Source organism: Pelobates fuscus, chromosome 13 (genome assembly GCF_036172605.1).
Source record: "Pelobates fuscus isolate aPelFus1 chromosome 13, aPelFus1.pri, whole genome shotgun sequence".
NCBI lineage: Eukaryota > Metazoa > Chordata > Amphibia > Anura > Pelobatidae > Pelobates > Pelobates fuscus.
This window is the reverse complement of record NC_086329.1, coordinates 51,655-123,743: the sequence shown is the minus strand read 5'-3', so window position 1 is coordinate 123,743 and position 72,089 is coordinate 51,655. Positions and strand designations below refer to the sequence as shown.

At 42.6% G+C, this 72,089-nt stretch overlaps 1 protein-coding gene and 1 non-coding gene across 2 annotated transcripts; one reads left to right on the top strand and one right to left on the bottom strand.

Moving 5' to 3' along the window:
* Positions 1–30,640: 30,640 nt before the first annotated feature.
* Positions 30,641–65,025, bottom strand: LOC134583159 (prostaglandin D2 receptor-like). The gene is made up of 2 exons (XM_063439983.1): positions 64,225–65,025; positions 30,641–30,874 (listed from the first exon to the last, which is right to left on the bottom strand). Exons 1-2 carry the CDS (start codon positions 65,023–65,025, stop codon positions 30,641–30,643), a joined length of 1,035 nt encoding a protein of 344 aa, XP_063296053.1.
* On the top strand, positions 41,049–41,187 carry LOC134584221 (small Cajal body-specific RNA 11). Its single transcript, XR_010086498.1, has one exon. It is a non-coding gene; the product is annotated as a small Cajal body-specific RNA 11 (non-coding RNA).
* Positions 65,026–72,089: the final 7,064 nt, after the last annotated feature.

The following is a 72,089-nucleotide window of genomic DNA, read 5'->3' as shown; positions in this document are numbered from 1 at the left end:
TGGGAGTGTCCTGGTCCAGGGGGGCGTGCCCCTTGCATGGGGACCTGCAGATAAGGCCAGTTTACCCTCAACACAGAGCCTTGTCTCGTGCTTGTAGGCCAAAGCTATACCAGCTTTGCTCCTTGGATTGTTCTTTGCATTTCTATAATCAGTAGTTCTTGTAAGAGCTACACTGCTATATCTGCTATACTCTTTTAGAGGAGAGGTCTTCTCACTGGGAGCTAGTTCCAGGAGTTTGGTCCAGGGTGAGAAGGGACGGTGAAACACCAGCCAAGCTGCGTTGGCTAAGGGGCTACAGTGCTTATGGTGTCCAGTGCTGTGCTTATGATTCTCGACGACAGCTAGGAAGCAGCAATTAGAGGAGGCACCCAGTCGGGGTGCCAGGCGGTCCGTCACATGGCCTAACACTCTGACAGCTGCAAACCAACAATCTCTAGATAAACTAAACTAATTTGGTACTATACATATATGAGGGAAGGGGGAAAATACCTAGACTGGCCGCTTGTGCCTTCGAGGGCACCCCAGTCTACACTTCTCCCCTCCTGAAATAAAGTTGGCAGTCGTCTTGAAAAGTACCTAGCAGCTGTAGAGAGAAACTACCTGAATCGAGAGAAACATGAAAAATCGAAAGTATAATACCAAAAAAATTAACTTCCTAATCTATCGGATTAAAGAAACAGACTGGATAGCTGGTCTGATAACCATTGAAGCTACACCAGCTTTGGGAAGATAGTAGGAGCCCCTTCAGGTAGTTTACCTAGATCGTTGGTTTGCAGCTGTCAGAGTGTTAGACCAGACTGTGAGCTCCAGTCCGTACTGTGTATACTCCCTTGTTACTACTCTTGCTAATTAATGAAGTGAAACTTCCCTTCACCTTATCACTGCTCTGTTTCTTTTCATTGCTACTTTGTTTATTATTATTCCATTATACAGGCAGTGTATATCACATTGCAGAAACATTTAGGAGATTTTTTTTACATTATGTTATTGGTTCTGTATTTAAATATTTTTTAGTTTTTTTCTATGCTAATAAAAGTTAACATTTGGGATGTAAACAAATCTGTGTAAAAAAAGTGTAAACACAACCCACCGTGTATAAGACAAAAAAATACAGCACAGCAACTCGGCACTTCGGCACTTCCGAAATTTGGCACTTCCGAAATTCGGCAATTCGAGACTTCGGCACTTCGGTTTGGTTCGGCAATTCAGCACTTTGGGACTTTGGGAATTCAGCAATTCGGGACTTCAGCAATTTGGCACTTCTACATATATACTGCTTGTATATATTTACTGTTTTTATCTATGCCAATAAAAGATAACTTTTATTAACTCTTGGGATTTAAACAAATCCGTGTAAAAAAAGGTGTAAACACAACCCACTGTGTATAAGACAAAAAAAAACACAGCAATACACTAGGGATGTGCATGGGCAAAAATTTAGTTCGGTTTAGCACTTCCGAAATTTGGGACTTCGGCAACTCGGCACTTAGGCACTTTGGTTCGGCACTTCGGTTCGGCACTTCCGAAATTCAGGACTTCGGCAATTTGGCACTTCGGCACTTCGGTTCGGCACTTCCGAACTTCAGGACTTCAGCACTTCGGGAATTCGGAACTTCGGCAATTCCATACCCAGAACCCTAACCCTACCCCTAACCCTAGCACTACTCCTAACCCCAAATCTAAGCCTACCCCTAACTTCACAAACTATGAGATTCAAGAAACAGACTGGATAGCTGGTCTGATAACCATTGAGGCTACACCAGCTTTGGGAAGATAGTAAGAGCCCCTTCAGGTAGTTTACCTAGATCGTTGGTTTGCAGCCATCACTATGGGAGCAGGAATGATTTACAATTTCACTATGGGAGCAGGAATGACGCACATTGTCACTATTGGAGCATTAACGATGCAACGCGCCACTATGTGTCACGACACTCCTTAGCTGATTTGCCCTTGTGCAGTACTCATACTCACCACTGTTTCTGTTTGGCACTGTTCCTGATTTCTTTTCATTAAGCACTTCACCTGGTCCTTGTTTAGCACCTATTTAGTTTGGGTTCTCCCCTCACTCCTTGCCAGATCATTGCCTTTTGTTTCCTGTTTCCCTGGTTTCCTGTGTTCTTGGCTCCTGGCTCCTGTATACTGTGAATTGGTCCTGTTTCCTGTGTCCTGTGTCTCCTGGTCTTCATCCTGTGTCCTGTGTCTCCTGGTCTTCATCCTGTGTCCTCCTGATCCTGCGTTATTGTGTCCTCCTGGTCCTTCGTTATTGTGTCCTCCGATCCTGTGTTCTGGTTCCGGGGTTCCGGCTTTACTACCAGTGATCCTGTCCCTGCAGACTTACTCATTGATTTTCCCTTGGATCTTGATGTCACTTTATTGTCTTGTGACTCTGGACCTGTGCCCTACCTGATACTCGTGGTAGCTGCACAATCCTGCCCTTACCAAAGGACTTTCAGTATTTGTTACCTGCACGATTCGTGCTTATTTTTGATTTACTGTATATATTTTGTGGCCTTGTCTGTGTGTGTATATATATATATATATATATATATTGTTTTGCTTTTTCCTTTGGTTCCCTGTAAATATATTTGATTCTTGCTTTAACCTATTCATTTGTGTCATGGCATTATTTCTCTGCTGAAAGGGTTCCCACATTTAAAGTGACAGTGCTGTTCCAGGGCAGCACCCCTTCATGTCATTACACTATGGGAGCAGGAATGACGCACATCGTCCCTATTGGAGCATTAACAACGCAATGCGCCACTATGGGAGCAGGAATGACGCACATCGTCACTATTGGAGCATTAACAACGCAATGCGCCACTATGGGAGCAGGAATGACGCACAACATCACTATGGGAGCAGGAATGACGCAATGCATCTCTGTGGGAGCAGAGATGACGCACATCATCACTATGAACGCAGTAGCAATGTGGGATACCTCTATGGGAGATGGAATGACGTTATTACTATGGGCCCAGGACTGACACACAACACTAAAATGCCAGGAGGAACAATGTTAAAATGGCGCAGGTATCTCGTCAACTTTTATTTTAAAAAAGTAAACGGCTGAATGATTTTAAAATTATCAGCAAATCATGTTTCACATGTAATACCATCAGGCAAAAAATATTTTAATGGCAAAGCACTTTATAATATAAACACATAAAGAAGAATAGTTCAAACCTTACAATCAGCTGCCTCGTGATACATTTTCTAGCTTGTATTGTCTGCTAAGTAAATAGCTTTATCAGAAAACAAACAGCAAACATGACATGGATTGCAGACTGAAGGACACTGTGATAAGGTGGGTTACTTTATCTTCTATAAATCCTCAGGGAGCAGCCAGAAACCTTAATTTAATCTGTCTATAAAGCAGGTTCCTCGGCAGATACTAACAGTTTGATGTGTTTGAACAAGATGCTGAGTATGTAGAAAATACTGTTTGGTTCTTGTTGGCCTTTACTGGTGGGGGATTGTTTAGTGATACACACACATAATCCTTTCTCAAAGAATATTACTGACAGCTTCAAAACATTTGGAGATTTTTTGTTATGGCTCCGAAATGACTCATTGCATGTTTCCTCTCAGAATTTAACACTCTCAAGGAAGTTTCTCTTAACCAACGAAGGGAATTTTCGGTGGAAGGTGTGGGGTGGGATGAATAATGATGGGAAAATAGGAGACGATTGACAGGTTCCAAGATCTTCTCTTTACTAAAGCCAACACATCTTCATTTTGTTTTTGCGTTAGATCTATTGGCTGCTGAGTCTGGCTAGACTCTTTTTTATACATGGGAACTGTCTCTTACTCTGAATAAATCAGGACACAATAGGTGACTGACTCACTGACAAATCTAGGACAGAGACCATTGTATCAGATCAAATTGTCTGTGACCAGCTCACTTTCAGCTTCCCTCGGTTGTCATGTCTCATTCCAGGCTGAAATTAGCCCTTTATTTAAATGGACTTGTAGCAGACTTCATACCTTTGTGTTCAGTTGTCCGTATCCCCCTTGTTCATCTCCCAAAAGACTGGTGTGTGGTACCCCTTTTTACACCTCGCCGAACACCGACCACCCCTGGCTGTTATCCACAAATTAAAAACTACACACATTAACTCGAGTGAGGCCATTTTGTCTCCCGAACACAGGCAGCAATACATGGTCTTCGAACACCTGAAACTCTTTTCGGCCACGAGAATCCATTAACCTAGGCGGGGTTTGTACCTCTGCCCGTTCTACTTCCTGACCAAGTAGACAAACTACATTCGCTAGATCAGAACTACCGACTGGGGGAGCATTCGCTCCCTAAAAGCATGGGGGAGCGTTCGTTGGTGTTCGCACAGAATCCCCCGTCCTAACCAATTCTCTGGAACTGTTTTGGGCTATCACCTTGTGGTCGGTTGGTCAGAACTTTATTTGAATAGCAATTCCGTCCAACTGAACAGATCTAAGCGCTTTTTGGATATGTTGAGCGCTCAGATCAGAGCTTTTCGGGTGTGATTTTTGTGGTGTTCCTGCACTATTTTCATGTAATTGTGGGGTATTTTACAATAGAATAAATGGATAATGAGCCAAGATCAGTAGCAGGAGTTCAAAGTATTCACAAACAGACTATTGGACTAAACAAGAACTACTACATGGCCATTGGGAGGAGAAAGGCTGGGGTTTATATAGCCACAGCTCTAATTTCATAGGATTACTTCAAGCAGAGCACCAGAATATGCAGAATTCCTCAGAAACACGCATTTTGGATATAGGCACAAATGTTAACAGACTCGCACAAGCAGCGTGCAACATTCAACTCGAAGTCGGAACAGTGAGAGGGAGCCTTAGAAGAGGTAAACATGACAAATCAATCTTCCCTTTTCCAGGTTAAGAGAATGAACCCCATCATGTATAATAACTGCCACAATTTGGTGGAGAGGGCACTAAGTGGTATCCTGCACTAACCTTTCACACAGATGCATACACGCATACAGTTGCAAGAAAAAGTATGTGAACCCTTTGGAATGATATGGATTTCTGCACAAATTGGTTATAAAATGTGATCTGATCATCATCTAAGTCACAACAATAGACAATCACAGTCTGCTTAAACTAATAACACACAAAGAATGAAATGTTGCCATGTTTTTATTGAACACACCATGTAAACATTCACAGTGCAGGTGGAAAAAGTATGTGAACCCCTAGACTAATGACCTCTCCAAGAGCTAATTGGAGTGAGATGTCAGCCAATCAATGAGATGAGATTGGAGGTGTTGGTTACAGCTGCCCTGCCCTATAAAAACACACACCAGTTCTGGGTTTGCTTTTCACAAGAAGCATTGCCTGATGTGAATGATGCCTCGCACAAAAGAGCTCTCAGAAGACCTACGATTAAGAATTGTTGACTTGCATAAAGCTGGAAAGGGTTATAAAAGTATCTCCAAAAGCCTTGCTGTTCATCAGTCCACGGTAAGACAAATTGTCTATAAATGGAGAAAGTTCAGCACTGCTGCTACTCTCCCTAGGAGTGGCCGTCCTGTAAAGATGACTGCAAGAGCACAGCGCAGACTGCTCAATGAGCTGAAGAAGAATCCTAGAGTGTCAGCTAAAGACTTACAAAAGTCACTGGCAGTTCACACCAGACATCCCAAGAATATTGCTGAACTGAAACAGTTCTGTAAAGAGGAATGGTCAAGAATTACTCCTGACCGTTGTGCACATCTGATCTGCAACTACAGGAAATGTTTGGTTGAAGTTATTGCTGCCAAAGGAGGTTCAACCAGTTATTAAATCCAAGGGTTCACATATTTTTTCCACCTACACTGTGAATGTTTACATGGTATGTTCAATAAAAACATGGCAACATTTCATTCTTTGTGTGTTATTAGTTTAAGCAGACTGTGATTGTCTATTGTTGTGACTTAGATGATGATCAGATCACATTTATGACCAATTTGTTCTGAAATCCATATCATTCCAAAGGGTTCACATACTTTTTCTTGCAACTGTACATACAGACACATAGAGACACACACACACACATAGACACATACAGACAGACAGATACATACAGACACATATACACAGACAGACAGACACACACACACACGACACAAGACACACATGCATACAAACAGACAGGCACACATACATACATACATACTTACATACAGACACATACATACAGACCGACACACACACAGACACACACACACTGGAGCGACGGGCCTGGTTGCAGCTGCAACCCCTGCGACCCCTATATGTATGCCACTGAACACCATTATACATTTAACTGTTCTATAATAATGTTTTTTCCTTTGCAATCACTGTCTCTTTAATGTTTTGAAAGTTACTGCCCTCTTAATCAACTGTTTAGGGAACAGGGGCTTATAAGTTCCAGTCAGACAAGGTCCACCACGGGCTCTTAAGAAGATGCCGACAGCGCCATGAAACGCGTAAGGTGGGGCTTCCTATCAAGCTACGAAGAGCGGGTGATTTGGTTTTTAGTATCATCAGGGTGCAGGTTGAAGACTGGTGGAGGATTAGAACTGACAGCAGCAAGGCATCAAGTGCAGTAAGGGTTTTTCCTTTGGTGACCGAGGAGTTTTAGTGGAAGCCCAGATGTTTAGCCAGGGCACCATAATCCTAACATACCACAGCTCACTACCCACATGGAGCCAGCATTGGGTGGGATTGTGAGTACACAGTCTAACTGGTGACACTGCTTCTTGTTACATTCACCCACTTCTGTGACTTAGCCATGCTTGTTTGTTCCAAGTTTTGGAACATACTGTATATACCTACATATGCAGCTTCTATTTGAGACTTACTGTTGTGCTCAAAATATTGGTAATATATGTACCATTTTTAAAGAAAACATGAGTGAGCAGGCAAAACATATTTCTTTATTTCAGCTGTAGGTTATAACACCATGTAGGTTATATAATTTTATGAATGGCACAATCATAAAACAAAACATGGCAACAAAGAAAAAAATGAAATGACCCCTGTTCAAAATTCTGTATACCCTTAGTTCTTAATACTGTATATTGCCCCCTTTAGCATAAATGACAGCATGCAGTATTTTGTGATAGCTGTCTATGAGGCCCCTAATTCTTGCAGGTGGTATAGATGCCCATTTGTCTTGGCAAAATGCCTCCTGATCATGCAAAGTCTTTGGTTGTCTTGCATTAACCGTGGGTTTGAGATCTCCCCAGAGTGGTTCGATGATATTAAGGTCAGGAGCCTGTGATGGCCACTCCGGAACCTTTACCTTTTTCTGCTGTAGCCACTGGAGGGTCAACATGGCCTGGCATTTGGGTCATTGTCATGCTGGAACGTCCAAGAGTGTTCCATGCACAGCCTTCATGTTAATTGTCTGCCAGTATTTTCTCATAACATGCTGCATTCATCTTGCCATCAATTTTCCCAAAATTCCCCATGTCTTTAGAGCTCACACACCCACAAAACATCAGTGAGTCACCACCATGCTTCACAGTGGGGATGATATTCTTTTCACTATAGGCTTTGTTGAACACTCTCCAAACATAGCACTTATGGTTGTGACCATAAAGCTCTATTTTTGTCCTCATCACTCCAAAGTACAGTGTGCCAGAAGCTGTGAGGCATATCAAGGTGTCGTTGGGTATATTGTAACCAGGCTTTTTTGTGGCACAACAATTCTTCTGGCAGTTGTCGAAACATAGAATGTGACGGCAGATAAGAACCATTCTGCCCATCTAGTCTGCCCAATTTTCTAAATACTTTCATTAGTCCCTGGCCTTATCTTATAGTTAGGATAGCCTTATGGCTATCCCACACGTGCTTAAACTCCTTTACTGTGTTAACCTCTACCACTTCAGCTGGAAGGCTATTCCATGCATCCACTACCCTCTCAGTAAAGTAATACTTCCTGATATTATTTTTATATAAGATTTGTAGCTGAAATCTTTCTTGGTCTACCTGACCTTGGCTTGGTATCACGAGATCCCCGAATTTTCACCTTCTTAATAAGTGATTGAACAGTACTGGCTGGCATTTTCAATCCTTTGAATATCTTTTTATATTCTTTTCCATCTTTATAAAGTTCCTTTACTTTGTTACACAGATCTTTTGACAGTCTTTTCTGCTCCCCATGGCTCAGTATCGAGCCTGCTCAGTGCATCTACATGAGAGCTAACAAACTTATTGACTATTGACAGTGAAAGAAGAAGAATGTTACATTGTATACAATTTTAAATAAAAAATATACAAACATAGCCAGGATTCACCTGTAAGCATTTGCAACACTTACAACAATCAAGTAACATACATTCATATAAAATGTAAGTTACTTAGCCTGTCAATGTAATGACAGGAATGAATAAGTAGATAACTCCCTAATTCCCACGGTATTAGGGAGCTATCTACTAAAAGGCTGAATGACCTAAATTATACCGCGAGTAGGGGCATGTCTATTAAACAGTGAGTAGCCCCCACCCGCATCCCGAGCCCCCACCCGCGATTTTAAACTAAAGGGGGAACCAATTGCCCCCCCCCGGCCCCCCACCCATGAGTGGCGGGTGGGGGCCCTAATGTAAAATAATGGGGGGGGTATTTAGGGCCCCCACCCGCCGCTCAGGGGTGGGGGCCGGGGGGGAGGACATTAGGTCCCCCCCCCCGTTGGTATTTAGGGCCCCCACCCGCCGCTCAGGGGGGGGGGACCGGGGGGGAGGACAATAGGTCCCCCCATGTTGGAATTTAGAGCCCCCACCCGCCGCTCATGGGTGGGGGCCAGGGGGAGGACATTAGGTCCCCCCGTTGGTATTTAGGGCCCCCACCCGCCGCTCATTGGTGGGGGCCGGGGGGAGGACATTAGGTCCCCCCCCTGTTGGTATTTAGGGCCCCCACCCGCCGCTCATGGGTGGGGGCCGGGGGGGAGGACAATAGGTCCCCCCTATTGGTATTTAGGGCCCCCACCCGCCGCTCAGGGATTGGGGGCCGGGGGGGATGACAATAGGTCCCCCCCCTATTGGTATTTAGGGCCCCCACCCACCGCTCAGGGGTGGGGGCTGGGGAGGAGGAAAATAGGTCCCCCCCCTATTGGTAATTAGGGTCCCCACCCGCCGCTCAGGGGTGGGGGCCGGGGGGGAGGACAATAGGTTCCCCCCCTATTGGTATTTAGGGCCCCCACCCACCGCTCAGGGATTGGGGGCCGGGGGGGATGACAATAGGTCCCCCCTATTGGTATTTAGGGCCCCCACCCACCGCTCAGGGGTGGGGGCCGGGGAGGAGGACAATAGGTCCCCCCATGTTGGAATTTAGGGCCCCCACCCGCCGCTCATGGGTGGGGGCCAGGGGGAGGACATTAGGTCCCCCGTTGGTATTTAGGGCCCCCACCCGCCGCTCATGGGTGGGGGCCGGGGGGAGGACAATAGGTCCCCCCTATTGGTATTTAGGGCCCCCACCCACCGCTCAGGAGTGGGGGCCGGGGAGGAGGACAATAGGTCCCCCCATGTTGGAATTTAGGGCCCCCACCCGCCGCTCATGGGTGGGGGCCAGGGGGAGGACATTAGGTCCCCCGTTGGTATTTAGGGCCCCCACCCGCCGCTCATGGGTGGGGGCCGGGGGGAGGACAATAGGTCCGCCCTATTGGTATTTAGCGCCCCCACCCGCCACTCAGGGGTGGGGGCCGGGGGGAGGACAATAGGTTCCCCCCTATTGGTATTTAGGGGCCCCACCCACCGCTCAGGGGTGGGGGCCAGGGGGGAGGACAATAAGTCCTTCCCCTTTTTTTTTTACTTTAGGGCCCACACCTGCTCATTGCTCACTGTTAAAAAAAAAAGGGTGCCCCTCCCTTAAGGAAAAAAAAGGGGGAGGACTTATTGAGCTCCCTAATACCGTGGGAATTAGGGAGCTATCTACTTATTCATTCCTGTCATTACATTGACTGGCCAAGTAACTTACATTTTATATGAATGTATGTTACTTGATTGTTGTAAGTGTTGCAAATGCTTACAGGTGAATCCTGGCTATGTTTGTATATTTTTTATTTAAAATTGTATACAATGTAACATTCTTCTTCTTTCACTGGGTAAGTATATTAGTACTTAGGCAATACTGTGCTTCGGAACTTCGGCACTTCGGCACTTTGGAACTTCGGCAACTTCGGAACTTCGGCACTTCAGCACTTCGGAACTTCGGCACTTTGACACTTCGGAAATTCGGTAATTTCTGAACTTCGGGACCTCGGCAATACGGCACTTCGGAAAGTCGGCATTTCGGCAATTCGGACATTCGGAAGTACCCGAATGTCTGAATGGCCCAAAATTCGTCCGAATTCATATTCGGAACGAAACGAATTGCACGTCTAATAGCAATCATAAGATCCAATATCATATTGCACGTGACATAATGTATAATCTTGCCCAAGTAAACCTGAATAATATGAGAAATGCATGCTAATGGTACAAAGCTTACAGAGCCCATTGGCTAAATTTCTGCCAAGAAAGACAATATAAACCAGTTAATAGCTTAACAGAGACCCAGCAGGAGAGTTAGCACAAAATCTTATTAGAAAGATATGCTTAAGAGAGCATTATTAAAAGGACACTATAGTCGCCAGAACAACCACAACTTCCTATTGGAAAACATTGGATTGGCTGAGATCTTTAAGTTTGACGGTCTCAGCTAAGGGGTAGGAGCCACAATAGACTTACACGGTGCTGCAGGAAAGGTGAGTAAATCCCCTTTTTACCTGGCAGGTAGAGGGGCCGGGTACCTAAACAGTGATTTTACAAGTATAGTGACAGGAATACATGTTTGAGTTCCTTTAACAAAGTACATTATTATATTACTATTCCGCTCACATAAAGGTAAAGGAACACTATGGTGTTAGGAATACAAACGTGTATTCCGTACACTTTAGTGTCCTTGTTCCTAGTCATAGAGGTGGCCACCCATCTACATCGGGGGAGGCACCTTTGAGTGCACTATACGCCTCTGTCTTGTGAGTGTACATCATTCTGGCGCACCATTACTTGCATATTACTGTATTACACTATATATGTTTTTGTGTTCCTTGTTTTAGATTCTGTTCAGCTGTAGCCCACATTGTTTCTGTTCTTTCCAGCCCAGTAATGCAATTATTGCAGATTCTAACAGGACATGGTCACTGCATTGAGATGAAGGGGGGCTGGGAGTGATCTTCTAAGCACATAGGCCACAAGTTAAGCTTTCCAAAATAATTCCATATTTTCAGATAAGCTTTTAAAATATTTTTTTCAACATATTAAAATACCAAAACATATATTATATATAAAAAAAATATTTAAAAAATAGCAATATATTATAAAACTAAAATATTTAATATCATATATTAAATCATTTGAAAAAGTTGAGGGGGGATGGAGCCTAGATCTGAACCTGAATGGTCGCACCATTGCAGAGCTCCGAGAGAGACGTGGGGCTCCGACCTGAACTGTCTCACCGAAGCAGCATAATATGGCTTATTTTTTAAGATTTCTTCTATTTTGTTCTCTCTTCTTCCTTTGCAAGTTCCGATTCACAGTTAAGCCAAATGTTAATCAAAGGTTATAACGTTCCCCCACTAGGCAAGGTACACCTAAACATAGGGACAATGTCCTAATGTTCTGGCCCAGGTTTTTGACACCACGTCAACCACGCTAGACACGCATACACGGACTAGCAAGACATTAGCGGCTTTAGTTGGGTATTAGGAATGTATCCTCAGTTTGACTTCTGTTAGCATTTTAATAAAATAATGTGCTGAATACGCAGATATCATAGGATATAACTATCTGATGTATGTATGTCTAACTGCTCTGTGGGATCGCAAGTTATTTACAACTCCCGGATGGCTGTTGTGGCTGTGTTGTATCTTACCATGCACGGAAAAATAAAGAAGTGAAAAAAAACAAAAAAGAAAAGTTGAAATGTTTATCCAACAATAATAAATTAAAGCCATAGTCAGAAAATAAAGTTCCATGTTTTCTGACTAAACATCTTAGTACATGAATACTGCTTAAATCAGATTAACAAGCTCTGATGGGAATGCAATGAAATTTACTAGTTTAACAGCGACATCTTGTGGAATTTTCATAAACTGCACAAGAATTTTAAACTGCTTACTCTGCATTATTATTATTATTTAAAAAGCGCCAACAAATTCTGCAGTGCTGTACAATGGATGGACTAACAGACATGCATTTATACCGGATGAGTTGGACGCACAGGAACATGGGGGTTGAGGACCCCGCTCAATGAACTCAATGCTAGAGGGAGTGGGGTATAGTGACACAAAGGTTAGGGTCATCGGTCCTGAAGAAAGATTTGATGTAAATCTAAAACATCGATTTTGCCAGATTGAGTACTGTGTAGCTGGATTTTCTGTGCAGATTTTAATAAACATTTTTATATTTACATAAGTACAAGTCCTATTGTACTGCGCAGGCTTAAAAGTTCCTTGCTATAGCAAGTCTACAGACACACTCACCAGGAGTGAATTTCTCCTCGCTAGGACTGAATTCCTACTCAGTAATGTCTAGACTGGACATTACTGGAATTAAATATGTATATAACCCTTAAATATGTATATATAATTTTAACATAAATATTAGAGATGTGCATAGGAGAAAAACGTGTTTTGTTTAGTTTCAATATTTTAATTATCTAATTTCAGTTCCTCCAAAATTCATAAATTATCGATTTGGATTAAAACAATAACACCCCCCGGCTACAATAGTGGGGGGTTAATTCTGACCACATCCCTGATCTATTCAGGCATCACTCCCCAGTTCAATAGCAGGAGTCATTTTATTTAGTGCAGTTACATTTTTTTCTTGCACTATTCATACACACCCAGTGCTGTGAATGTGGTCATTGATCGTGCAGACATATTTTTGTCTATACTTGCTACATATATATTCCATGCTTGTATATGTATGCATGGGTAACTGATATTAATCAATGTTATATGCAGCCAAATGTTTCTCTAGGGATGCTATTGAAACATTTGTATCAGACACTCCATGCCTTATATTTATGTAAACATGGATTACTGATCTAAATCATTATTATATGCAGCCAATATGTTCTTTTGGGATTCTACTCACCTTATATATTTCTATATCTATGGATTAATCGTCTAGCTACTTTATTGCAAAAACACAAGAAGAAGGATCCTGAAAACATTTCAACAGGACCTCTTTATTCAGACCTAGATTGCAGCAAAAGACTAAGTGTGAGTCTATGTTTCCCTCACTGACATTCTATTTATAAGGTTAGTTATTTTATATTTTGTGTCATTTTAGTGACAATTGTAGATTATGCTAGCTTTAGTGTACCTATAATCTTAATTTTATTAATGACAGGAGGCGAGTATTTGCTTAAGTCTCTCTTTACTAGAACTCCACAGCAGCACAGAAAAACAACCAATCAGAAAAAAGTTAGGTACTATAAAACTCCCCTCCCCATGCATCATTTCCTCTTTCAAGCTGCGACAAAGCAGAATAAAAGGCAGAGAACATCATGGGGAAGAAACGAAGTCCTAGATACGATGAATATAACGATGTCCACCAGTCAAGTGTAACCGTCGGACTAGATCGTGTAGATGGACTGTAAACTGAAACGAGAGAAAAACAGAATCGAACAGGTTGATTATCCAATGAAATGTACTCCGAATAAACATGAAGGTACCCAATGTAGCAACCAAATTAACCTAATATGTAAATATCCCAACCCTATTTATGGAAAAAAACACAGACATAAGGAACAAGCGACAGGTAGCAGAGACAACAAACAGAGTTGCATACTTACCTGATAATCTAAACTATAACATTAAACAAGGGAGGGACAAGAATGGGTGGGAAATACTCGCCTCCTGTCATTAATAAAATTAAGATTATAGGTACACTAAAGCTAGCATAATCTACAATTTTATAACATGACAGGAGGCTTCGTATTTGCTGTTTCAAAGCTCAGTTCACCAAACCAACGCTGTTTGTGTCGCTGGTATTTATTCCAGGAAGTATAAGAGTAATCCTAATTGGACATTCCAAATACGATAAAGGACAGCCGACGGGTCAAAGAAGATGCCAACCGACAAAGTATCTCAAATACGGAAAATGCACCCTCCGTCGGTAAATCCATTGTACGTGGTGTATCAACCTGTCTCCTAGAAGTCGGTCCATGAGCTGGCAAGCTGACCTACTAGCCACATTCCTGTAGTTGTATGACTTCAAAATCCGATCTATGACTTAGGGTCGCGAGAAGAAAACTGACACCAAGTCTCAACTCATGACCCATAAGGTGGCTCCACCGATCGTGCCAGGGCCATTCGGCGATGCGGCCTTGCAGGGAGATCTCCAATCTCAAGGAATACACCGAAGACCACCACCAAAATCGCAATAGAAACCGAGGAGGATCTTTCGTACCTTCCTGTCCTAGCCGGTGGGATGTCTCATCCGAGCATAAATTCATAACGCACACAATGAAAGTGTGTCCAAACCAGCCGTATACTAAGTGATTCCAATAGTCCAAACGGACCGTGTAAATTTCGGACGCCGTAGAGAAAAGGCTCCAAAAGACGTCCGTTCAGGGTTCCGAACTGAACTTGAGTGGAGGAACGGTGGTCGACTATTCTGGGAATAGGGAATCCCAGAAATCTTCAAAGGAATGGGAAGTGCAAACAGGAACGCAGATTTCCATCCTGAAATGCCCTCGTCCAAGAGTGAAAGATGTCTGTGTAGGAGTCGGGGTATACCAGGTACCACCATAAGGTCTCGTAGGTCTCCTCGACGATAGTTGAAAAGTAGGGCAGCGCGAATCCAACAAGATGGCTCCCGTGATGAATAACTAGAGCATAGACGGAGGGACCTCCATCTCCGAACCCTGATCACCAGGTATGCGTTTTGAGGAGACGGGGCAGTCCTGCCATCTTATCCCAAGATCCGAGGACCGGGGAGGTCAAGACAAAACGGGGTTTCCGGTCTTACCATGTGAACCATACGTACGGCTTTTTACCTTCAGAGCGGGTAATAGGCCCACCTTAATCCTGTTACCCGAGCAAGGCAGAGCCCGTTTGCTCCATGAAGGTCCCCGTATCTCCTGCCACCTAAATATGGGAGAAAACCGTCTGAGCAGTTGTTCACAATGGTCTGGATATCCAAAAACAGAAAGCCATCCTCTGCTTTTTATGGTGCAGAATGTACCCAAACCTGCACTCACCTAATACCTGAGTTCCATCCGATAGCCGTACCATCTCCAGGAATGTGTATAAATAAGTGGGAGTCACCCCTCGTTATACCACTGTGAGAATATCCCTCCATTGCAGGAGATAGACTAGAGGGAACCAGTCTACCTATGGATATCTTGCATGACCAGGCAGTCCTCTATATCGAAATCAGTAGCACGGACGTCAGAACTACTTGAATGCAGGAGGGACGCCCCTCCATGTAGTCATCGGTGTCTTGCACAGGTACAAGTCTGTGTGATGAACAAATGGATGGCACCGTAGAGCGTCGAGTGCATGAGAGAGCCGCGCTCTCTACTAATGTGATCAAATATCGTGCTAACGTCCGGCTGATAGCCTGAGCGGGCCGCACCCGTAAATAACCAAACAGGAGAGTCTGCATCCGTGACCGTTCCTCTCTATGAGAATGCTTCCTCCAAACATGACCCCTGTATCCAGCTCAGTCTCCGGCTGAGGTTGAGGGAGGGCCGCGCCCACTAATAACAAATCAGTGTCCGGTAACGTATCTGAGAGGGGTACGCTCTCTGTTCCAGAAGATAAAATATTCTCGGATCGAAGTGATGGAGGGTCGCACCCTCCTGAGATCCAAGCTAGAGTCCCTAGAGACTCAGGGTGACCAACTAAAGGGTACACCAACTACGAGTATCAGCATAAGGCTGAGGGTAATCTACGGGAAAACGATGGAAAACTATCAACTGACCGTCCGGATCCCGTGCGCGCGCGCGGGGTCCAGGCGGATAGTCGGTAGTCTGAGGAAAGCTGGAGACGTTCTCCGCAATCCACGAGCACCCGGGAGGTCGGAGGAGGTCAAGTCAGGCCTCTCGACGACCCGAGCGAAAGGAAAAGGAAGACACGAAAACGAAAAAGACAACAATAACGTAGATACGAGTAAAAACGCAAATTCAATCTCAGCTAGAAGGCAAAAGCAGGCCGAAGGCAAGACAAGTAAGCCCCCCTGAACAGGGCCAGGAGCTAACCTTACGCAGGAATAACTACCGATAGCCATATGGATACCGGGAGGCAGATATGGAGTTAGTTGATAAAGACAAGGAAAAGAACACCGCGTTCTCCTGTAGGTGTCTGAGTACCAGACCTTGCCTGTGTAAAATTCTCCTTGGAGATGTGCCGTCGCCGGTCTGGCGCAAACCGCGGATGTGTGTCCGGGGTCTTTATAGGAAAAAATTTGCCCTTCAGGTCTGAGGTTTAGGGCCTTCACCCTACCTACCATATCCAGATGGCCGTATATTGGCGTCCTCTTGGATAGTATGGCCATGGTGCTTGTCCGGACACCCGCCCATTTCCATGTCACTGGTGGGCACTGGCTTCTCCTCAGTGATATACCCCCAGGCCTGCGGCCAAAAGGGGCTCGGCACCAATAGAGCAGGCCCAGCAGGCCAAACTAATGGACACAGAATAGTTGGTCAAGCAAATAGGCACCGACATAGTAGGCCATCCAAATAGGCACCGACATATGGGGGCCAATAAAAGGGGGCACCGGCATAGCAGGCCGTTCTTATGGGCACAGACATAGCAGGCCGTTCTTATGGGCACGGACATAGCAGGCCGTACTTATGGGCACAGACATAGCAGGCCGTTCTTATGGGCGCAGACATAGCAGGCCGTTCTTATGGGCACAGACATAGCAGGCCGTTCTTATGGGCACAGGTATAGCAGGCCGTTCTTATGGGCACAGACATAGCAGGCCAATCTTATGGGCACAGACATAGCAGGCCAATCTTATGGGCACAGACATAGCAGGCCAATCTTATGGGCACAGACATAGCAGGCCAATCTTATGGGCACAGACATAGCAGGCCAATCTTATGGGCACAGACATAGCAGGCCAATCTTATGGGCACAGACATAGCAGGCCAATCTTATGGGCACAGACATAGCAGGCCAGTCTTATGGGCACAGACATAGCAGGCCGTTCTTACGGGCACAGACATAGCAGGCCGTTCTTACGGGCACAGACATAGCAGGCCGTTCTTACGGGCACAGACATAGCAGGCCGTTCTTATGGGCACAGACATAGCAGGCCGTTCTTATGGGCACAGACATAGCAGGCCAATCCTGGGTCGTGTATCATTGTTATATTATGATAACAAGTTACTTATATAGCGCCATCCAATTCCGTAGCGCGATACAATGGGTATTGAATGAGCAAAGGGGATCTCTGAGTTTCAGTAGAGGTCTCTAAGAATAGTAGATCCTCAGAGCATCCTGACATAGGACCTCTAGACACCAACCCTTTAGGCAGCGTAATGCCGTATGAATAACCTGAACCAGGACTGGCAGTCCCTAAATGCCCAGCAGGCAAATAGTGGTATTCCACCTGTATTGGGTATAAGCGGAAGTTGTTCCAGTGACTATCATGTCTATGAATGTAAGATACACTGAGCAATACTGTCCTTGAACTGTGAATAGGTATGCACCTGCTCACACAGATCTGTTTGAAATTTCTCAGCATATTATAGATAACCATCATCATACCACCTGAAGGTATTGTAACCATGAACTCTTCCAGTAGTAGGGCTTAACCATAGCCAACTCAATGAATTCCCCCAAGAACCTGATAAAATAGTATAGTATCAGCGTAGACTGACCAGCGTAGTTTATATAAACACGCCATGGACAGAGAATTCGTACCGGAGTAGTCCCATCTGAGACCTCATAGATGGACCAGAAAAAATATATACTGAGAAGGATATGAATCCTAGAGCTAACTTGCACTGTATACACCCTGTACAGAGCCTGTATAGCAGAGTTCAGATAAACCTGCAACTCATAGAAATCTGTGATATACCCCGACAGAGAACGCGCAGTAGTCAGCGATATGCACTGTCCGCAAAACACCCAGCGATCGGGGATATACACTGTCAGCAAAACTCACATGTCAGTAAAACTTACAGCAGTTTGTGATACACTGTAGGAAAACTAAATCTCGAAGTACACTGGCAGGAAAACCAAATCTGAGATATACACTGTCAGTAACTGTCAGAAAAACACACAGCCATCTGTGAAATACACTATCAGCCAAACCCAATGTAATCTGTGATACACACTTGTCAGCAAGATTCACAGCAATTGGAATATTTAAGCCAATAAAACTCACAGCAGTCTAGATGTAATCTGCCAACTAAAAGATAAAAGAATGATCCATATCTTTATGATCACACAATGCATATAAAATATGGGGGACATCAGAACATAAAATATAGGAATACAAGGCATAATGTGTAATGGCAGTCACAGGTGTACACTGTAATAAAACTAATATACATATCTGAAGGCAGCGAAGGCAAAAACTGAAAGTAATCCGCCGGCCAGCAGGGTGACCCAAAAACGAGAACCGACCACCGTGGAACGGAGGAGGGGCCGCGAGTAGGCGCACTCTCCTCCACCCGGTCGGCTGCCCGCGGCTCTGTGAAGGAGCTGAGTGTGGCGGCGGCCACGTGGCGAGCGGGCGGCCACGTGGGAGAGCAGAGCGGTCGCCGGGTACTCGCGTCCGACCGCGAGTACCTCGGTTGCCAGAGATAACAAAGGGGTTCGGGGAAATCAGGAGACAGCCAGAGGCTAGTCTCCTGAAACCCCTATACCGCGCATGAAGCCCGCGGGAAACGGCGGGACAAAGAGAGCGGGGGCAACGGGGGAAGGGGGGGGGGGGAGAGGCATGACTGAATCCCCAAGAATTCCCTTAAAACCACCATTAAAGGAAAGGAATCCCCAAGGGAACAGGGGAAGCAAAAATCAAAAGGTAGGGGTCCCAATAACATAATAAATATATCTAAATACCATATACATAACCTACCTAAGCAGTAAGAACTAAATATATAAAAGTAAAAAACAGATGATAATAAATAAGGACAGATAACAAATAAGAAATATGCTAGGATACCAAATATAAATCATAATAAAACCCAAAGCCACCCACTATAAGCAGGAGGCAGTGGTACTCTGACCTGTACTGATGCGGAGCAGCAAAGAAAGAGGAAATGATGCATGGGGAGGGGAGTTTTATAGTACCTAACTTTTTTCTGATTGGTTGTTTTTCTGTGCTGCTGTGGAGTTCTAGTAAAGAGAGACTTAAGCAAATACGAAGCCTCCTGTCATGTTATAAAATTGTTCATTCAGTACCTTCATTTGGTTTATCTATATCCTAGACAGATCTCTGTACCAAGTATTCACTTTATTTACATGTATAGCCTGTATACCATTTATTTTCACTATAATAGTAAAAGCTATATTTTAACACTTAAGGGCACTCACTTTTTCCTCTTTTTCTCCTCACTACTATTGTAGTCCCCAAGGGTTAACCCCTATATGAGTGTATTCCCTTGCTTCCAGTTCTTTCCTATGGATTAAAACAAAGTTCAGACAATTTTTGGAACTGAACAAAATTTTAACACCAATATTCCCATTATGCCAAAGGATACCAATTTATGGCACTGTTTAACAGATGCCTTTTTAATTTAGAAATAGTAATCCCACATAAGGGTACCATATTAGGGAGCTACCTAATAAACACAGCTGAAAGATCACAATTAATAAAACAGCTTTTTTCCTTAATTTTGACCTTTCAGCTGTTTGCCAGATAACTCCCTAATTTGTTATCCTTATTTGGAATTGCCATATTTAAGAGTATTAAAATTATGAAGGTATTTAGTAGATAGGTCACTGATTTGGTACCTTTACGTGGCATTTTTGTATTTTAGAGTACCAAATTATGGAGACGATTAGTAAATATTGTAACCGCTGTGGAATAAGTTGGCGCTCTATAAAGTTCAAATATAATAATATAAGTATAGTATAACAGTGGGTATTGTCAATGGCTGGCAGGGAAGGGGTTAACAGGTACATAGTTACATGGGCTGAAAAGAGACATGTCCATCAAGTTAAGCAATCCTCACAATTGTTTTTTTGCTGTTAATCAAAAAGAAGGCAAAAATAATCCGGTTTGAAGCAATTCCAATTTTCAACAAACTAGGAAAAAAAATCCTTCTTGAACACAGAATGGCAGTCAGATTTATCATTGACTCAAGAAGCTATTACCCTACAACTGAAAAATGTTATCATGGAATATTCTGTTTTTGCAAGTATGCATCAAGTTGCTGTTTAAACATCTGCACAGACTCTGATAAAAGCCACTTCTTCAGGCAGAGAATTCAACAGCCTTCTTGTTCATACAGTAAAAAATCATTTCCTTTGCCTTAGACTAAATCTTCTTTCTTCCACTCTAAACGCATGGCCTGGTGTCCTATGTATAATTATATTTATGAATAGATTTTCAGACAATGGTTTGTATCGGCCCTGGATATATTTGTATAATGTTATCATATTCCTTCTGAGGCAATGTTTTTCCAAACTAAAGAGGTTTAAATTTGTTAACCTTTCTTCGTAGCTGATATGTTCCATTCCTTTTATTAATTTTGTAGCCCACCTCTGCACTTTTTCTGGTGCCATAATATCCTTCTTTAGAACAGGTGTCCAAAATTGGACAGCATATTCAAGGTGTGGACTTACCAGTGATTTATAAAGAGGCAAAATTATATTCTCATCCCGAGAATGAATGCCAACCTTACCAGCCTTAGCCACTGCTGATTGACATTGCACATTGTTGGCTAGTATGTTGTCTACAGCAATTCCCAAATCCTTCTCGAGTGTTGTTATCCTTAATTCACTACCATTTAGGGTATAAGTTGCTTGTGCATTTTTTACCCCGAAGTGCATAACTTTGTATTTTTCTAAATTAAATTTCATCTGCCATTTTAATGCCCTGTCCCCCAATCTATCTAAATCCCTCTGTAGCAAAGTAATATCTTGCTCACATTGTATTATTTTACAGAGTTTTGTGTCATCTGCAAACACTGAAACATGACTTTCAATGCTTTTTTCAAGAACCTTTATAAATATGCTAAATAGAAGGGGTCCCAGAACAGACCCCTGAGGGACACCAGTTACCACCTCTGTCCAGCTTGAAAATGTACCATTAATTACAACTCTTTTTCTCTATTTTAAGCCAATGTTCTACCCAAGAACACCTAGACTGATTTATTTGAGTTTGAACACTAACCTATTGTGTGGAATTGTATCAAACACCTTGGCAAAATCCAGGTAGATCACATCCACTGCAACACCCTGATCTATGCTGCTACTTAATTCTTCATAGAATGCAATTAAGTTAGTTTGATATGACCTATGTTTCATGAAATCATGCTGATTTTTGCCGATAACCACATTTTCTGATTTAATTCTTGAATATTATCCCTTAATAACCTTTCAAATATTTTCCCAGCCACAGACATTAAGCTCACAGGTCTATTATTTCCCAGCAAGGTTTTTGAATCCTTTTTCTAATATAAGAACCACATCTGCCTTCCTCCAATCCTCCGGTACACTTCCTGAAAGAAGAGAATCTTGAAAGATTAAAAACAGAGGTTTAATTATTACCACCCTTAAGTACTTGTGGATGAATACAGTCAAGCCCTGGAGCTGTGTTTATATTAACTTTCTTTAGTTGCTGAAGAACCTTATCTTGAGACATCCAATTACATTTTTTTCTGCAATTTTTTTGCAGCAATCATTTACATATCTCTAGCCATAGATGCCTCCTTAATATATACTGAGGAGAAATAGTTATTAAAAATTTCTGCCTTTTCCTGGTTTTCGTTAACTAACACCCATCCCAGTTTTTAGTGTACCTACACTTTTATTTTTTTGTTTTTGTAGAATTTATGTATTTAAATAATATTTTTGCTCTCATCTTGCTATTTAGCGAATCTAATTGCCTTTTTGCACGGTTTATTGGCTTCATTATATCTTTTATAGGATGCCTCTGATTTGTCCAATTTAAAGGCTTTAAATGAGTAGTGAGGTTGGCTAGCGGTGAAGGGGTTAACAGTGTGTGGTGAGGATGGCTGACAGAGAAGGGGTGAACACTGGGTAAGAAGGTTGGATGACAAGGGCTGGAGGAGAACCTATTACTTGTAATGCAGGGTGAGAAGGAGAGGAGCACATATGGGCTCTATCTGCAGTGCAGTCTATGCTGGGAGCATTCCTTACACTAGATAAGACATGCCTCTATTGTAATTGGCTGTAAAAGGTATGTTTCTTTCAGAGACTGAAAATCAGGAACATGTTGAAATGTGAGAGGGGGTGGCTAAGGAGGCTGGGTTACACTGCTGAATTCAGCAAAACATTTTACAGCACTCAGGAAAACTACAAGAATATTTTAAAAAATAGAAACTAACCACAGGTATTTTGGTCTATTCGCTTTAATTTAAGCTTAACTTGTTTAGCTGCTTGGAGTGTCCCTTTAAATATGATGTGATGGTAATTCAAGCTCTTCTTTTTTCAGATTTCTTATTTCATCATATAGGGATGACACAATCCAAATGAAAGTGTCTGGAGAATTTTTAAGTATAACCAGTTCTTTAGAGATTTAAAGAATCGGAATACAGGGTAAACATGTTTCTTTACAATAATTAGAGGTGAAAGTGAGAGAAAAAGGTGACCATTTAATCAGAGGATCATGTTCCCTTAACCATTTGATCCCCAGTATAATAGGATAAAGTGGAGATTTAATAACGTCAAAGGAAAGGAATTCAGTATGAGTATTGTTTATAGTCATCCTTAAAGGAATGGTCTCATCTTTTATGGGACTAGACGGTATTAAAGAACCATCAATAACCCTGACAGAAACAAAAGTGCTTTTTTGAACACAAGGAATTTTATTTTGATTAATGAAGGATGAATCAAGGAACACCCCAGAAGCACCAGAATCGACAATGGCATGGGTATTAATTCCTTCTTTGTCCCACGGAAATATGAGAGGAATGGAGAAGTGAGTGACCGGATTTAAGGGTAGTACATTCAAAACAGAAGTAAGAGAATTATGCTTACCCCCTTTTGGTCTTTTCAGTAGGGGGCACTCTTGTATAAGGTGTTCTTGTGAGGCACAATACATACAGAGATTTAAGTTCTTCCTTCGTGTTTTTTCTTCAAGAGTAAGGGGACTTCGTATAATACCTATTTCCATGGGTTCAATTTGAGGAGTAGATCATTCAGATAGTCTTGGGGTAGAAGGTTTTTTTTTCCAAGAAGCATGAGAGAGCACTTTTTCAGCCTTTCGTTCTTCGAGTCTTCTACGGATACTAATAGATAGTTGTATCAATATTTTGAGAGTAGGAGGGAGTTCAGTTCTGGAGTGTTCATGCTTTACTGCTTCAGGTAAACCCTAGACGGAATTGATTTCGTAAAGAGATGTCGTTCCACTGAGTTTCCGCTGCCCATCTTCTACAGGCCTATTTTTTTGTTGTAGTGTTGGTAAGATGGTAAGTGTGATGGTAAGATCAGCTGTAGCTTGTTTATTAGAATCTTCGTAGATGAGGGACATAGCCTCAAAGAAGTTGTCAAGAGAATCTAAAATGGGGTCATCATTTTCCAAGAAGGAGTGAGCCCACGCCATAGGTTCACCCTTTAGGAATGATATTACCGAACAGACTTTAGATCTTTCTGTAGGATAAGATCTGGGTTTTAAAGAAATGAGCAATTTGCAGGAGTTAAGGAATTCCCTATAGTTAGAGCGATCTCCAGAATTTTTTTTAGCGATGCAGACAGCAGGATCACTAATAGATTGCGGAACTGCTTGAGGGGCACGATTCTGTATGTCTCTAACATTATTTGTGATTATTTGTGATCTGCAAGTCTTGCATGCCTTGTGTGATTACATCCATTCTATGATTTAATGTAGACATTTGGGAATCAATTTCCACTGGTTCCATTTCAAAGGCTTGATTATTATGTTATGCTTCCTATGGATTTGGAGTGGAACTCAACTGCAGAATAGTGTTTGAGGAAGTGATGAGAGTATAGGTCGATGGAGAGGTTCCTGTAGACTTAAGGAACACAATATAGAGATAGTTTGATGAGAAAAGTTCATGTGGCTTTAAGGAACACGACATGCAGAATAAGGTGATGAGGAGAGTTCCCGTAGCTTTAAGGATTGCAATATGAAGATAGTTTGTTGAAATAAGTTCATGTAGCTTTAAGGAATACAATAAGAAGGTAGTTAGTTGAGACGAGTTCCTGTAGCTTTAAGGAATACAATAAGAAGGTAGTTGAGACGAGTTCCTGTAGCTTTAAGGAATGCAATAAGAAGGTAGTTCGTTGAGATGAGTTCCTGTATCATCAGGAATACAATAAGAAGGTAATTTGTTGAGACGAGTTCCTGTAGCTTTAAGGAATACAATAAAAAGGTAGTTTGTTGAGACGAGTTCCTGTAGCTTTAGGAAGACAATAAGAAGATAGTTCATAGAGACGAGATCCTGTAGCTTTAAGGAATGCAATAAGTAGGTAGTTTGTTGAGACTAGTTCCTGTAGCTTTAAGGAATACAATAAGAAGCTGGTTTGTTAAGACGTGTTCCTGTAGCTTTAGGAATAAAATAAGAAGATAGTTCGTTGCGACTAGTTCCTGTAGCTTTAAGGAATGCAATAAGAAGGTAGTTTGTTGAGACGAGTTCCTATAGCTTTAAGAAACCCGAGTGGAATTAGTGTCTTATATTATAATACAGTGAGGATGCAGAGGAGTAATCTGTGAGGATAAGTTCCTGTATGACTTACAGAGAAAGCTTTTCCATTAATAGTTCTCAGACGGCACGGAAAGACATTGAGGTGCCAGTAGAAAGGAATAGTCCAATATTCACTTGCCGTAAGTTGGCGGTTTAAACAAGAAGAGTATTCCAAAGGTAATCCGAGTCAAGGTAAAGAGAATGGATGTCAGCGGTTTAAACAGTCCAGGTTCGGTACACGTACTGAGTAGATTAGCGTGATAGTTTATAGCCGGTCAGAAGATAGGAAGCTTCAAAATAATCAAGCACTTTGAATCTGGCGCGGGTCCCCTAAGTAGTGTGAGGAAGCCGTGTCAGAGAAGGGGGTTGTGTCATTGGTCCGTGAACCCGGAAGTGTCAGATATCGGCAAGGCCGCTAGTTAAATTCTGACATTAATACTGTGTATTGCCCCATTTAGTATGCAGATTTTTGTAATAGTGTTCTATGAGGCCCATAATTTTTGCAGGAGGCGTAGCTTCCCATTCGTCTTGGCAAAATGCCACCAGATCATGCAAAGTCTTTGGTTGTCTTGCATGAACCGCACATTTGAGATCTCCCCAGAGTGGCTCGATGATATTAAGGTCAGGAAACTGTGATGGCCACTCGAGAACCTTCACCTTTTCTGCTGTAACCACTGGAGGGTCAACTTTGCCTTGTGCTTAGGGTCATTGTCATGCTGGAAAGTCCAAGAGCGTCCCATGCGTTGCCTTCGTACAGAAAAATGCAAATGGTCTGCCAGTATTTTCTGATAACATGCTGCATTCATCTTGCCATCAATTTTCGCAAGGTTCCCCCCTTGTCTTTAGAACTCACACTAGTGAAAAGGCAAAAACATATACACACACTAAAGATAAAAAATAGAATGATATACGTCAAACTTCAAGTGTTCCCAGGTGTTCCTCACAGACACCTAACTAATAAGTAAAAGCAAAGAAAAGTGGGAAAAATCACCCAGTACACGTATAAAAATTAGAATTAAAACATAACCTGGAGGAATAGACCAGGATAGTTGGATCAATGTAGATCTACAATAATAATAAACATAACATAGCGTAATATAATAAAAGTTAGGACAAAGTAAGTAGTGCTAGTGTTAAACTCACAAACATAAGATGAATCAGGCTTCTCACCCCACCAGGGGTTAAGAAAGGAACCAGGAAGCTGGTGAATCCCAGTTGATGGAAATCCTCATATATTCCTTATATAAGTAGAGGAAAAGAACCATACATAGTGAAGTATAATTAAAACCAGAAAGGAATTTATTAGATTGCACTTACAAACAGGTGGAGAATCTGGGCATATCTCCAGGCAACAGCGTGGTAGAACTTGAAATGCCAAATATCAGCAGCAGTGAAATAGTTAAAATCAAATATAAAACAAAAAAAGACTAAAATAAAAAGTCCATATAAAGTCCAAATTGATGTATTCAACGTGTTTCGTCCAATAGGGGACTTCCTCAGGGATCTATGGTCATTCCTCTTAGTGGGGACTTCTTATAACGCCAGTAATCCTCGTCCATCCGTTTCACCTGATGGGGTGGGTTTCAGCTATGGAACGCATGTGTTCTGTGCGACTCAGAAAAGGGTAGATGACGTAGTCGTGTGCATGTAGTAATCGGATGAATACAGACATAACTGATGGAGCGTGTGCGCATGTTGTCCAAGGGAAAAAAAACATGCGCACGTGCAGAGTGTATTATCTTACAAAATCTGAATAAAGGGATGAGAACAAATAGGCGAACAGTCGCCTTAAAGAAGAATGATATAATTAAACAATATAACAATGACACATCCAAAACAGTACACTGTGCTTGATATGGAGTCGGAAAAAAAGTTTATATGTTAGCACAGCTCCAAGTATATATGTGACCATAAAGCTCTTTTTTGGTCTCGTCACTCCAAATTACAGTGTGCCAGAAGCTGTGAGGCATGTCAAGGTGTTGTCGGGCATATTATAACCGGACTTTTTTGTGGCATTGGTAAAGTAAAGTCTTCTTCCTGGCAACTCGACCATGCAGCTGATTTTTTGTTCAAGTATCGTCGTATTGTGCTCCTTGAAACAACCACACTGCCTTTTTCCAGAGCAGCCTGTATTTCTCCTGAGGTTACATGTTTGTTTTTCTTTGTATCCTGAACAGTACTTCTGGCAATTGTGGCTGAAATCTTTCTTGGTCTACCTGTCCTGGTATCAATAGATTCCTGAATTTTCCACTTCTAAATAAGTGATTGAACAGTACTGAGTGGCATTTTCAAGGCTTTGGATATCTTTTTATATCCTTTTCCATATTTATAAAGTTCCTATACTTTGTTACACAGATCTTTTGACAGTCTTTTCTGCTCCCCATGGCTCAACATCTAGCCTGCTTAGTGCATTCAAGTGTGAGCTAACAAACTCATTGACTACTTATACACAGACACTAATTGCAATTTAAAAAGCCACAGGTGGGGCAAATTAACCTTTAATTGCCATATAACCTTGTGTATGTGTAACAAGGCCGAACATTCAAAGGTTCAAGGGGATGTAAACTTTTGATTAGGGCCATTTGGGTGATTTATGTTATCATTATGATTAAAAAGGTGTTAAACAACCATGTGATAAATGGCTTCATGAGATCACTACCCTTCAATAAAATGCATTTTTTTTTTCATGATTAGTCATATTTTCAAAATCAATAGCAAAATTTCACAATTTCTGACAGGGTATGCAAACTTTTTAGAAGAACTGTATGGGTGTAAAAATATATAAAAAAAATAAAACATTAAAACAAATGCAAAATAGGGTTTATACATTGGTAGGAAATATAAAAAAATATAAATAAGATATCATTTATGTTAAAAATAAGTAAACATAGGGTTTACATATGGTTGACGTTTTTTTATTTTTATTTTTTATTTCTGGGGGTTTTTTTTGTTCAAGATAAACATGAATAAATAGTGGGGACCACCACTCTCGTGGTTGTACAATGGTCTACAGTGAATGCAACATACATCTAAGTGTAACATCATTGATACATCCGACCATAAACCACATCGCTGAACAGTGTTATCATGTCCCCTTGGCTCCCAATTGTATCCTCTGTTGTGAATTTTGCCATTGAGATTTGTGGTACCCTATGGTTTTTCATGCTTAGCCTACAGGTGTTAGGGGGTGGGGGTGTGGTCTCCCTTGTGCTCTAATGTTTAGAGTATCTGATGATGAGCGGTGCTCAGGTTGGTAAGGCATGGGTTTGGTTTACCATGATGTCCACTCTGGGTAGTAGTATAAGGTGTGGGTCGTATTGTCTGTGTGGTTATCACTTTTTAAAAAGCACAAGAGTGAAAACAAATTTAAAAAATATTCTTTTTATTTTAAATAAAATAAAATATGGTTATAAACAAAGTGAATGTAATGAATGTAAAAAATAATATTTTTTTTTTTTTTTTAAATGTGGGGAAAAAAATAAAGTAGGGTTTATATTTGGGTATAAAAAATGCTAAAGACTAATAAAATTAATAAATAAATAATGGTTAACCCTAATCACAACTCTTAACCCTAAACCACTAACTCTAGCCTAACCCTAACATCATAACTCCCTAGCCCCTGATCCAAAATACTATCCCCCAAGCCTTTAACTCTAATTAGCAGAATAAACAGGAGATACATGTGTAGCCAAAACAGTGAGTAGAAGAGGACATGGGGGTATAACAATCCTGAATTTAGAAACATTCTCTAGCATAACTGAAGTCACAGCTAAGGGATTTTAGACTACATTTTTCAAATCACTCCAATTTGCTGTTTAGGGAATAAATGATAGAAGGCACACCTGCCATTATGTGATGCTGAATTAGGAGCATGGGCAATGACCTAATACTCACCTTGCCGCCATGTGTTTTGTCCTTTTTAGTCCCTGTGTGATGAACTCAAATGGTCTTTCAAAAACCATGAATAGATTAGTTTAATTTACCCAACAAAAGGAACATTTGAACACAGGATTTCTGAAACCATCAAACTTTCTTTGTGATCTGATTCCTGTGTATGTTTTTCATTCCATGAAGCAGGTTTCGAGGGTAAGTGCCAAAAAAAATTATATTTTATGTTCACCAAGATTCGCCAAGAATCCAAAAGTAGTTAAAGCTTTCTGCATATAACTAGACCTCTTTGTTTTCACACTTGTAAATAGACACAGAGCTATCCTGTTAAAGTGAACCCATCACTTCCCTGACTGTGACATTTCATCACTCCTATCAATAAACATTATTTTAAAAAAGCACAACACTGTTTCTAGTTCCATCACCATCTTGACTAGGCATGTTTTGCCCCACATAAAAAAATAAAGGGAGTGTAATTTGCACCATATGGCCATATCGTGCTTTATCCAGCCATATTATACTTTAACAAACCCAAAGACCAGGTCAGACTGTAACCAATAATGTTTTAACTGCCACTAGTCCACAGCATGCTTTACCAAAACAAATGTCTTTATTAATATTATTATTAAAGCACTAACATATTCTGCAAAACATTAGGCAGATTAGACGAGGACACACATTAAAAGGAATAGAAGGTACTGATGGCCCTGCTCAAAGAAGATTGCATTCTTTGGGGAGTGGAGTGTACTTACACAAAAAGTAAAAACATGTTTACAAAGAGATACAATAAAATGAGGTATTGACTGGTGACAGTTGGAGAAGAGAAAGTGAAATGGGCTAATGAGGTGTGGGGAAGTACAGAGAGGGAAGGATGATAGCAATCTAATAGATAGATAGACAGATAGATAGATAGATAGATAGACAGACAGACGGATAGAAAGATAGATAGATAGATAGATAAATAGAATTAGTCAGATTAGTCCTGTAGACAAAATACCAGAGTATTGAAGTATGCAGTGATACCTTTTTTATTGGACTAACATAATACTTAAGATAAGCGTTTGAGAGTATACCTCTCTTCCTCAGGTATGATTCAATATATATAGGGGGGGAAGGGGGGGAGGGTTATAAGTCCAGAATGCTGGCTCTCTAGCAAATGAATGAAAACAGGAAAGAGGACCTCTGTCTCTAAAGAATATCTGCACATGATTTCTTGCTGCCCAGCTAGGTCTCCGCGTTCCCCAGATACATTTTATCATATTACCTCTGGAGTGTGTGTTTTTTTACAGCATTATCTTGTTGCTGCTAAAACCACCATACTTCGTTGTTTACATCAAGGTTCTACTAACATGGCCAAAACAAGAAACATAATATAAACAAAATATAACCAAATCAGCTCACATAATTTGCCATAAGACAACCTTAGACAGTACTAGGAAAGGCTAGTAACCCAGTGGGAGATGAAGTTGCCATGGTTTAGCAGTGGCCACCTGCATCTCATACCCTCCATCCTATTGCTTATATCAAGCTTCTTTTTGGCATAACTCCCAGCTCCCCTATATCCCAGCTACAAACATTTTCATTTATTTCCCTCATCGTGTGGGGTTCAACCCCTGTAGTCTTATTGTAGAGGGACTCTGTAGTGATAGGCACTGCTTTTTAGTTAATCTGAGTGAAAGGTTATTACAATGTTTGAAGTATATTCCATAGCTATCAACCATCCCAGATCTGATTTGGTACCATTGTTCCACCATCCCATTGTATTTCTCTGGAATCCTGGGTCTGTAGGATACTGGATAAAAATAACGCACAATTGGTTAATGCATACAGAAGTGTTCTGCCCATGCTGGAGCACCTCATAGCTCTCTGCGGAGTTGATGGGATTGCTGTCAAAATGCTTGTTAGCCATAGAGAAAGCATTCCAGTCTAACAAGTCCCTTTTAAGCTACACCCCACGCTCCGTGCTGTCCTGGGCTATGTGCTGAGAAAGAGGCAGATGACCACTCCTCTTGAAATGAATTCTGTTGCATAGTCTGTGTATGTGGGTGTGAAATTTGGACGTTCTACAAATTATGAAGATCCAAGGGTCAACGATGGAATTCATGGACAAAAACCTCAGGACTATAAGGTCAGCATATTCATTTTTTTCATCTGTAAACGCTCCAATGTAAACTCTCACCTACAGGGAAATGATATAATAGAATTTAATTATGCAAATGAATTTCTTGTTTGAAATTTAGATTAATACATTTTATTCATTCATTTACATGGATTACAATATACAAGGATAGCTTGTAAATCTTGTTGAATGTAAAATCTATCAAATCAGTCTTTATGGACATTTTATAACTCTTGAAGTATTTTTTAACACATTTTAATAACAAATTATTTTTAAGAACTATTGGGAAGTTTACCGGAATCCTGTTTTCCTTCCTGGCTGGTATTTATTAGTTTCACACTGGCCTTTTTCAAAATTAAATTTTAAGAGTTCACTGTCAGAAACATAGAAACATAGAATGTGACGGCAGATAAGAACCATTTGGACCATCTAGTCTGCCCAATTTTCTAAATACTTTCATTAGTCCCTGGCCTTATCTTATAGTTAGGATAGCCTTATGCCTATCCCACGCATACTTAAACTCCATCACTGTGTTAACCTCTACCACTTCAGCTGGAAGGCTATTCCATGCATCCACTACCCTCTCAGTAAAGTAATACTTCCTGATATTATTTTTAAACCTTTGTCCCTCTAATTTAAGACTATGTCCTCTTGTTATGGTAGTTTTTCTTCTTTTAGAAATTCAGCTCACCTTAATTCAATACAAACAGAATAAGCCTCCTGACCAGGCCCGTCGCTAGCAGGCAAGCAAACCAAGCAATTGCTTGGGGCCCCGAGCTGGCCTGGGGCCCCAAGCAGGCCGGCGCTTCCTATAAGGCTGCAGCCGCCTGAGCGCCCTAAAGAGCCTCAGGCGGCTGCAGCACTGACTCTCTTGTCACCTCCCCTTCCCTGTAGCGTGGCCAAGCTCCTCTTCTTCCTGTCAGTCCGGCCAGGTACCGCGCGGTACAAGAGATTCAGTTTCCTGTTCCCGGCCGGACTGACAGGAAGTGCACACTGAGTGAGGGGGGAGGAGTAAGAAGAACACAGGGAGAGGGGGGGGTGAGGAGATGAGGAGAACACAGGGAGGGGGGAGGTGAGGAGAAGGGGAGATTAGGAGAACACAGGGAGGGGGTGAGGAGAAGGGGAGATTAGGAGAACACAGGGAGGGGTGAGGAGAAGGGGAGATTAGGAGAACACAGGGAGGGGGGGAGGAGAAGGGGAAATGAGGAGAACACAGGGAGGGGGGTGAGGAGAAGGGGAGATTAGGAGAACACAGGGAGGGGGAGGTGAGGAGAAGCGGAGATGAGGAGAACACAGGGAATATTCAATTGTTGAAAATGTTCAAATGTTAGGCACATTATATGCAACAGCAGTATTTGCACTGTAAACATTTTTTATTTTTATAAAGTGTGGGTGAACTTAAATTGTATGGCTATGCTGTGGTTCATGTAGGCTTTGCGTGCGTGTGGGGGTGGTTGGCGGGGCATCCATGTCCCTTTTGCTCGGGGCCCCCAAATTCCTTCAAACAGCCCTGATCTTAACATTTCTAAATTATTTTTGCTTTACCTATTAACCCCTTAACGCCGTTACGGCGTGCTATGCCGTCACGGGTTATGTAGGCTTTAAAGCCGTTATGACGGCATAGCACGCCGTAACGGCTTGCAGCCCCAGGAGGTAAGTTATACTTACCTCCGCCGCGATCCGCTTCGGGAGGACTGCCTCACAGCCCAGGCAGCCCTCCCACGGCAAATCAGGCCCCCGGGGGCCATGTGATCGCTCTCAAAGAGCGATCACATGGCCCCCTATAGCTGGCTGTGGATATGCCAGCAGGGGGACTGTTTGAAATATCAGACAGTCCCCCTGCTGGTGGGAAGTATAAAAAATAAATAAAAGACAGGTGTAAAAATAAATTAAATATATTTTTATATATATATAATATGTATATATATTATATATATAATATATATACATATTATATATATGTAACGTCATACAAAGTGTATTTTAATATTAATATAAGTATATATATTAATATTAAAATACACTTAGAATGACGTTACATATATATAATATGTATATATATTATATATATAATAGATGTACATATTCTATATATATCTATATATATATAAAATACAAATAACCGCAAATATATATATATAGATAAATACATATAATTACATAAAAGATTACATTAGTATACACGTAGAATTTAAATACCTATAAATGCATATATATTAAAATTCTACATGTATATTTAAATAATCTTTTAACGTAATTATGTGATTTGATTAATTAAAATTTGATTGACATGCCTGACAACACAGGGAGAAAGTGCAGAGAATTTAATTTGCAAGCACTATATTTGACCCTGTAACTCTCCAAGACACCATAAAACCTGTACATAGGGGGTACTGTTTTACTCGGGAGACTTCGCTGAACTCAAATATTCGTGTTTCAAACTGGTAAATTGTATTACAACGATGATATTTTAAGTAAAAGTGACGTTTTTTGCATTTTTTACAAGCGAACTGCACTTTTATGGTCTATATTATTGTTGTAATATGTTTTACTGTTTTAAAACACTAATATTTGTGTTTAGTGAAGTCTCCCGAGAATAACAGTACCCCCCATATACAGGTTTTATGGTGTTTTGGAAAGTTAGAGAGTCACATATAAGGCTTGCATTTCATTTTTTTCACATTGAAATTTGCCAGATTGGTTATGTTGCCTTTGAGAGCGTATGGTAACCAAGGAATGAGAATTACCCCCATGATGGCATACCATTTGCAAAGTAGACAACCCGAGGTATTGCAAGTGGGGTATGTCCAGTCTTTCTTAGTAGCCACTTAGTCACAAACACTGGCCAAATATTTGTTTTTTGCTTTTTTCACACAAAAACAAATATGAACGCTAACTTTGGCCAGTGTTTGTGACTAAGTGGCTACTAAAAAAGACTAAACATACCCCACTTTCAATACCCTGGCTTGTCTACTTTTTCAAATGGTATGCCATTATGGGGGTAATTCTCATTCCTGGGCTACCACACCGTCTCAAAGGTAACATTACCAATCTGGCAAATTTCAATTTGAAAATGTAATGTTCTATATTTGACCCTGTAACTTTCCAAAACAACATAAAACCTGTTAATGGGGGGTACTGTTGTACTCGTGAGACATCGCTGATTACAAATATGTGCATTTTTTTGCAGTAAAACCTAACAGTATTATGACATTCACAGTTAAAATGTCAGACGGAAATGCAAATTTAAAAAAAAATCTTATTTTCTCACATTTTTTTTACTTTTATTCATAATGAATTATGTTCCATATATGAATAGTTAATGATAGATTAAAGCCCTGTTTCTCCTGAACAGAATGATATATAATAAGTGTGGGTGCATATAATATGAAAGAGGGGAACTATGGGTGAACAGACATGTAGCGCAAATTCCAGTTTTTGTTTACGTTTTGATCAGAACGTGCACTATTGACTCCGTCCTGAAGGGGTTAATTGCTCATTTATTTCATTTTCTATCTCTGTTATTATTTTAGAGAAAATACAGTGTTTACATTGATTGATAGGAATACCTCCAGTGGCCGTCACTCAGATGGCCACCAGAGGGACTTCCTATCATGTATAGCCCGAAAAAGGCCATGTACACGTCAGACATATTAAAATACGTCTGACGTGTGCAGGAGAGAGAAGGCACTGTGTGTGCGCCTTCTCTCTCCTGCCTGTCAGCAGAGGAGAGGGGGCAAGCAAAGACCGCAAGCTGAGCTGTCAGTCAGCTCAGTTTGCGACCGGCATGCGCGGTAGTGCGCACAGGACTTCATAGGGCGGCAAGAATGCCACCCTATGAAGTATGTGCGCATGTGTGGCGAAGCCACGCATGCGCACAAGGGAGCAATGACTTTTCCAAATGGAAGCATCTGATTGCTCCCTGCTCGCGCCCGAATATTTTGACGAAACAGGGGGCGTGGCTTCATGAGGCTCTAGGCACTGGAACCAGGTGAGTAAAATTGTCTGCCTGGAGAGTCCCTTTAAGGTAATGGTTGTATATATAAAGATCAGAGTAAGGTACTGTATGAGACACGCAGGTCTCTATCTGGTTAGAGCCAGGGCTCGAGTCCTGCAGGAACGCGTGGGAACGTTTAGAGCAGGAACGCCGTTCCTGTTTGTGGTCCTGCAGGCACTCAGGGGGCGGCAAAAAATGCGGCCCCCAAATGCCCCCGTGTTCCCCCTGTCATGGGGGGCCCAAGAGGTGGCCTACTGGCCACCTGATGGACCCCCCCGGCCGGCTCTTGTCTCTCTGTCAGACGCGGCGAGGGAGCTGTGTTCTCTCTGCTCCCTCTCGACGCACGCCGTTTGCTGATGCCGGGAGCCGGAATATGACGTCATTTCCAGCTCCCGGCATCAGCAGACAGCCCGCGCGGCGAGAGGGAGCAGAGAGAACACAGCTCCCTCGCCGCATCTGACAGAGAGACAAGAGCCGGCCGCACTGAAGCCCCACTGGACCTCAGGGACAGGTCCACGCCAGCTCTCCAGGTAGGGAGGCTGGGTGGACATTTTTAATTTAAAAAAATATATACAAATAAATTTTGTGTATATGTGTGTGTGTTGTGTGTCTGTGAGTGAGTGTGTCTGGGAGTGTATGTGTGTGTTGGTGTGTGTATGTGTATGTGTCTGGGAGTGTGTGTCTGGGAGTGTGTGTGTGTCTGTGAGTGTATGTATGTATGTGTGTGTGTGTGTATGTGTCTGGGAGTGAGTGTGTGTGTGTCTGGGAGTGTGTGTGTCTGTGTATGTGTCTGGGAGTGTGTGTATGTGTGTGTGTGTGTGTGTATGTCTGTGAGTGTGTGTCTGGGAGTGAGTGTGTGTGTCTGTGAGTGTATCTATGTGTATTTGTGTGTGTTGGTGTCTGTGTGTGTGTCTGTGTGTGTGTGTGTGTGTGTGTGTCTGTGAGTGTATGTATGTGTGTGTGTGTATGTGTCTGGGAGTGTGTGTGTATGTGTGTCTGTGAGAGTATGTGTGTCTATCTGTGAATTTGTGTGTGTGTGTGTGTGTCTGTGTTTGTGTGTGTCTGTAAGTGTACGTGTGTGTCTGTAAGTGTATGTGTGCACCTGAGTGTGTGTGTACGCGTTTATATATGCATACAAGTTTTTGGTGGTGGGGTGGGGGTGGAACTCGAGTGAGTTCCCACACTTTATTCCCTAGGACTTGACCCCTGGTTAGAGCGTATGGACATATTGTGTATTAACATCGGTTATGAAGGCAATAAACAAGTTAGACATTGGAGTAGCCATTCAATACCTAATAAGGCATATACGTTTGTGGTGGCTTTCTGTCTGCTTATCCATGGGAATCTGTTTGTATCGGGATCTACTCATTCTCATAGGTAATTGTGTGGCATATTGTTGTGTTGGGTCTCTCAATGTCCTAATTTCATGTGAACAGTAAGTGAGTGTTCGGAGATGTAGTGAACTCATTTGCATGACCATATGGTAAACATGGTTAGTTGTTACATAACCTCGCTATGTGAGGTGTGTGGTACCCTGTCTAACTTGTGTAGGCTCGGAGGGACCGGGGATGTGGGGATATTTAGATAGTTTTCCCCTTTCTGTTTCTGCCTACCATTAGTCCGCCACTTGCCAGGAGTTGGGCTAGCTCGTAGTGAGCCCATCTCTGTCAATAGGTCTGTTGGTCCCGTATAGAGCATGTCTAAAGGAATGTTTGAAACATTAATACCTTTTGGTTTTAACTTCTTGTAATATTTTGTCTTTTATTGTAACATTGTTTCCAATTATGAGCTGATACAAGATGAATTAACTCAATGCGAGCAATGAGCCGCAAGAACTGTATAAGTCCCCATACAGATGGAACGCACTGTGGAACGCACACGCATACGTCCATCCGTATGAACGTATGACGTCATCTAATTTTGGAGCGATAAGACACAGCCGCGACTTACAACACCGGATTGGTCCACGGGCAGAAAGAGGAGGGGCCAGCGGACTTAACCCCTTAAGGACACATGACATGTGTGACATGTCATGATTCCCTTTTATTCCAGAAGTTTGGTCCTTAAGGGGTTAAAAAAGAAGCGGACAGTGAAGAACCATCAGATTGCCTTTACACGGAGGACTTAACAGACATTACCCCTGAGGAAGTCCGGATTACCGGACGAAACGCGTAGGGTTGGGCCCCTGTGGGATTTACATTTGATTTTATTTTATTCTTCAATTATATTGATTTTGTTATATTTAATAAATTTTTGATACCATCATCAAGCAGTAAATTTCCATCATTGGAATAACAGCATCTTGAGACCATTATATGCCTGAACATCACTTCAAGCTTGTAAGTGTTATTTAATCTAAGCGCAGTGGATGGTCTTTAAAATCTGCACTTATTGCTATTTATATGTTTTGTTTCCCACATGCCCTCTTTTGGAGTTTGAAACATCTACATCAGCTCTACATTATCCTTATAAATTTTGACATGCCTACAATCAACCTACTAGTGTGAGTGTAACCTTGAATTAGAAATATTTACTGGTTTTGACATACTATTCTATGAGTTGTCCCATTTTTCCCTCTGTAGATATATTTTTTCTGTTTGTATACCCAGTGTAACAACCAGAAATACCATAATATGCACAGATCCCAACCGTAACTTAGGAAAAACGGACATAAGAACAAGTGACAGGTAGCAGAGACAACAAGCAGAGTTGCATACCTACCTGATGAACCCAAACTATTAAAGTTAAACAAGGGAGGGATAAGAATGGGAGGGAAATATTCGCCTCCTGTCATTAATAAAATTAAGATTATAAGTACACTAAAGCTAGCATAATCTACAATTTTATAACATGACAGGAGGCTTCATATAACGCTCAGTCAACAAATCCAACGATGTTTGTTTCGCTGGTACCTATTCCGGGAAAGAAAACAGAGCTAAACCCAAATGGGCCTTCCAATTGCGAGAAGTGACACGGATCGGTTGATGAAGATGTCAGCTGACGCTGTACCACTAATTACGGAAAACACTCAATCCGCTGGTAGACTGTACGTGGGGATGTGACCCGCTTCCCGGAAGACGATCCATGACCTGCAAAGTTGATCTATTAACCATATTCCTGCGGATGCAAATTCCGAAGAGCATTTGTGGACTTGGAACCTCGAGAAAAAACTGCCACCAGGTCTCAACCCTTGATGTGTAAGGTGGCTTCTCCAATCGTGCCAGGGTCACCTGGAAATGTGGTCTTGTCGGCAAACTCCAACCTCCAGTAGGGCGCCTGAGACCATCACCAATTCAATCACAGAACCGAATAGGGTCTTTTTGTTCCCTCATGATCTACCAGTCGAGTGGTCTCATCCGGGGATGAAACCACTATGCTGGTAAGAGTGCAGGCCAAACCAGTCATCTACTAAGTGTTTCCAGTACTCCAATTGGACTGCGGAACCTGCGACTGTGGTAGGCCAAGTACTCCCAAGGGACGTCCTATCAGGGTTCCAAACTGAATTTGTGTAGCGAAACGGTGTTCGACCCCAGAAATATCAAAATGAGGGGAACGTAACCAGTAGTTGAGAATTCCATCCAAATGTATCCACGTCGAGAAGTGAAAAGGTGATCCAGATCCAAGGGGTAATTAGGACCTGCATAGACGAAGAAGAGTCAACACGTGCTGTAGTCGTGTGGACCGCAAACGAGTCGAAAGTGGTTCGAAGAGTAGGCGGGTTGGATAAAAAACTAATCGGTCCTGGTGAGCGGGTCTGGATCAGTATCTCCATACTTGAGACTGTTGACTGATTAGGGAGAGAGTGGAATAATCTGAATAACTGCCGTTCCAGTTCAGTCCTGCCAAAAGCCCGTGGAGAGATTTATGGCATGCACTTCACACCCAAGATAGGGTCTGATAGAGTGAGGCATCTAAGACTCTGTATCCTTAACTGTCACGACATGCTATCTCCAAGAATGGATCGTAGGTCGAGGGACCCAGGTTTTTGCATTCAAGGCTTAAAGTCTAGACATCCCTATAAAGGAATATCTCCCATCTTCGCCTAGCGACCCGTGATCTCATAGCGTTCTCAAATATGTAGATAAAATGAAAAAATCCCCTCGCTAGTGACAGCTGACTCCTGAGAATAGATATAGCGAGACAAGGGGCATAGCTTCCACCGTCCGAAGCAGGGGCTGTACAGGTTGAGAACATCAAGTAGTCAGATTCGAACCAACACCGTTTGTGGGCAGTACTCCAGTGGGAGGGTGCATCCTGACTTCATGACGTCCGTGTGTGAGTCGACGTCAAACAGGGTTCCCCCATAGCATCCGAACAGTCTTCCTTGACAGTACCTGAATAGGCGGATGAGCGAAAATCAAAACCAAGAACGGCTCCTTGAGGGAACTGGTGTATAGGAGGAGGGTCCTCTATATCCGAATCGTGTTCTCCGGATACATTCTCAGAGGAGTAGGGGCAGTCCTGTCACCTATCCCAGGATCACAAACAGCCAGGGAACCCAAAATCGACCAGGGACTCCAGTCTTTTGACCAATGCGTACGTAGTATCTGCAGACCGGGGTGTGGGACTTCCCCATTCCCGCCGTCCGAGTAAAGGCTGTGCATGTATGCTCTATGAAGGCCTCAAAATCACATGCTACCCTTCATAGGGGGAAAACTGTCTGGTCAGTGTGTCCAAAACGGTGTGTGAAAACCTAACCAGGGTGCGCTTGCTTGTTTGGTACAACGCCAGTTATACCAAAACCCACACACCTGTAATAGCTGGGGCTCACCCATCAGTCGTACAACCTCCAGGAGTAACTCCAACAGGGAGGTATAGGGTACCAACAAGGTGTGCCAATCCTAGGAGCTGTACCGAGACAGCCAGTTTCAAACAGCCCTTACCCTGTCCAACAAGGCATCTGGGGAACGTGTAAATGAGGTGTGGAATCTCCCCCAGTAATACCTCAGTGACTATATCCCGAGTGGGGATATAGTGGCATGGGTCCAGCAGACCAATCATAGGGAATGTAACAGTGAAAGCTAGTTTAAACATGCAATACCATGCCCGATCAGGTAGCACCGTTATAATGAAAATAGTAGCACAGTCGTGAGACCTAATGGAGGGGTTCTCTCCTCTTACCCAGTCGCTATTAAGCAGCGTCTCCTCGCTATTCCTATGAGGTAGCCATAGTCCTTATTGCAAGAGCTGTGGCATCAGCGGTAAACCACGTTATGTAGCACAGACCTCCGAATTGAGTTGACTGTAGGCGGGACGTCCGTCTACGAAGACACCGGTGTCCTGTACTGGCATAAGTCCGTAGGATGAACAAGGGTCGACAGTAGGATAAATAACCTTGTTGGGTAGTGTCAATTGATGGGTTCGTTCACAAAGAGGGGGAGCAGAATCCAGGACTGTAAGAAACTATCATGCCAGCAGTAAACTGAGGAAACAGTATAAGTGGTTATCTTGGTCTGAGCACATTAGGGGAGCTCAGTAGCGGGATGAGTGTGTGAGAGAGCCGCACTCTCAAATAACGTAAACTGTATCCCTGCCATTGTGAGAGGATCGTATCCTCTAATAATACACTCAGTGTCTATGTCTGTGTCTGGCACCGAATATGAGAATGGGACACACTTCAAACCTGCAATATGCATCAAAAATTACGGAGCCTACAAACAGCCGCCTGGATCCCGCGCAGGATCCAGAATGGCGCCGGTAGCCTGAGGAAACGCTGGAGACGTTCTCCGCGATCCATGAGAGCCCGGGAAGTCGGAGGTGGCCAAGTCAGGCCTCTCGACGACCCGAGCGATAGGAAAAAATTGGAAGACACGAAACAAAGAAACAACAAACAAAAGATTCAGATAAAGGAAAGTATGTACCTCGGAGGGAAGGTAAAATAACGGAAAGGAAAAGCAAAGAAACAGGTAGAAATAACTACCTAGACCTAAAAATGGATACCGGATATGCAGCTAAAAGAATAAGTTGATAAGAGTGAAGGAATTACCGTGCTCCCCTGTTGGCTTGCGACCCCTAGTCACCTTGATTAGGGGGGGGGATTTTCATTTAGGGCCCCACCCGCCGCTCAGGGGTTGGGGCAGGGGGGGGACAGTAGGTCCCCCCCCTTATTGTATTTTTAGGGCCCCCACCCGCCGCACAGGGGTGGGGGCCGTGGGAGAGGACGGTAGGTCCCCCACCATTCTTATCTAGGGCCCCCACCCACTGCTCAGGGGTGGGGGCTGAGGGGAGGACATTAGGTCTCCCCCCTCTCTTTATTTAGGGCCCCCACCCACCGCTCAGGGGTGGGGGCCAGGGGGGGAGGACAGTAGGTCCCCCCCCTTATTGTTTTTTTAGGGCCCCCATCCACCACTCAGGGGTGGAGGCTGGGGGGGACAATAGGTCCCCCCCTTATTGTTTTTTTAGGGCCCCCACCCACCGCTCAGGGGTGGGGGCCGGGGGGGAGGACGGTAGGTCCCCCCCACCATTCTTATCTAGGGCCCACACCCACCGCTCAGGGGTGGGGGCTGGGGGGGAGGACAGTAGGTCACCCCCTATGTTTATTTAGGGCCCCCACCCACCGCTCAGGGGTGGGGGCCAGGGGGGACAGTAGGTCCCCCCTTATTGTTTTTTTAGGGCCCCCACCCACCGCTCAGGGGAGGGCCGGGGGGGAGGACATGCATCAACTATGTAATTTTCCATGGGAGTTTTGTCATGGATCTCCCTCCGGCATGCCACAGTCCAGGTGTTAGTCCCCTTGAAACAACTTTTCCATCACTATTGTGGCCAGAAAGAGTCCCTGCGGGTTTTAAAATTTGCCTGCCTATTGAAGTCTATGGCGGTTCGCCCGGTTCGCCCGTTCGCGAACATTTGCGGAAGTTCGTGTTCGCCATTCACGAACCGAAAATGTTATGGTCGCGACATCACTACTCAGTAGCTAAGGGAGTATGAAGAGCATAGCAATCCCTGTAGTGATTATAGCTGTCCCCTACAAACATGAGTCAAGGCTACAAGTTAGAGGGTCAAGTCATTCTGTTTATGGGCACCAAAAGAACCTTCTTTTATGCAGGTTTCTCTTAGATAGGACCACCCACAGGGTTTTACAAAACAACCAATCATACACGTACATTACCGAAAACACTCCCAGCAATTACACACAAAATCCTCCTCTCTGTCTGTGATATAATTATGTTACACAATGGGTTAACATAATTATCACAGACAGTAAAAATACAGTTTTTACACATGCACTGTAACTTTAAAACTATACATCTCCCTAAAAACATCATATTTAGAATCAGCATACTTTAAATATAAACATAACCATAAATCATACAAATCCCTCCAGTAAATCAAAAGTTAGATGGAAGTCTTTTATGACCGACCGCAAGCACAAAACAGTTCTATAGATTTGGGCTGTGAGGTCGGTCAATTTCATACAGAAAAACGACTAAGTCCCATTCGAACGTGCGTTCGAATCTTCGAACGGGACTTAGTCTCTGCAGCTGAAAGTTCAGTGTGGGAGAAGGTAAGGGTCAGCGGTGTTTGCGGAAATGTGTAGCCGATTTTAGTTCAATGGATTTGGCTACACATACTGCTGACCTCGTTCGAATGAACAAAGATGGCCGCCGACCAGTGTTCGTTTGCACGAACAGCGGCCACCCAGCACTCGGCAATTTTATAACATGACAGGAGGCTTCGTATTTGCTTAAGTCTCTCTTTACTAGAACTCCACAGCAGCACAGAAAAACAACCAATCAGAAAAAAGTTAGGTACTATAAAACTCCCCTCCCCATGCATCATTTCCTCTTTCTTTGCTGCTCTGCAGACAGTACAGGTCAGAGTACCACTGCCTCCTGCTTATAGTGGGTGGCTTTGGGATTTATTTTTGACTTATTTATGATTTAGATTTATATTATTCAGTTACCATATTGTGTATTTATTTTTATATATTATATATGTATATACTGTTACATAGTTACATAGTTAGATAGCTGAAAAGAGACTTGCGTCCATCAAGTTCAGCCTTCCTCACATTTGTTTTTTGCTGTTGATCCAAAAGGCAAAAAAAAACAACCCTAGTTTGAAGCACAATTTTGCAACAAGCTAGGACAAAAAATTCCTTCTTGACCCCAGAATGGCAGTCAGATTTATCCTTGAATCAAGCAGTTATTACCCTACATTGAAAGATTATATCCTTGAATATTCTGTCTTTGCAAGTATGCATCTAGTAGCTGTTTGAACATCTGTATGGACTCTGATAAAACCACTTCTTCAGGCAGAGAATTCCACATCCTGATTGTTCTTACAGTAAAAAAAACCTTTCCTTTGCCTTAGACAAAATCTTCTTTCTTCCAGTCTAAACGCATGGCCTCGTGTCCTATGTAAAGTCCGGTTTGTGAATAGATTTCCACACAATGGTTTGTATTGGCCCCGAATATATTTGTATAATGTTATCATATCCCCTCTCAGGCGACGTTTTTCTAAACTAAATAGGTTTAAATTTGTTAACCTTTCTTCATAGCTGATATGTTCCATTCCTTTTATAAATTTTGTAGCCCGCCTCTGCACTTTTTCTAGTGCCATGATATCCTTCTTTAGAACAGGTGACCAAAATTGCACAGCATATTCATATACTGTATTTAGTTATATATTATATTATTTTCTTTTTATATATTTAATGTTTATTTCTGTATTTAGTTATTTATTATATATTTTTATAATTATTTTCCTTTTATATATTTAAGGTTTATTATATTTAGTCACATGTTTCTTGTTTATATATGTATATACTGTATTTAATTTTTATATTTATTATTTATATATTTTAGTTTGTTTTTTAGTGGCTTTGGGCTTCTGCCCGTTTTTTCCTCATTGTTCACCCTGTTATAGGGGATGTTTCCTTCATGTGGTTTTAGGGGGGTTTCCTGGGGATCCTTTTGGTTTTGCCTCTCTTCCCTGCCCCCTCAGACGGGGCTGACGTCATTCTCTAACAGGACATCACATGTTTCGGACGGCTGAAGCTGGACCCTTCTTTTTTACTGTATCTGCTCTCTGGAGTCGCCTGTCATGAGCGAGGGGACTTTACGCCTTGCCTGCGCATTGGAGAACGCTATGTGTTCGTGGGACTCCAAGATAAGAAGGGAGGTACCCCTCTATAGGGAGACTTTGACTTCAATTATCAAACTCACATTCCTGGTCCCTTGTCCTAGGGTCTACTCTGGGAGTTACGTGCCTGGACAGTCAGGGGTACAGGGACCTAAGGGTCTCGCTATATTATAACCCATCTTGTAGGTGGCGTGTATACCAGGAACCCCTACACAAATTTTGACAGGTCGGGCATTGGAACAGGATCGTGCTACGGGTAATCTGATTATTTCACTCTCTCACTACAGCACATGAGGACTCTTCGTGGTTTCCAGGTACCAATCACCATTGGATCCGTACATCTGTCACTCTTAGACGATGACATATCTGGATGGGAATCTCCACTCCGGTTTACGCTTCCCATGCCTTTGTATATTTCTGGGATTCTCTATTTCCAGACTAGTCAACCACAGTTCATCCACACAAGTTCAGTTCAGAACCCTGAATGGACGTCCTTTTGGAGTCTTTTCTCTACTGCAGGCGAGGATTACACAGTCCATTTGCTTTATTGGAATCACTTAGGATACGGCTGGTTTGACCACATTCTTGCCTGCATACTAATCTATTCTAGGATGAAACTTCTCACCGGGTAGGTCAGGAGGAAACAAAAGATCCTACTCGGTTCTATTGTGATATTGGTGGTGGACTTAGGCGCACTCTTGAGATTGGAGATCTACCTGCAAGGCCACATCGCCGGATGACCCTGGCACGATCGGAGGAGCCACCTTACAGATCAAGAGTTGAGACATGGTGGCAATTTCTTCTCGCGGCCTTAAGTCCGCAAATGACCTTCGATATTTTACAACTACAGGAAAATGGCTGATAGGTCAGATTGCTGGCTCATGGACCGACTGCTAGGAAACAGATCGCAACGCCACGTTCAATGGATCTACAGGCAGATGGTGTTTTTTATCCGTTTTTGAGATGCTTCGTCGGCTGGCATCTTCATTGATCCGTCTTCTGTCCTTTATCGCAGTTGTTATGTCCGTTTTGGATTACTCTGATATCTCCTGGAATAGGTACCAGCGACACAAACAGCGTTGGACTGGCGAATTGAGCGTTGAAACAGCAAATACAAAGCCTCCTGTAATGTTATAAAATTGTAGATTATGCTAGCTTTAGTGTACCTATAATCTTAATTTTATTAATGACAGGAGGCGAGTATTTCCCACCCATTCTTATCCCTCCCTTGTTTACTGTTAATTTAGTTTTATCAAGTACGTATGCAACTCTGCTTGTTGTCTCTGCTACCTGTCACTTGTTCTTATGTCTGTTTTTCATATGTAGGGTTGGGATATCTCATATTAAGGTAATTTTGGTTGCTACATTGGGTACCTACATGTTTTGTTCAGAGTACATTTCATTGGCTAACCAACCCTTTCGATTCTGTTTTTTCTCTTGTTTCAGTTTACAGTCCTTCATCGCTATCTGGTTCGACCGTTACTCTCGGAGGGTGGACATCGTTGTATTCATCGTATCTAGGACTTCGTTTCTTCCCCATTATGTTTTCTGCCTTTTATTCTGTTTTGTCGCTGCTTGAAAGAGGAAATGATGCATGGGGAGGGGAGTTTTATAGTACCTAACTTATTTCTGATTGGTTGTTTTTCTGTGCTGTTGTGGAGTTCTAGTAATGAGAGACTTAAGCAAATACTCGCCTCCTGTCATTAATAAAATTAAGATTATAGGTACACTAAAGCTAGCATAATCTACAATTAACCTGCATTAACCTCACAGCCTGGGAGGTAAATTGCCTGCACACTTCCACTTCTGGGTGGTCCGCCTGTGTGGTACCTGGTTCAGTAAGCCCCATTTACTGAACCAAGTGGGAGAAAGCCAGGAATACAGTATATTAAAGGTTTGGGGACACCGTCTTAAAGGGGCATTGTTCAACAAAGTCACAATATGTCCCCAGACGGTTCTTAACCCCTTAAGGACACATGACATGTGTGACATGTCATGACTCCCTATTATTCCAGAAGTTTGGTCCTTAAGGGGTTAAAGGGCCATACACACCCAAAAAAGGTCCATAAGTTTTCAGGGGCACAATCTCCCGGGGGCCATAGTCATGGAGGTTGGAAAATAGTCTTCTCCACAACCCAGAGAAGCAGGGCAATTTGTCATTTAAAGGGCCAGTTACAAATGGCAGTTTGTAACAAAGTGGTTAGAGGAAGGGTTAGGGGTTAAGGTTAGGAGTTAGGGGTTAGGGTCCGAATTACCGAAGTTCAGAATTACCAGAGTTCTGAATTTCCAAAGTGCCGAACCGAACCAAATGCCATTGGTCCGAATTGCCGAAGCAGACACATTTTTTACTTAACCGAATTTCCAAACCGAACCAATTTTTTTGCCCATGCACATCCCTAAATAACATAGGTGCACATATCTGTATTCTTAACCCTAAAGCCCTGATTCCCCTTGTCATTTAATAAACCCTGTATAAAAGAAGAAAAACTAAATAAATAAATATAAAACAAATTACAAACCAATTCTCCAGCGCAGAGTCTTCTTCTGCACTACCACAACTTTCTCCTTGGGTTGCCTCATCTTATAGGTGTGCCACCAGGATGATGGGCCAATCCAATGCTACACATAGAGGAGCATTGGGGACCTTAGCCGCATGCGCAATACTCTCTGTGATGCACCAAAGATTCTGCCATGGAGAATCATTGAATACAATGATTCTAAATGGCCAGCCGTGATGTCACGGTGTGTTACGGTTTGAAAACCAGGGAGTACGATTCCTGACTCTCAAACCCAGAGAGTTTGGCTTGAAGCCCAGAGAGTTTGTGCTTCCAAGCCCTCTAATTTGTGAATTAAATCATTTTGGAAGATCGTAGAGAGGGTTCAAGACTGCAGGCACTATAATAAGTACAGTAAAAGCAGGTTGTTACTCTACCTATAGTGTCCCTTTCATATAAGATGATATAAGAGGCTTACAGAGTTATTTACTAAACTTCAATTTTCACTAATTAAATCCAAGTAAGAAAAAGGCAAAAACTGCTGATCTGGAAAAATATTCCAACTCGGCCATAATCACAACTTTTTCCATTTTGTTTTAATTTGCAAACTTTGAGTGTTTAGTGAATAACGCTGACAGTTTGAGCAGTGTTCTGTCACTAAAAAGGTATGAAGTCCAGATAATGAGCGGAGTTCAGCTCTATGTCACATGCAAGGAGTAAACCCATAACATATTCCAATAGAGTATTCTGCTTCAGTGCTCTGTTAAGTACAACGCCATCGATTCTGGGCCGTCAGAGAGGATGAGAAATATGCACTTACCTGACTAATACCTCTCTGACCACCAGGCTCCTTTTCTAAAATTGTATCATGTTAGACCCCTGAAACTATTATAGAGTCCTGATTTGAGACCTTGTCTGTTAAGTTAACCTTGTTTGCACACATGAAAAGGGGAGACATAAAGAAACATGTAGGACAACTGTGAGACAGGCAAGGCTAAAGGGGAGAGGTAAATGAAAGACAGAAATTCGATGAATAATGGGTGCAGACACAGTAAGAGATTATTATTATTATTACTGACATTTATATAGCGCCAACAGATTCCGTAGCGCTTTGCAGTATTATAAGAAGGGGGATTTAACTATAAATAGGACAATTACAAGAAAACTTACAGGAACGATAGGTTGAAGAGAACCCGGCTCAAATGAGCTTAGAGTCTATAGGAGGTGGGGTGTAAAACACAATAGGACAGGAACTAGAAATCAAACATGGTGGAGTAAAGCAGAGCTGAAGGAGAGAATAGAGTGCTGCCCTTTAGGAGAGAGCAAGAGACAGGTAGGTATGTGAGGTAGAGGGTACTCTGGGAGGCCATAAGCTTTCCTAAAGAGATGGGTTTTAAGGCCCTTCTTAAACGATTGAAGACTAGGGGAGAGTCTGATGGCGGAAGGCAGGCTATTCCATAGGAAGGAGCCGCCCGCGAGAAGTCCTGCAAGCACGAGTTGGCCATAGGATTAATTAAACTGGATTTGTGAAGAATTATCAAGAAAACTGAAAATTCTAGGACAAAATAATCAACTTGGGAAAATATCTTAAATGGGGAAATTTTCCACTTTGATTATTAAGGTCTAATATCTGTGATTCTCACAGCAATTCTGGGGTTAGTGAATAAACACCACCGCGTTTAAGGAGGAAAAGAGAAAAAGGCAGATATGCAGAGGTAAAGGGATAACAATTTGTATTAGGGTGAGAAAATTGCCCCAAATACAATGAAATGTAATCAGGTCTGCTTCACTGTTAATGGCCATGTACTCAGATCTAACAATTCTGGAATATACTAATAATACTTTGATATCCCTGAAGCAGTGGTATATGGTATATTGTCTGACTCAATTAAACTTCATAAAAAATTCATGAAAATTACCTCAGGTACTGTATTAAAATCCATTCTACATTACTGTCCAAATGATTCTGTGTATTTACAATGGATTGGCTGCAATCTGTCTCACACAAAGCAGGCAACACAAAAATGTTCCTACAGAACTGGCAAGCTCATACGAGTACTTTGGATACTGATCTAAGAAAACACATGGGGCGTTTGAATACACTGACTAGTAATTTGATAAAGTTATTTTACTGTTTCTGTTCTCACATATTTGCAAACAGTGTTTTTAACCCCTTACGGACACATGACGTGTGACATGTCATGATTCTCTTTTATTCCAGAAGTTTGGTCCTTAAGGGGTTAAGGGATTTGACATATAGAAGTCATTCCATTTAAACTGTTAGCAACTTTCCCTCCCCACACCTCACCAACCCACCTTCTGTCCAGCAACTGTGCATACCTCCCAAGTGTCCCTATTTAGAAGGGGCAGTGTCTATTTAGGGCTTAAATCCCTCTGTCCCTCTTTTTTTTATCCAATATTGTTTCTGTGTCCGAGAGTGTGTGCCTAGAGATTATAAACTGGTTTGAGAAGGGCCCTCAGCACTTTCATTTTCTGTATATCCAACTTGTCTTGTTGCAAATACTTGTTTATTAGTCAAACTTTTGCACAACATTACAGAACATGATGGCACATTATAAATAATAATACTATTTATAATAATATAGGTATTGTTTGCATCTACAATAAGATTTATGGAAGAATGTTCATTTTAACTATACCTATCAGTCATAAACTGCCTAATATCATGCAGGTCTCCCTCGTGCTGAACGTGTCCTGTGGTATCAGGCACCAAGCAGTTCCTTTAATTCCTGCAAGTTGCGAAGTGGGGCCTTTATGGATCGGATTTGTTGTTCCAGCACATCACACAGATGCTTAATCTGATTGAGATCTGGGGAATTTGAAAGCCAAGGCAACACCTTGAACTCTTTGTCATGTTCCCCAAACCATTCCTGAACAATGTTACCCCTACAGCCTCCATCCCAGCTCCCTCCAGCGGCCGCCATCACAGCTCCCCCTACGGCCGCAATCCAAGCTCCCCCAGCAGACAACAATGTTTGCAGTGTGGCAGGGTGCATTATCCTGCCATTGCGACAGTCAGCACACCCAGCTGTCTGCCCTGCACAACCCCCTGGCCAGTCACCCACAGGTAATATGTGTCATTTTGTCACTGTATGTGTGTGTGTGTCTTTCTGTCAGTCTGTCATGGTGTGTGTGTGTGTGTGTGTTTGTGTCATAGTGTGTGTGTGTCTGTCTGTCTGTGTCATGGTGTGTGTGTCTGTCAGTGTCATGGTGTGTGTGTCTGTCTGTGTCATGGTCTGTCTGTGTCATGGTGTGTGTGTGTCTGTCTGTCTTGAAAAACAGCTTGAAAAAGGTCGAAACGTTGCAATAAACCTGCTTGAAGAACAATCACAGTGAGTGCCTGAGATTCTTTTTATTCTACATATGTCTCTTGGGGTCTTTTGCTGACCCATGCTCAGTAGCACCCTGTGTGTAATTGTTGTGACTGAGTGCGACCCTATTTCTATTTTTGTGTCTGTCTGTCTGTCATGGTGTGTGTCTGTGTCATGGTATTTGTGTGTGTGTGTGTCTGTCTGTCATGGTGTGTGTGTCTGTCTGTGTCATGCTGTGTGTGTCTGTGTCAAGGTCTGTCTGTGTCATGGTGTGTGATTCTCTGTGTCATGCTGTGAGTCCTGGTGTGTGTGTGTGTGCGTCATGGTATATGTGTGTGTGTGTCTGTCATGGTGTGTGTGTGTGTCTGTCTGTGTCAAGGTGTGTGAGTATATGTCTGTCATGGTGTGTGTGTGTGTGTCTGTCATGCTGTATGTGTGTCTGTCTGTGTCATGGTGTGTGTGTGTGTCTGTCTGTGTCATGGTCTGTTTGTGTCATGGCGTGGGTGTGTGTGTGTCTGTGTCATGGCGTGTGTCTGTCTGTCATGGTGTGTGTGTCTGTAATTGTGTGTGTGTGTCTGTCTGTGTCATGGTGTGTGTGTGTGTGTGTGTGTGTCTGTCTGTGTCATGCTGTGTGTGTGTGTGTGTGTGTCTGTCTGTGTCATGCTGTGTGTGTCTGTCTGTGCCATGGTGTGTGTCTGTATCATGGTCTGTCGGTGTCATGGTGTGTGAGTGTCTGTGTCATGCTGTGTGTGTGTGTGTGTGTGTGTCTGTCTGTGTCATGGTGTGTGTGTGTATATGTCTCTCATGGTGTGTGTGTGTGTGTCTGTCATGCTGTATGTGTGTCTGTCTGTGTCATGGTGTGTGTGTGTGTGTGTGTCTGTCTGTGTCATGGTATGTGTGTGTGTCTTAAATGTTGTAGGGAACAGCAATAACTGCTATATCACTGCTAGCTCTTGTAAGAGCTCTCTTCAGCTATACAGCTATACTCTCCAGGAGGAGAGATCCAGCTATACTCTCCTGGAGGAGAGGTCCTTCCCACACAGTCCTGGATCCAGAGGTAGGACCAGGGTGGGAAGGAGACGGCAAGATCCCAACCAAGCTACGGCGGTTCGTGAAGCCTGCAGTGCTTATGGTGTCTGGTGCAGTGCTGATGGTCCTTGAGAAGCACCAGGAGTATCCGTTGGCAGAGGTACCCAGCCAGGGTAGAGGGTGCTCCGTTACACCTATGATTCCTGACCTTAACATAATAATAATAATTTTAAATTAACAAAGTATCATAAAGGTCTCAAACTGATTTTATCAGTGACAGAGATAAGGAAAGACATCTGCAAAACTGACTATTTTATGCTCTCCTGGGGCTACTCGCAATCTATGTACAGTGTATAAAATGACTATTCTAATAGCCAGGCATTAAGAGTTCCTCGCCACGGCAGGCCTGGAATTTAACATTTCTATGGCCAGGGGGAAATTTTCAGTTGCCGATGTTTAGTGGCACTTGGAAATTTGGAGCCCTGCAATGTATTGGCTGTTTGACAATCATCTCTGGGAATTACTCCAGAACCTGGGAAACAATGACTGCCTCGATGTGTACCGTTCACAATTAGAAAAGTTGCTGAGAGGAATGCACTGACATTAACATGGGCTTTGGGGGAGCACACAAAGAGTTTATTCATTTTAACATGTTTGGCCCAATCCCTGATATTGCAATGCAGAAGGGTAAGAAGCCAGCTCTATCAAAGGCCTTTTGTGCATCAGTAGAAAGCAGAGAAGATATGCGTGACTGGGCTTGATCGATTACATTTATAAGGGAGGTGGTATTGTCGCGGCCACTTTAACGTGTATGAAGCCTACATAATCCATGTATACCAGTTAATGGGGAACTTCATTCAATAAAATAATTAAAATCTTTTATAACATGGATTAACAGTTTTGTTAATGAGATGCTCTGTTTTATATTTAATTTATATTAAACAACATCATAACCCAGTTTAGACAAAGCAAAACCAGGGCGCATATTGCAGATGCCTGAAATATTATTTCATTTCTCCTCTTCTCCGTAAGCTCGCTCTATGTTGACTGTCGTGTGCAAAGGGCGGAGTTTATAACAACAACTGACAGGGACCTATGATGGAGGCACCCAGTTACAGAATGAAGAGGTGTAGATACCTACATTTGAGGGCCGGACTTGGACAAAAAGTTCAGCTTGGGCATTTAAAGGCAGCGCAGCCAAATACAGGTCGAAAGGTGGGCGCTGGTCAGAGAGGTGCCATGTTTGGGAGGAGGCTGTTCATGGTGTTGTGTGTGGGGTAGACTACTTGTGGTATTGTTTATTGTGTTGGGAGGCTGTTTGGGAGATTTTGTGTGTAGGGGGTGTCATGGAGGTCATACTCCAACATACAGGAAAAGGCAATTCCCACAGACAGAGGTCCTAGATCAGTAATGGTGAACCTTTTTGAACCAGAGTGCCCAAACTGCAATACATGCCAACTTTTTTACCCTCAAAGTGCCAACACAGCAATTAAACCTGAATAATGAGGTTTAAGTTTAGAAAAAACAACTTGTACAGTTGTCCAAACTAATTAACAACTTTTGTTTTAAAAGAAGAACACAACAGAGAGTTCAATTATACAAATTTAAATAATTATATAAATAGCTAAAATTAAGCTTATATTTGTTAGTATCTCCAACAAATGCAATACATACACACACAGACTGCTGAACACATTCACACAGACTGATGAACACATTCACACACCGATTGTTGAATACACACACACTCCGCTGAACACAAGATGCACACAAACATATACACAGTCCGCTGAATACACACACACAGTCCGCTTAATACACAGACTGCTGAATACACACACAGACTGCTGAAAACACACACACACATACAGACTGCTGAATACACACACACATACTGCATTGAGGGGTGCAGTGTATGTGTGTGTGTGTGAGGAGTGCTGTGTGTGTGTGATGGGTGCTATGTGTGTGTATGTGATGGGTGCTGTGTGTTTGGGGGGAGGGGTGCTGTGTGGTGTGTGGGGGGAAGAAGTGCTGTGTTGGGGGAAGGTGCTGTGTGTGGGGCTGCTGTGTGTAAGGGGGGGTAGGAGTGCTGCGTGTGGGGGGGGGGGGGGTAGGAGTGCTGGGTGTGGGGGGGGTAGGGGTGCTGGGGGTAGGGGTAAAGATACATAAAAAAGCTATATTAAATCTTCATCCCCCCTAACTTCTTCTTACCTTTGGTGAAGGATACCAGAAATAGACGCAGTCAGAAACAAGCCTTGTCAGGATATCAGAAATACAAAAATTCTGAAACAAGCCGGGTCAGGATACCAGAAACACAAAGTCAGAAACAAGACGAGGTCAATATCACAATAAAACAAGAGAGACTATGAACACTAATGTGAATCAGGGCAAAAACCACGATAGGGCAAGGAACAAGGACCCAAATTAGCTTTAAATAGGCTAACACAAATTCTGATTGGTCCACGTCATCCCTGCAACTACAAATTGATAATGGGGTTGCCTGGATGATGTAGTCACTTTAGGAATGGGCGTGAAGTCACAGCATTTGAATTATATAAGATGGGCCAATAAAATGTGCAGCGTCTAATAATTCAGGAGAGAATAAAGCTAATTTTGGCCCGCACTAACCAGCAGAGGGAGCTGCATGACAAGCACAATGGTGAGTTTTACCTGTTCAGATCACGCAGGCACGTGAATCGTTCCTCCCATACGACCGGAGGAGGGGACGAGCGTGGCCGTGCGAACCGTGAGGATCAGTGTGGGGGCCAGTAGCTGCATGTGTGGATTTTGCTTGTAGTGTTTTCTGTGTGGGTTTGCATTTGGGGGAAGACTGATTGTGGAGTTGCATGTCTATGAATGAGGCTATTTGCAGTGTAATGTATGTAGACAGAGTTTGTAGTGTGTCTTTGTGTGGGGATATGGGCTGTAGTGTATGTCTGGGGGACAGGGGCTGTAGTATGGGAGCAATTATGGTTGTAGTGGGTGTGGGGTGGAGATACACCATGTTGAGATAAGGGCTGCAGTGTATGGGGTTGTAATGGCCATTGTAGGGGTTAGGGGCGGTAGTGTGGAGATAGAGGTTGCGAAGGGAGATAGGGGCTGTGATGGGTTGGAAATGGCTGTTTTTGAGTATTTAAGGGCAGTGGTGGGTGGGTTAGGAATTTAGTACTGTGAGTGTAGTAGCAGTTGTAGGAGCAATAGAAATGTAATGGAAAAAAAAAATTAAAATAAAATGTGTGTAGAATTGTCGTGAATTCTAGTCTGTAGAAAAGCAGTGAATTCTAGCCTGTAGAATTGTTGTGAATTCTAGTTTGTGCAATTCTAGTGAATTCTAGACTGTGGAATTGTAGTGAATTCTACTCTGTGTAATTCTAGTTAATTCTAGTCTGTGGAAATATAGTGAATTCTAGTCTGTAGAAATATAGTAAATTTTAGTGAATTGTAGTGAATTCTTGTCTGTAGAATTGTAGTGTATTCTAGGCTGTATAATTCTAGTGAATTGTACTCTGTGCAATTCTAGGGAATTCTAGTCGCCACTGGTTTTTGGAGGGGCCTGTTTGCCAGCCTCCTGCCCTGCGACTATGGCCCTGGGATGTATTGCCCTTTAAGGAACTGAGTTGGGGCTTAGGGACTTATATAATACTATTACTGACCCTTTAAGAGCTGTATTTGGGCATAAGGGATTTTTATAATGCTGTTTCTGGCCCTTTTATTACTTTGGAGCAGTGTTGCAACTTTAAATTGGCACTTCGGATACAGCCGAAGTGCCGAAGTAGTCAAAGTGGCCGCCATTCGACAAACGAACACGTTGCGGCGGCTATCTTTGTTCATTCGAACAAGGTCAGCGGTATGTGTAGCCAAATCCATGGAACTGAAATCGGCTACACATTTCAACGAACACCGCTGACCCTTACCTTCTCCTGCACTGAGTTTTCAGCCACAGAGACTAAGTCCCGTTCGAAGATTCAGTTTTTCAGTGTGAAATTGACCGAAATCTATGGAACTGTTTTGGGCAGGAAAATGTGCCTGCGGTCGGTCACAAAGGACTTCCGACTAACTTTTGAACTAATGGAAGGATTTGCATGATTTTTGAGTATGTTCATATTTTAAGTATTTTTATGAAGATTGGATGTATAGTTTTAAAGTTATAAAAATGCATAAAAAAAGTATACGTTTTAGCTTGGAGATAATTGAGTAGATACAGTAAGAAACTCAATTATCTCCCAAGCAGAGGGGAGGGAATCTGTGGGATGTAACCGTTGTCTGATTGGCTAATGTATAATTGCCTCTGGGCGTCTCCCTTGCATGGGAGCATTGCATAAAAGCAGAGTACCTGCCATTAAACATGACTTCTTCTTCACCCTCAATCTAGAGTCCTGTCTCTTATCGGGGGAATTGCTATATCACCACAAGGGATTGCTATGCATACTCCCTTTGCTACTCCCTTTGCTAATCACTACTAAGCTCTTTTAAGAGCTTGTTCCTGCTTCACTCTCTTGGAGGAGAGGTTCACCCACTGGAACCTGGAGCCTTGTCGTAGGTCCAATGGTGGGTAGGAGACGGCAAGACCCCAACCAAGCTGCGGTGGTTCGTGGGGTCTGCGGTGGTTGTGGTGTCTGCGGAGCACTTGGAGCCCTCTGTAAGCGCTAGGAGCATGCTTCAACGGAGGTACCCAGTCGGGGTGCCAGGTGATCTGTTACATATAGCAAATCCTAATATGTGGAATTGTAGTAAATTATGGTCTGTAGAGTTGTAGTGAATTCCAATGTGTAAAATTGTAGTGAATTCTAGTCCGTGAAATTCTAGCAAATTCTATTCTGTGGAATTGTAGTGAATCTAGTCTGTGGAATTGCAGTGAACTCTAATCTGTAGAATTGCGGTGTATTCTAGTCTGTGGAATTGTAGCAAATTCTAGTCTGGGATATTGTAGTGAATTCTAGTCTGTAGAATTTTAGTGAAATCCAATCTGTAAAATTCTAGTGAATTCTAGTCTGTGGAATTGTAGTGAATTCTACTCTGTGTAATTCTAGTGGATTCTAGTCTGTGGAATTGTAGTGAATTCTAGTGTGTAAAATTTTATTGACTTCTAGTGTGTAGAATTGTATTGAATTCTAGTCTATAAAATTGTAGTGAACTCTAGTCAGTAGAATTCTACTGAACTCTAGTGAATTGTAGTGGACTCTAGCCTGTAGAATGGTAGTGAACTCTAGTCAGTAGAATTGTAGTGAATTGAAGTGAACACTGGTCTGTAGAATTGTAGTGAATTGTTGTCTGTGGAATTGTAGTGAATTCTAGTCTGGAGAGTTGTAGTGAATTCTAGTCTGTGGTATTATAGTGGATTCTAGTCTGTCGAATTTTAGTGAATTCTAGTGAATTGTACTGAATTCTAGTCTATAGAATTGTAGTGAACTGTAATGAATTCTAGTGAATTGTAGTTGTTACGAGACCAATCTCGCCACATTGCATTGGAGGAGCCAGGTTGCCCGCCTGTTGCCTCTGGACTATGGCCCCATGTTAAAAAGCCTTCTTTTCCCCTGGAGAAAAGGCTTGTTCGTGCCTTTCTGCCCGGCGGTCGGTAGATTCCATCTACCAAACTAACGCACGAATGACTGGACCACCTGGGAGCTGGAGTGTGTCGGCAATTTACCTCCCAGAAGCTGCGGTTAACCGCAGTTTAATTGACAAATGCTGGGTGGCCTTTGTTCGTTTGCCGAACACGTGGTGGCGGCCGTTTTAAAGTCCCGAACGGCCAGCGGTGTTCAGCGCCCAAACTATGGAACTGGAAACGGACACTTATTTGCATGAGCACCGCTGAGCCGTCAGCCTCCTTGCTTCTACAGTCGGTCATTTAACCGGATGCCTGTTCATTCGGTAGTTTAAACCGTATGAACAGCATTTCCCCAGATAGCCATCTCGTGGAGTCTATTCGTATGGGGAACAGACTTTGTGAACACTTTAACTCCACGGCGATTGGACTGTGTATATTCTGGAACGGCTGCAAAGGCTATGAATGTGTTTTTCAGGAGCACATGGCGCTCATTGCCCTGATGAGATTATTCATACCAAATCACCTTCCCAGATAGTTTACTCAGTCACAACTCACATGTAAGAAGATCTGGCGCTGTTTATTAGTCGTATGATCTGTAGAATGTGAAGTTACAACAGGTAAAAGAACGATTCTTCCAAACAGGTAGGAGAGATATCACAAGTCACATACAGATGTACAGCATAGAATACACTGGAACAGGAAAGGGGGAGGGGAGAATCTGAAGCATCATGCAAACTATGGAGTGGCCCAAGAGACAAACTTAAGATGCACATTAAAGAAACAGTACATTATAATAAAACAATATCATGTAACATGACAGTGTACATAGGATCTGAGCGCTATTCGGTACTTTTGAGCGCTCAGATCCCAGCTATCTGGGGATGGGTTACTTGTATATATTTTATGTGACAAATGTAACATTATGTATTTTATTGTATTTTCGTGTTTTACTGTAACCATGTGGTTAATGGAGTTTTGCCTCTGTCCTTGGAGATAATTGGATTACTTCCCAATTATCTCCAGGATAGAGGGGAGGGATTGTAAATGTACTGTGGGAGTGTTTTAACCCTGTATGCCTGTGATGGGTCATTTTACCATTTGTGTCCCAGTCTTCCATCTGGTCCCCTAGGGGAGTGTCCACCAGGTGGAAGACCTGCATAAATACCGGTCAGGTAGCCCACATTAAACCAGACCACTGCTTGACCCCCAACACGGAGCTCTGTCTCGTCTTTGGGGGGATTTATTGTATGCTGCTAGAGACTGATTGCTAGGAGTGTAAGCTGCTTGGATGCTTTTCCTATTCGTCTGCTAGCAGCTACTTGTGAGGTTCCGGTTCGGGAGTTTGGAGTGCTATTTTGTATGCAGTTCGGGAGTTTGGAGCATTCCCTTGTATTCAGTTCGGGAGTTTGGTGTTCTGCAGTAGCTGTGCCTGTGTCTCTGGAAGGGGAAGATCTGCTAAACGGCGGTTTAACCCCTTTATGCCCGGGGTGCCGTTACAGTAGTGAACTATAGTCTGTGAAATCTGTAGAATTGTAGTGAATCTAGTCTGTGGAGTTGTAGTGAACTATAGTCTGTATAATTCTACTAAATTCTAGTGAATTATAGCCAATTCTAGTCTGTGGAATTGTAGTGAATTCTAGTGAATTGTAGTGAATTCTAGTCTGTAGATTTGTAGTGTATTCTAGTCTTTAGAATTGTAGTGAAATCTAGTCTGTAGAATGGTAGTAAATTCTAGTCTGTAGAATTGTAGTGAATTCTAGTCTGTAGAATAGTAGTGAATTCTAGTGTGTAGAATTGTAGCAAATTCTAGTCTGTGGAATTGTAGTTGTGGCAAAAGTAGCCTTGCCACTGGCTTTTGGAAGAGCCTGTTAGCCAGCATCCTACCCTGTGACTATGGCCCCTGCAATAGACCTGGCTAAAATACTTTAAACAGACTCTATTCGTGCCTGCTTGGCTACTCTGTTCGGTAGTTTGCATTCCTCTCCTATTTTAACACTGTCCCGTTCGACTACCGAACAACCGCATGAACCAGAGACTACCCTGGAGTTTGTTAACACCTATTAACAACTTGGAACGTTTCACAGCGCAGTGTTCTAATTGTTCATCTGGGGGGCCGCAATTCCTATGGACAACCACAAGGTGGTGGCCATCTTGTTTGCATGAATGCAGGCAGCGGTGTTTAAGCATGAATCCCCTTGCATTGTCATATAAGGCCAAGTGTGGCACCATTAAAGTCAGTTCCTCTTCACCCTCAACACGTAGCCCTGTCTCGTGATTGTAGGGAACAGCTATACTGCTATAACCACTACCTCTTATAAGAGCTTCACAGCTATACTCTCTTGGAGGAGAGGCCTTTCCACTGAGAGTTGGATCCAGGAGGGAAGGGATGGTGAGACCCCAGCCAAGCAGCCCTGGTTAGGGGGACTACCGTGCTGCTGGTGTCTGGTTCGGTGCTCATGGTACTCAGCTAGGAAGCATCGATTGGCAGAGTCACCCAGTCACCAACCGCTTGGGTGGAGGTGGGTTACAGTGTTTGGATGTCGAACTTTGGCACAATTAAAATCAGTTCCTCTTCACCCTCAACACGTAGCCCTGTCTCGTGATTGTAGGAAACAGCTATACTGCTATAACCACTAGCTCATATAAGAGCTTCACAGCTTTACTCTCTTGGAGGAGAGGCCTTCCCACTGAGAGCTGGATCCAGAAGTTTGGTCCAGGGTGGGAAGGAACGGCAAGACCCTATCCAGCCTGCTGCGGGGTGCTTACGGTGTCCGGTGCTGTGCTTATGGTCCTCAGCGTCAGCTTGGAAGCATCGATTGGTGGAGGCACCCAGTAGGGGTGCCAGGCGATCTGTCACAGTAGTGAATTCTAGTCTGTAGATTTTTAGTGAATTCTAGTCTGTGTAATTCTAGTGAATTCTAGTCTGTGGAACTGTAGTGAATTCTAGTCTGTAGAATTGTAGTGAATCTAGTCTGTGAAACTGAAGTGAATTCTAGTCTGTAGAATTCTAGTGAATTCTAGTCTGTAGAATTCTAGTGAATTCTAGATTATGGTGTGGTGTAAGTGACAAAGACCTACACCTATAAGTGGAGCGCTCAAACACATATACAGCTTACCAAACGTTATTTCGTTCAATGGTGCAGTATGAAGTACATGTCAAGGAAAATACAAAAAGATACAATATAGTGCAGATGGTATTTAAAGTGACAATGCAATAATAATAATAATATCGTGGTGAGCTGTACACTCACATTGCAAGGAGCTTGTATATAAAACACACTGGCTCCGTATTGAGGCTTGTGTGCTTATTATGGTAGCACCACCCTTCCACTTCGACTTGGAGTAGTTCTCAAAGACATAAAGAGAGAACGGACCAATGTGTTGGTTGTGACAGTAAAATCACAGGTGTATGATAGTAAATGTGGTGCTCACCTGGTCCTGAGCCTATGGGTCCCGGCTCTAGGTGTATAGATTTGGTGCCAATTTAAATGGGGATGGTGAGACCCCAGCCAAGCAGCCCTGGTTAGGGGGACTACCGTGCTGCTGGTGTCTGGTTCGGTGCTTATGGTACTCAGCTAGGAAGCATCGATTGGCAGAGTCACCCAGTCACCAACCGCTTGGGTGGAGGTGGGTTACAGTGTTTGGATGTCGAACTTTGGCACAATTAAAATCAGTTCCTCTTCACCCTCAACACGTAGCCCTGTCTCGTGTTTGTAGGGAACAGCTATACTGCTATAACCACTAGCTCATATAAGAGCTTCACAGCTTTACTCTCTTGGAGGAGAGGCCTTCCCACTGAGAGCTGGATCCAGAAGTTTGGTCCAGGGTGGGAAGGAACGGCAAGACCCTATCCAGCCTGCTGCGGGGTGCTTACGGTGTCCGGTGCTGTGCTTATGGTCCTCAGCGTCAGCTTGGAAGCATCGATTGGTGGAGGCACCCAGTAGGGGTGCCAGGCGATCTGTCACAGTAGTGAATTCTAGTCTGTAGATTTTTAGTGAATTCTAGTCTGTGTAATTCTAGTGAATTCTAGTCTGTGGAACTGTAGTGAATTCTAGTCTGTAGAATTGTAGTGAATCTAGTCTGTGAAACTGAAGTGAATTCTAGTCTGTAGAATTCTAGTGAATTCTAGTCTGTAGAATTCTAGTGAATTCTAGATTATGGTGTGGTGTAAGTGACAAAGACCTACACCTATAAGTGGAGCGCTCAAACACATATACAGCTTACCAAACGTTATTTCGTTCAATGGTGCAGTATGAAGTACATGTCAAGGAAAATACAAAAAGATACAATATAGTGCAGATGGTATTTAAAGTGACAATGCAATAATAATAATAATATCGTGGTGAACTGTACACTCACATTGCAAGGAGCTTGTATATAAAACACACTGGCTCCGTATTGAGGCTTGTGTGCTTATTATGGTAGCACCACCCTTCCACTTCGACTTGGAGTAGTTCTCAAAGACATAAAGAGAGAACGGACCAATGTGTTGGTTGTGAAAGTAAAATCACAGGTGTATGATAGTAAATGTGGTGCTCACCTGGTCCTGAGCCTATGGGTCCCGGCTCTAGGTGTATAGATTTGGTGCCAATTTAAATGGGGATGGCACTGCCCCTATGAAGATTCTTTGGAGGCTCCAAAAAGGACTTGAGTAGGATCTCGAGTAAAATAACAAATTTATTGATATATAATAAATGTAAAAAATAAATGTTAAAAAAGTCCGCAATAAAAGACCTTTATAAATGGCCAATACGCATTTCACTCTCAAATAGAGCTTCCTCAGTCAACTGTAATGTAGGTCCTCTGAATCTTCCATTTTAAATGTCTCTTAGGTCTTCCACTTTAATGAGCTAAATACATTTTATCCAATCACAGTGAAGTATACATATTTCTTATATGGGGAGATATGTGTGTATGCCTTTAATAGGCTAAATTTTCGGCGCCTTTATTTATTATTATTTTCATTGGTGGGCAGTGGTGGTTGGTGGAAGTGTTCTGGGTCTGTCCGGGCGGTTGGCGGAAGTGACGTCACGAACCCACGTGAGCGACACTCAGCCGCCACCCGGAATCTCCCTGACACTCCGACCATGCCGCACATCTCCCATGCGTGCAGGTCGGAGGGAGGGGATTGTGACATAAGAGGGGGGGGTCCGCGGGCATATCGATGCGTCCCGCCCCTAAGGCGTGTCGACATGTCCGCTAGCTCCTCCCCCCTCCAGCATGATTGACAGGTGGTGTGTGTATAGGGATGTATATGTTTTTTTTATCTGGAAGGGTACAGAGGACACATTACACACCTTTTTAAATCAGCTCAACAATAATGAATGGGGTATTATTTTAACTACTAATTTTAGCAAACATACAGTCACATTTCTAGATTTGGATATTTTTATAGATAATGAAAAGGTAAAAACTAAAACTCATTTTAAAGATGTGGACGTCAACAGTTTTATCCAGATTCAGAGGACCAACATTACAGCTGACTAAGGAAGCTGAGTAAAACGCGTATTGGCCATTTTTAAAGGACTTTTAATGAGGACTTTTTTAACATTTATTTTTTACATTTATTATATATTAATAAATTTGTTATTTTACTCAAGATCCTACTCAAGTCCTTCATAGGGGCTGTGCCATCCCCATTTAAAGTGGCACCAAATCTATACACCTAGAGCCGGGACCCATAAGCTCAGGACCAGGTGAGCACCACATTTACTATCATACACCTGTGGTTTTATTGTCACAACCAACACATTGGTCCGTTCTCTCTTTATGTCTTTGAGAACTACTCCAAGTCGAAGTAGAAGGGTGGTGCTACCATAATAAGCACACAAGCCTCAATACGGAGCCAGTGCTTGTTTTTTTTTTTTATATACAAGCTCCTTGCAATGTGAGTGTACAGTTCACCACAATATTATTATTATTATTGCATTGTCACTTTAAATACCATCTGCACTATATTGTATCTTTTTGTATTTTCCTTGACATGTACTTCATACTGCACCATTGAACAAAATAACGTTTGGTGAGCTGTATATGGTTTTGAGCGCTCCACTTATAGGTGTAGGTCTTTGTCACTTACACCGCACCATAATCTACAAATGTGTTTAGTGGAATAGAGGATATTTCCACACAAGTGTATAGAGCTGCCTGTAAATCACTTTCATTCTTTAAGCACTTTGTTATACACATTCCTCCGTAAAAAGAGGCAACCTTGGATTGGTATTCATAGATTCTGGAGTGAATTCTAGTCTGTGGAATTGTAGTGAATTCTAGTCTGTGGAATTGTAGTGAATTCTAGTCTGTGGAATTGTAGTGAATTCTAGTCTGTGGAATTGTAGTGAATTCTAGTCTGTGGAATTGTAGTGAATTCTAGTCTGTGGAATTGTAGTGAATTCTAGTCTGTGGAATTGTAGTGAATTCTAGTCTGTGGAATTGTAGTGAATTCTAGTCTGTGGAATTGTAGTGAACCAAATGGCAAATCTCTGCATCCAGGTTTAAAAGCCCAGCTATGACATTTTCCAAATCAGCACTATTGCCTAATGTTGCCATTTAGTTTCCAAGTTGTAACAGTTCTCTGTGTAGTGAAAAAAGTACTGTTCAGACATAGGGTGAGATTTATCACAGCGTTACAGTGAGATTTGCACCTTTTCTGGATTTTATTTAGTGTGTGTTCTTTTAAGAGAAATGTATTGAATCTCCGTTACTTGACTTGTCCTCTACCTTTCATTTTTTAATGTATGAATTTTTCTTGGCAACACTATGAACTTATTAAACTTTCCAGGAGAAAAGTGTTCAGTTTAATTATTATTTATTTTTGTATCAATCTAAATATGGTTGTTTTTTCTAAAATGGACAGTTTTGCAAAAAATGGAGGAATGTATGCAGAGAAAAGGCATTACTTTAGACCATCTAGAACATTTTAATAAAAACATATTATATTCTAGAGACCAAAAATGAAGGACATTTCTCAGAACAGTTTAATAAATCCCCCGTAGACAGTAACAAAAAGTGTGGCTAAAAATGGAGTTAAAATTCCGAGAACTATTGGCAGCCTCATACGCATGTTTCTATGTATGTGATGGTAGGTGTTGTCTTAATGTCCATATCTGACATACTGATACATGTGTAACTCTTTCAGTTACAGTAAACTGGTCTTTGTTGCACAGGGATTAAATGGTTACATTCCCCCTCATTATATGAATTTGATGTTCACACGGATCACATTTGAAAGGGTTACTCCAATAATAAAACACTGCCTTGGTTAGAGTAACCCTTACTAAGCTGCTACCATTGGACGCCTGTTCCGGGCTGGCTATTGATGACCCAAAAAATTGGCTGGAGGTGGAGTCGCACCCTAGACAGCAAAGGGGTCAAAACTTTCCTCATGGCAAAGCTCTACAGACTACAGGCGCCATAACTACTTCACACTACTCAAGTGGTCATGGTGCTTGGAGTAATCCTTTAAAATGATTGATATTGTTTGGAGGCATAAACAATATTACATTTCACCAGGGAATACAAATATGTTTATCTTTTTTTACTTACAACCATTACCTTTTTGTCAAACTTGCATGCACATCAATCCAGAGCTATTCCTTCACAGTGACATATTCCAGACTAAATATCTCAAAGTCTGATATGGACTTTATTAATTAAACAGGGAATTGTAATGAATTAAAATCTGAATTGCAGCATTAAGGCAAAAAGTGTTCAACTGGAAAAATTTGCAGCTACAGTAATTGCTCGGCTATTTTGGTCTAAATTTTGGAATATGGATTCCAGTTTTGAGTTTAATGAGTACACACCTTTGTTTCTGTAGATCAGTGAATCTAATGCTTTTTTTAATTCTGTAATTAGCATACATTGATGAGGAAGATTACAACCGCAGTACCTAGCTAACAGTTTGCAGCAAATTAGGTACTTACAGTTAAAGGTAAAGAACAGATAGCAAATAAAACTGACATGACTGCCAGTAAAATGAGATGGTCCATCTCCTCCATGCCGGCTTGCTTCGTCTCGTCTTGCTTGTTTTTGCAAGAAACGGAGCACCTTCGGTTTTGGCTTTGGTACATCCGGTAAAGGTGTTTCATAATTGCCACATTGCAGGTGACAATGGCAACAACAAGTAGGCCAGTGACTGTACCATACAGCATAGAAAAAGCAAAGGCACTGGTGTTTGACTCCTCAGAAGTCATTTGTATGAAGCACCAGCTCCCAGGGCAATATTGTTCATATTGGCCAAATCCCAGGAAGGGCATACAACAAAAAGCAGTGCTGAACATATTCACTATAAGTGGGATCGACAAACCAACTCTTTTAGTGATATATGAGCTATAAAAAAATGGGTACTCTAGAGCAAGCCAACAGTCCAGAGCCATAGCCAAAAGAATAAGCATCGGTGCCAAACCAAAAAAGGTCATTAAAAAGCCAAAGAAGTGGCATAGATTTTGATTATGCGCCATTTCCACCAAGGTCTGATTTTTGGAATAAGCAGCTAGCACCATGGGGCTCACTAGACATTTCCCCATCAGATTTGTGATCGTCAGTCCAGTTACCAAAATATAGAAAACTGAAGTCTTTTTGTTTTTCCCATGGAGCTTGTGTTGCCAGAGAATGAAAAGGGCAATGAGATTGCCTAAAAGACCCGCACTGAATAACAATGAGCTGGGTATCACCGAGTGACTACTCATAATAAATCGGCTTTTAGTGCATGGGTACAGCTCCATGAGAAAATGTGGCTAAAAAGTAGAACTTGTTTTACAGCTTCCCCCCAAAAAAGGCAGATCTCGAATGAATGTGTGAGTTGACACCTTCACAGACTGCTGCATTTTTCTTTTATTTGCCAGTATTCAAACAGAAGACTTCATCGGTCTCAAATCCTGAAGTCAAAGAGGTGGAGAGAACCATCTGATATGCAAAATAAACAAGCTTTAATAAGGCGTTTCCTATTCTCCATGGCACAATGCCAAAGACTTGGATTTATGCTTTACAAAGAGCAAGTATTGTAAATCTGACCAGACTTGTTCTGTGCATCCTTTTCAAAAATGGTATTATTGCATTCATGACGTCCGATGCCAGTTTTACCACTATAACCGACAGCAGTCTGTACTCTGTTTAAAACAGTGCTACATTGTAAAGCCTTGTTCATTAACAGTAGACTGACGCACAGCAGAAGAATCCCCAGGTACTGTAGATGTAATAGATTTAGAAATAGGAAATTTTCCCTAAATAATCAGCTGCATAACAGGGGACATTTTGTTCATAGAAACTTTTGATAGTGCAATTTAAAAACTAATACAAAGATTCCTAAAGTTGTGTTAGTAATCAGGGTTTTGCTTGGTAGGGGCTGACCGGGGCTGACCTGGGCTGAAGCCTCGAATTGTGTCCTGAAAAAAATAGAACTTTAGTTCCTTTTTATTGCTGGCCTTTCTATTACATACATTTGTGATAGTGCCCCTTTAATGCACCATATTTGTCAATAGCCCCTCAATTACCATCTAGCTCACCTGTATTGCATGATATGCACAGTATGTTTATAGAATGCATTTGATATAAACAGGACAGCAAATTAAGGAGCTATATTTGGCCTTTCAGCTGATTACATACATTCTATATACACGCAGCACATTCACTCTATCTACATTATACACACAGCACGTCCATTCTATATACATTATACATACAGCACGTCCATTCTATATACATTATACAAATAGTGATGTACCGAACTGTCCGCCGGCGAACAGTTCCTGGCGAAATTAGCGTGTTCGCCACGGCGGGCGGACACATGCGCTGTTCGATCCGCCCTCTATTCGTCATCATTGGGCAAACTTTGACCCTGTGCCTCTCGGTCAGCAGACACATTCTAGCCAATCAGCAGCACTCCCTCCCTTCCACACCCTCCAACCTCCCTCCTAGCATCCATTTTCGATTCATTCGGAAGATGCATGCTTAGTGAGAGGAGGGAAAGTTTAGCTGCTGCTGATTAGATAGGGAAATTGATAGCTAGGCTAGGGTATTCAGTGTCCACTACAATCCTGAAGGACTCATCTGATCTCTGCTGTAAGGACAGCACCCCAAAAAGCCCTTTTTAGGGCTATAACATCAGGCTGCTTTTTTTTTTTTTTCCTGTGTAATGTAATTGCAGGTGCCTGCCTGCCAGCTTCTGTGTGAGGTTCACATTGGATACTGTGCCTACTTGCCCAGTGCCACCACTCATATCTGTTTTAACAATAGGTTAAGCTTTACATTTAAAATAAATATTTTTTTTTCACTGTAATAGAAGAGCAGTTGCCTGCCTGCCAGCTTCTGTGCGAGGTTCACATTGGATACTGTGCCCACTTGCCCAGTGCCACCACTCATATCTGTTTTAACAATTGGTTAAGCTTTAGATTTAAAATAAATAAAAAAATTTCACTGTAATAGAAGAGCAGTTGCCTGCCTGCCAGCTTCTGTGTCAGGTTGGATGCCTTGCCCATTTGCACAGTCAGTGCCACCACTCATATCTGTTTTAACAATTGGTTAAGCTTTAGATTTTAAATAAATCATTTTTTTCACTGTAATAGAAGAGCAGTTGCCTGCCTGCCAGCTTCTGTGTGAGGTTCACATTGGATACTGTGCCCACTTGCCCAGTGCCACCACTCATATCTGTTTTAACAATTGGTTAAGCTTTAGATTTAAAATAAATAATTTTTTTTCACTGTAATAGAAGAGCAGTTGCCTGCCTGCCAGCTTCTGTGTCAGGTTGGATGCCTTGCCCATTTGCACAGTCAGTGCCACCACTCATATCTGTTTTAACAATAGCTTAAGCTTTAGATTTTAAAGAAATCATTTTTTTTCACTGTAATAGAAGATCAGTTAGTTGTCTGCAAGCGTCTGGGTGTCAGGCCTACTTCAGCGTGTGCTCTGCAGACCTGTGCCAGCGTGCTTTGACAGTTGCCAATCATATCTGGTGTCTCTTTAGCGTGCTTTTACAAAGAAAAAAGGTTTCCAGTGTAAGCTAATAGCAGACAGTCAGTGTCCTTCAAGCGGCTCTGTCAGGCCTTCCTTCAGCGTGTGCCCTGCACAACCCTGCCAGCGTACTTTGACAGTTGCCACTCATATCTGGTGTCTCTATAGCGTGCTTTTACAACCAAAATTTTGTTTCCACTGTAATAGAAGAGCAGTTGCCTGCCTGCCAGCTTCTGTGTGAGGTTCACATTGGATACTGTGCCTACTTGCCCAGTGCCACCACTCATATCTGTTTTAACAATTGGTTAAGCTTTAGATTTAAAATAAATAATTTTTTTTCACTGTAATAGAAGAGCAGTTGCCTGCCTGCCAGCTTCTGTGTCAGGTTGGATGCCTTGCCCATTTGCACAGTCAGTGCCACCACTCATATCTGTTTTAACAATAGCTTAAGCTTAAGCTTTAGATTTTAAAGAAATCATTTTTTTTTTCACTGTAATAGAAGATCAGTTAGTTGTCTGCAAGCGTCTGGGTGTCAGGCCTACTTCAGCGTGTGCTCTGTAGACCTGTTCCAGCGTGCTTTGACAGTTGCCAATCATATTTGGTGTCTCTATAGCGTGCTTTTAAAACCAAAATTTGTTTTTCACTGTTATAGATTGAATAGCAGTTACTTGTCTTCAAGCGGGTGTCTCAGGCCTACAGTGTGTGCTCTGCAGAACTGTTCCAGTGCACATTGCCAATCATATCTGGTGTCTCTATAGCGTGCTTTTAAAACCAAAATTTGTTTTTCACTGTTATAGATTGAATAGCAGTTACTTGTCTTCAAGCGGGTGTCTCAGGCCTACAGTGTGTGCTCTGCAGAACTGTTCCAGTGCACATTGCCATTCACATCTGGTGTCTCTATAGCGTGCTTTTAAAACCAAAATTAGTTTTTCACTGTTATAGATTGAATAGCAGTTACTTGTCTTCAAGCGGGTGTCTCAGGCCTACAGTGTGTGCTCTGCAGAACTGTTACAGTTCACATTGCCAATCATATCTGGTCTCACAGTAGATTAGTACCACTAATCCCCCAAAAAATGACAGGCAGAGGCAGGCCACCCCACAGGGGCCGTCGTGGTCGTGGTGCTGTGATTCCCTTTTGCCCTAGAATAATGCCCAGTTTTCAGAAGCCACGTACCCTGAACTTGAAAAGTTCTGAGGACTTCGTTGACTGGCTAACACAGGACACCCAATCTTGTACAGCCTCCGCTCGGAACCTTGACGCACCATCCTCCTCCAGCTTAGCTTCAGGCACCTCTCAAGATAGCACTCACCCGCCTGCCGCCACCACCACAACTAGCACCACAGCCGCTTTACTTGGTATGTCAGAGGAATTATTCACACACCCGTTTGAAGAAATGAGTGATGCACAACCATTATTGCTAGAGGATGTAGATAACAGGGATATGTCTCAGGCAGGCAGCATTAAACACATGGAGGTACGGTGTGATGATGATTATGTTGTACCCGCTGCTGCTTCCTTTTCTGAGTTGTCAGATACAAGCGAAGCGGTTGATGATGACGATGCGTCCATGGATGTCACGTGGGTGCCCGCTCGGCAAGAAGAAGAACAGGGCGAAAGTTCAGATGGGGAGACAGAGAGGAGGAGGAGACGAGTTGGAAGCAGGGGGGGGTCATCGCAAGGAGCTAGTGGCACAGTCAGACAGCATGCATCGGCACCCGGGGTCAACCCGACAGCACGCCAATCAACGCATGCTGTGTCCACCACCAGAATGCCGTCATTGCAGAGCTCAGCAGTGTGGCATTTTTTTTGTGTGTCTGCCTCTGACAACAGCGATGCCATTTGCAACCTGTGCCAAAGGAAACTGAGTCGTGGGAGGTCCAACACCCACCTAGGTACAACTGATTTGCGTAGGCACATGATCTCACATCACAAACGCCTATGGGATCAACACATGAGTACAAGTAGCACGCCTACTCTAAGCCGCCATCCTCCTCCTGGTCCAGCATCTTCAGCCACGTCAACCACTGCTGTCCTTCTTGCCCCCTCTCAACCATCCGCCACTCCGTCTCCCGCCTTGAGCAGTTCCCGCTCATCTGCCCACAGTCATGTGTCTGTCAAGGACATGTTTGAGCGTAAGAAGCCAATGTCACCAAGTCACCCCCTTGCCCAGCGTCTGACAGCTGGCTTGTCCGAACTATTAGCCCGCCAGCTTTTACCATACAATCTGGTTGAGTCTGAGGCGTTCAAAAAATTTGTAGCTATTGGGACACCGCAGTGGAAGGTACCCGGCCGGAATTTCTTTTCACAAAAGGCAATCCCCAACTTGTACTCGATTGTGCAAAAGGAAGTCATGGCATGTCTGGCACACAGTGTTGGGGCAAGGGTCCATCTGACCACTGATACCTGGTCTGCAAAGCATGGTCAGGGCAGGTATATCACCTACACTGCGCATTGGGTAAACCTGCTGACGGCTGACAAGCAAGGAATGCGTGGCATTGCAGAGGAGTTGGTGACACCGCCACGAATTGCAGGCAGTCCTGCTGCCACCTCCTCTACTCCTCCTACTCCATCCTCTTCCATAACCTCCTCGGCTGAGTCCTCTTGTGCCGCTGCTTCTTGCTCCACATCAACGGCACCCCCCCAGCTCCCCAGGTACTATTCCACATCCCGGATACGGCAGTGTCACGCCGTCTTGGGTTTGACTTGCTTGAAAGCAGAGAGTCACACCGGACAAGCACTCCTGTCCGCCCTGAACGCACAGGTGGAAAAGTGGCTGACTCCGCAGCAACTGGATATCGGCAAAGTGGTGTGTGACAACGGAAAAAATTTGATAGCGGCATTGAAGTTGGGCAAGTTGACACATGTGCCGTGCATGGCACATGTGTGTAATCTGATCGTACAACGCTTTGTGCATAAGTACACAGGCTTACAGGACGTCCTGAAGCAGGCCAGGAAGGTGTGTGGCCATTTCAGGTGTTCCTACACGGCCATGGCTCACTTTGCCGATATCCAGCGGCGAAACAACATGCCAGTGAGGCGCTTGATTTGCGACAGCCCTACACGTTGGAATTCAACACTCCTAATGTTCGACCGCCTGCTCCAACAAGAAAAAGCTGTTAATGAATATTTGTATGACCGGGGTGCTAGGACAGCCTCTGGGGAGCTGGGAATTTTTTTGCCACGTTACTGGACGCTCATGCGCAATGCCTGTAGGCTCATGCGTCCTTTTTTTTTTTCAACGTATATTAAAATTTTTAGTATACAAATGTAAAAACATATCCCATGCTTTACCCATTTTACAGTACAACTGTACACATGCAACATAAAATAAATCACTGAAATTCAACAACACAAAGCTTACATGGGCTTTGAGGTGTTTGCCAAAATGCATGTATTTGTAGCCCAGATATAACAGTGGCTATAATTAACCTATGTAAACTTGTCACATCTGGCACACTTATACATTACTAAACACAGAATAGTAGTGAACTAAAAAACAAATTAAAAAATTCTGGTATTTGAAGAATATATTCAAATCATTCGTTTTCTGCCTACATTTTGTCATTCAGTTTTCAATTCAGTACAAATAGATGTTCAGTGAATAAACAGCTTAATATGGGGTTGTTGCTTGCTAAAAACAGACAGTTATGCTTTCTTCAGAAAACAATTATTGAACATTTGAAACTCCCATTGAAAGTATGGCTTTCAACTTACTGAGACAAATTAAAATTTCAGCTTTGATGTTCAGCACATTACATGTATTTTTTTCAATACTTCGCTAAAACATAACAGTAAAAAAAAAAAAAAAAAAACTTAAATATAACAAAACTACAACATTTATGCAAAAGGTTGAGGTCCTGCAGTAAAATGTTGATCAGATAAGAAGTTAGGTGGTATTATTTGTGAAAGCGGGTAAGAGAAGAGATTGGCTGGGTCAATGGACAATGGATTTACTGCATGAGTAGGGGGCAACATACCATGCCAGCCAGGGTAGGCTGCTTCTGGATACAATGGAAAAGATGGATATGGGAGACATGCTGGAACAGTATTTGGCACATGGAGAGGTGGCATAATATTGATGTGGGATTATTTAAAAAACCTTATTGTACTTGTATTCAATTATTGCACTAACTCCATTTTAACTTTATACTGTGACAATCCTCCATTTTGTCCTCCTAACCTGACTTCTACAATCCTCCATTTTGTCCTCATAACCTAACTTGTTCATTTTAAAACTACCTTACATGACAGAATTTCCCAGCACATCTAATACAATAGAACAAAGACTGTATTTTCTATAAAGACATGATTAACACAGGAATTGCTGACTTTTCCTTAGATTTGCAACATAGTATAGTTTGAAGGCCATGAGAACACAGTAGTAATGAAATGTTCTATTCATAAGAGACCTTGCACCTGGCCACGAGGCCTGAGATCACCGACCGTGTAAAATTACGCTCAAGACCCTTTGTCCCCCACCCGTGTCCAGAACAATCCCACCTCTTGGTGGGTGGACACGGGACTAACCACTTAAGTTTTCGAACCAATTAATAATATTGATAGGAGGACACTAATCCCGACACTTAACAATTAATCCAATTAATGATGTTTATTTGCTGATATTCTAATAATCAATGATGACGTAAAATGTCTCTTAAAAGGACCTGCGCGTCCGCTTTTTAATCACTTGCCAATAAATTTTCTCGAAGTTATTTTAACCTGAACCTTGTGTGTCAGACTTAATTACTTCAGCGTATATACGCAATTTATTTTATTAATTTGGACAGGAACAGATAGACATTTAAACATTTTGGTTTACTGCTAAAAAGTACCATAACA

Bases quoted from the DNA above. Each gene is read 5' to 3' on its own strand.
- LOC134583159 (XM_063439983.1), bottom strand. From the start codon at position 65,025: ATGGAGCTGTACCCATGCACTAAAAGCCGATTTATTATGAGTAGTCAC. The intron at 30,875-64,224 runs GTAAGTACCTAA...ATTTCCCTGTAG, and splicing joins TCTGTTCTTTACCTTTAACT to GTGAGAGTTTACATTGGAGC.